Source organism: Myotis nattereri (genome assembly GCF_964212035.1).
Source record: "Myotis nattereri genome assembly, chromosome: 13".
NCBI classification, from domain to species: domain Eukaryota; kingdom Metazoa; phylum Chordata; class Mammalia; order Chiroptera; family Vespertilionidae; genus Myotis; species Myotis nattereri.
This window is the reverse complement of record NC_138088.1, coordinates 54,360,066-54,416,173: the sequence shown is the minus strand read 5'-3', so window position 1 is coordinate 54,416,173 and position 56,108 is coordinate 54,360,066. Positions and strand designations below refer to the sequence as shown.

Genomic DNA, 56,108 nt, shown 5'->3' with positions numbered 1-56,108 from the left:
GAGAACAAGATTATTAAAAAACAGCAACTAGGTTTTTGAAATATAATTTTTCAAAATGTTGCTTTCCTTTTAAATGGAAGTTCTAATCATTTATGATTAATTTTCATCTCCAGTTCTCCCATAGGAAATAAAGCATGTGCAAGGATATTTAAAGTTTCAGAGGACTGTTCTTAAAATGACCGTGTTGATAACTGGTTTGGCTGTTTTTTAGAAACTTTTTTTTTTTTTTTATGCAGGACAATGTTGTAAAGGAGAAGAATCATGCAAAATAGATTTACTCCTTTGTCTGACATCCTGCAGGCTTAAAGGAATGGTGATCATTCTGAATGCTTCTCTAATTCAGATTATCTTCATTAAAAAAAAAAAGAAAATTAAATAAAAATAGTATAGATACAAAGAAATTGGGACTAGTTCTCTGAAAAGGAGGATCTACTCTCATACTTGGTCCATCGTGTGGATATCTGTAACACATGGCTGAGGGAAACCGTGAGCAGGACCCCTGTTGGTATTCCATAAAAGTTTTGGCCTTTTATTTGCCTATAAAAAGATACATCTATGCATAATTTTCCCTTTTGTAGGTAACTACTATGAAGATATGTAGTAAAACTGACAAGAATTTAAAACTAGATGGGATGGCTTGTATGGCTGGCAGAAAAAAAGCATTTTAATATGGATTCTGGCCCACATCTATAGTCCAGGACACCATATAAGAGTTTAAGATCAAGCTCTTCCATTGGCCATGAATGAACTGTATGACCATCGGCAAGCCACAAAAGAGCCCTGTGTCTCAGTTTCTCCAGCTCCAAAGTAGGAATAAACTAGATTTAGTCTACCTCACAGGATTGTGAGGGAAACAATAGCTTAACTAAGTGCTCTGCACGGTAAAAAGCCATTCAAATAACAGGATGTATATGGGCTATAAAAACATTACTGAAGGAAGGAAAGTTACTTCTTTAAAAATCAATAGCCAATTCTCATTTCTGCTATTAAGTGAAATATTAGGGGAAAATGCTTTCTTGGCCAAGTTAATAACAAAAATATAGCTGTGTATACCCCCCCTTTGTTTATTTAAGCATGCTTGCATTTTAAAAGAACACTGCTATAGAAGTCTTGATACACAAAATTCTCTGGAAGCTAAAATGTTAATCTGTAACATATGCTTGAAACAATCTGCCCAATATAATAACCAACTTCCATGTATGAAAAATAACTTACCATCCATAACCTGGGAGGTGGAGTGTCTGCAAGTGGCTGGTGCCTAGGGGTCGTACCACAGAAGTTTCGGTGACATCCAAGCATGCTGCTGAAATGGGTGCATTCCAAAGGGCTGTAGAAGTAATGCAAAACTTTGGTTTCATAAAAATCTACTCATGCTTTAAAATACTTAACTCTGTAGAACCACAGTTATGGAAAGCTCAGTAATGCTGCTCATGATATTTGTAAAATAATACCTTTAACATAGTGCAATATTTTATTATATATATATAGTGGGAGGAGCAGTAGGGGCATCACAGTTGCACTCGTGCAACGGGAACACCCCAAATTGCCCAGGGGAGAGTGAGGTATAAGGTCTCAATGAAAACAGTTGTATTATATTAAATTCCTGATGTAATGTCGCTGCCATGCTATGTTATCAATAGCTAACAGATAATAAAGAAAGCAAAACCACCACGGGAAAAAGAATATCTTCATTTGATGGCATCTGAACAGGTGACTGCTGCATCTCTCTGGAATTACAGCCTGGTAGAATCTGGCCACACAAACAAGCTCAACAGTCCGTTTGTGCTGAACAAAACTGCTATTCTGAAGACTGCCTAAAAGCATTACCTTTTGGGTTTACTATTGTTTTACTTACGGATTTGCCTCTGCTCCCTATTAGTAATTAGAGTAGTGAAAGTGTACCTTTTATGTTGGGATTAAATGATTGGGCTAGACATTTAGACCCTCAAGTTGAGCAACGTTTTAGCACTGTTTTGGAATCAGAATTAATATCTACATTCCTTAATGTCAAGACCTACATTCTTCAATATCAGAACGAGTTGAATACTGTGTGGCCACTTGTGACTTTTGAGAAAAGAAAACAGCTTAATATTTGAGGGTACTGTCAGGTTCAAAATTTAAGTAAATCTGAATTTTTTGACAGACAATTTGAAAATACGTGGCTTTTATTAATAGTAAGATAATATAAAATCAAGTTCCCTAAAAGTAGATAAATTTAAAATCACTTTTAAAATGTATTGTCTTTATTTCTAAATTGAGATAATAGCTTTCTTTTAAAAAATAGGGTGGTCCCTCAATCCTTTTTAAGCCATGGATCCCCTAAACAGCTGATTAAAACTAGACTCTTGCCCCTAAAAGATACACATGCACACCATAAGTTTTACGGGACTTGGGGCCACAGGCCCAGTGTATCAAATGGCCACATAGTTTAGTTATTATTATCAAATATATTGTTCACAGCAATCAGGAAAATAATACAACTTTCTAGATGCAAGGATAACTTACTGCATGTTTCCACACTGACATGTGACTAGTTAACATATTTCAATGTAAAACACTTTTCAAAGCCAAAATGTATGGTTCACTAACCTGGAGAGGAAGTTACCTGATGCCTGCAAGCAGAGAACAGATTTTAATTATGTATCAACAGTCAATACCTTATGTATTTAATTCCAAGGATAATGTCTGGTTTATAAAGGAATACAAGTAGGCAGAGTAGTGTTCAGAAGATTTATTAAGTAAACTAGCTAAAACATGGCTTAGGCAGGTACACTTGGCAGTCAAAAGAAAGAATTGACTATTCATTGCTACCTCATTAAGGTTTTTGTATCTGTTTGCCAGGTACACACATAAAACCACCTCTGCTCAAAAAAGAAACTCGGCTGTATGTTCTTTGTTCTGACATACATAATTATTTTTTTTTAAAGTCTCTTTTCAGTCTTGGCTCACCCCAGAACATTAGTCACATAAAAGACCCTACAATTCCCCATTTTTCCTGTTAGATACAACTGATACCTTTTGCTCCTAAAACAGTTCTAAAAAACTCCATGTATCTTTTATGTCATCCCTAAGGATCAATAGCAGGCATGCCTTTCCCAGTCATTTTTGAAGAGACGAATCTTAAAGGCAAAAATAAAGTCGGAATAACATACTGTGCTGGGGCTGGGAGAACCACAAACCTGCCAGAGGACCGGTTTGCAGCTCGCTCCTTTGGAAGGTTCTCCCCAGTGGGAGTGGAAAACAGCCTGCCTCAGAGCCACGGGCACGCGCCTCTGGAGCACCTTCCAGAAGCCACCCAATCAGCTGCCCCATGCGAATTGGTGAGTGGGAAGCTGCGTGCTTCCAATTCACGGCACCTGACAGCCCGGCTGCAGACCCTGCCAAGGCCCACAGGAAAGTTTCGTAAAGCAAATGGAAAGTCAGCATCAGCTAACTTTCCTAGAGAATTGAAAGGTTGAAGAGTCCTCTTAAAGTCCTTAGTTCCTCCTCGTCCAAGTTAAACAATTTCTAACTTAACAAAAACATTGACATTAGGTGATTTTCATTTACAATGACAGAACTATAGAATTAACCAGTAGTAGCTGAGGCATTCCACACGATCACCACTGCAATCATATCATACAAAACCTGGTGTAAACTGACAGTGTTCACTAACACAGTATTGGCTGTTAGGTTGGGAAGGCACGACAATGTCATGCTTAGAGAAACTACATCACACAGCACTAGGTGACACAGTAATACAGAGACATTTTCAGATGTTTGGTTTTTTTCCTGCCTGTGAAATGGGGGGTGTCCGGACCACCCTATTTTTACCTGGTTTCCTAACATGATTCAAGATCTAATTGCACTCATCGTCATTTAAAACTTTTCACGTTGATGTGAACAACTTTCAGAAGTCTAGGAAAGAATAGTTACAACTCAAAATTAAACACTTGGATAATCTCCAAACAGGTCAAAGATGATAGAGTCTGATTTTTTTGTTCATGTCATAGCAGCTATTAGCCTTTTACCTTTATTTTCTAACCTTGAACTAGATGTTGATAAGTCTCGCCATGCTTACACAACCTTGACTTGTGTAATCTGCCCTCAATGTTCCTTCATCCAGTAAGATAATCATATATCTTAAAGGGAAGCATCTAGTTGTTCATAACTGTTCATTTTAGATGCTTTTCTCTGCTTTTAGAACATTTGCTATTTTTCCCCTCATTGGCTTCAATGTTTGCTGCCAACCACATGACATGTAAACATATCATTTACATACAACCAGCTGTTTCCGGGTAGGTGGTTACATAGAGATAACTAGTGCCAGCTAAGTTTCACAGATAAATCCAAACGGTAACTGCCTCAAGTTCTTGTCCTCTGCGTTCGAGATAACTAGCTTTTAACTCATACATATATTGATGATAATTACAAGCTGGAGAACTCAACACTCGGCGTCACTACGTAACCATACGCTGTCTTACTTGATTGTTCAGACTTCCTTCTAGTGTCTTATTGTCGGAAGTGTCTCGGAGATAATGTGTACTTTAGTTTTAAACACTCATTACCAATATTCAGAAAAAATATAAGGTGTGCTTTTTTTTGGCCCAAGTGTTTGTGAATGTAAGTTAAAAAGTTATATCTGATTTGGATTTAAATATTTATAGATTTACACTATATCTATTTCGTCAAAATATATTGTATAATATTTAATAAAATCAAATACATAAAATAAAGTTTTCAACACTTTATACAAACCCCTAGAAAAGCTGCTTTTTCTTTATAAGGCTGCTGGCAATCGACCATACCCACGGAAAAGAAAGGGTAACCTTTGGTTCTACTGTTTCACCAGGGACGTGTGGGATGACTAAGATGGTTCTGAATGAGTCACTGCACAGGGAATACTGCTTCACACAACGAAATGCTCTGATGACTTCTGAGGGTCTCAGTCACTTTCAGATTCTTCATCACCCAGCGGATACGACTGGACATTGTTCTGAGTGTACATTTTTGTTTTAACAGGGTAGTTGTGATCCATGAGAATAGCCTAAAAGAGAGCAAAGGGCAGATATATTAGCTTCCTGTTCAGAAAGATAAGATGGTTTTAACCAACCGTTTCTAAGGTTTACTAGTGTGTGTGTGTGGATGTGTAAATGGATGAATGAATGGATGGATGGATGGATGGATGGATGGATGGATGGATCCACCCACTATTCACCAGTCATTTGGTGCAACTGCAGCTGCCTGGCCCAGAAAGCCTGGAGTCCTACACTCGTGAACATTCAGGGAAGAGGATATACCAGAAGGGGTCTCCGCAGTGTTTTCATTCTACCTGCAGGGCCGTGAAGTGGATTCGGGGGAACCTGTGAGCTCTGACGAAAGGCATATGCAGGTGAGGTTTAGGAAGAGATGTACTTAGAATCTTGGAACTGGGGGAGGGGTGGCCCCGGAGGTCACCCAATCCAACCTGTTTGCAGACTTCACGCACCAACACTTAGTAAGGACGTGCTCTCTCCTGAGGATGCCAGCTCTCGTGTTAGAAACATCCGTGGATGGACTGGACTGTCTCCACTGTCTGTGGATCGGGTGCCGATTCCCACGTCTTCACGGATCACCCTTACCGTGTTGTAAGACCATGGCTACCGCCCCTTAGATCACCCTAGGCACAAACAACCCATGGCCTTATCTTCCATCAACGCCACTTCAGACCACCTCTCCCCAGGTCCTGGCTGCCCAACTCCTGCTCAACTGTATGAATTTTTTACAAACACATTTCTCTTGTGACCATGAGAAACGGTCCTCTGATCCTCAATTGACTGGCACTTGAGTCATCATTCCTCCTGAACAGGTACAGACCAAGCCCGGTCTGATCACACAGCTGATGTGTAAATCACCCAGGACCTCGCGAAGCATGTTCCGTGAAATACCTCAACTTCACAAGTGTCGCGTGTGGTGGGCTGACAGCCCTGCGTGGTGGCACAGCCGGACAGGGATGCACAGCTGGAACTGGGCCGATGTGGGTCCAGACAGCCTCCAGCCTGAGCCGCCTCACACGCAGCTCCACGGTGCCATCCATCGGGAGCGCGAGGACAGCAGGGGATGCGGGGTCAACTAAAGGAATTCTCTCCTCAGGGTATGTCTTCCGGAGGGTTCTTCCGCATGAACTAGTCTCCTAATCCCTTCTGGGGCAGTTTGAAAATCTCAATGGACACATTTATGCGGATGGAAACACTGCAGCCTCTCTCAGCATGCCTCAGGCTTGATAAGCTTCTCGGCCTTTGCTCTCTGCTAACCCCACTTCTTCTCTCCCAAGCATTCTAGAATGATCTGCCTGTGTGACCTGCTGAGATAAGGACTTCCTTGGCCCTCTACGTGAGGCTGCCAGCTCCAACCGTCGGCTGCAAACTTAGCCCCACGTTTTATTCCGCTTCTTGCCAAGTGAATTGATCATGTATCTCATACAGGCCTCAATTTCTAAAAATAAGTAATTGAGGTAATTGACACTGTGCACCAGGACCATTCTCCCCCGTGGACGGTCCATGTTGCACAGAAGGCTTAACCCCCCCCCCGCCCCCCGCAAAATCTTAAGCCCACCACCTCTTTTTTCTTTTTTTAATCCTCACCTGAGGATATTTTTCCATTGATTTTTAGGGAGAGTGGAAAAGAGAAGGAAAGACAGAGAGAAACATCGATGTGAGAGAAACACATCAGTTGATTGTCTCCCACAGGAGCCCTGACCAGGGCCCGGACTCGGGAGGAGCCTGCAACCGAGGTACGTGCTCTTGACCGGAATCGAGCCCAGGGCCCTGTGGTTCACAGACCAACACTCTATCCACTAAGCCAAACTGGCTAGGGAGCCATCTCTCTTTTTTTAATTTTTTAAAAATTGATTTTAGAAAGAGGAAGTTTGAGGGTAAGAGAGAAACACTGATGGGAGGAAACATCGATCTGCCTTCTGCATGGCCCCTACTGAGAATCAAGCCTGCAACCTGGGCATGAGCCCTGGCCTGGAATGGAACCAGCGACCTCTTGGTACATGGGACGATGCTCAACCACGGAGCCACACCAACCGGGCAGGGACACGTCTTTAAGTAGATTATAACACAGAACATACCCGGCCTTTTTAGCTTCTGGTGGCCCCATCCTTGCCCACCCCGCGGCATCAAGGAGACGGCAGGAAGGACTTGGTGAGTCGATGTGCGGAGAACCCAGAGCCACTTGGGCAAAGAAAGCTCCAATCCTCACACTACCTGCTTTCCTGTCAGGGCAACCATGGGATGCAAGAAACATGCCCCGTCTTTGAAGCTAATTCTTCAACCGGAAAGAAAAATCCACACAGAACGCAGCTGTTCCCGATTGGGTGTTCTGAGAGCTACGGGCTGCATGCTGATTGTCTTACAACTGGAATCCAGTCTTCTTCAAAGGATCGTGTGCTCTTGCTTAATCTTGCTGAGGCACTGAGTTAACAGTTTTTTCCTCTTCACCTGCATTGCCAACTCAACACTGATCATTAAAAACAAACACACAGCAGCAACAAAAACGCCACGGAAATCCAGTAAACCAAATGGAAGAGAAACTCAAGTGCTCACAAACCAGCTCAGCACTGCACGACGTGGGACCCGTGCGGACAGCACGAGACGGTTCACTGCAGAATAGCCGAAGTCCACGCACGTCAGCAGAATGCGGCCTGATGAACGAATTATTTGCTACGGTTTGTATTTCTTATTCCGCTCTCACGTCCCCCAGCATTTGGTAACTGTGGGTCCTGACTGCTGACACTCAAAGGGGCGGTCATCAATCCCTTCTCCGCCACGGCCCACCTGACCTGCCTCAGTCCCCCGGGTCCTAGGAGCTATGGGTCTCCACAGTGAGCAGGCAGCACTGCTGGCTGCCTCTCACTGCTGCCAGCATGCCAGCCAGTCAAGTGGCATCCAATGCAATGCCTTTGATGAGGGCATCGATGATGGGCAGCGAGATACACTTTTTCTCCTGTTTTTAATGATTCATCTTGCTAAGGCACTGATGAAGGATTCTGACATTTCACAGCAAAAGTGGCTTCTGGGAGCCTCTAATTCTTGTTGCTTTGCCTTTCAGGACTGTCTCTTCCATTTCCTGCAGCATTTTTCTTTTTCAATGAACTAAAGTCTTGGCTGAAATGTGGAAGGAGGAGCGGCCTTCAGGGCAGCCTTCATTCAGCGGCTCTCAGAGCGGCAGCTGGCTGGGCAAGCACCCCCACCGCACCCCCGCTGGTCTTCCGACCTCACCATTTCCTCCCGCCCCCAGATAAGCCATCAGGCTGTCAACCAACGATAACCCCTTTGGCGTTCTGGGGTCTGAACAGCAAAAGGAAGCTCTTCTCACAGAGGCAAGAGGGGGAGGATGGGACAGGGGCCGAAGTCAGAGGTCTGGGTAAGAGCAAGAATGACTGAGCACTTCCTGAGTGTCAGACATGGGCTGAGCCCTGTTGAGATTCTTTCCCCCCAACAACCCTATGAGGTGACAGTCCTGCTCCAGGGCCCCGTGCCAGCCCTTCCCTCTCTCCCAAGAGTCTCATACAGTCTGTGGGGCGACAGAGGCATTTGTTGGTGATTAGCCTTAATCAAATTCTTGCTGCACTGAGAATTTCCTGAGCCTGATTTGGGCAAGATACTGTGCTGGGGCCCATCAAACAAAGATGGAAAGGGAATCTACACAACCAGGCCGGAAAACGGGCGTCCCGGAGAAACCCACAGTAAAGGGCTGTGAAGAGGCAGCTGACGGAGCAAGAGGCAGGGAGAGAGGGGGGCCTCCGTCAGCGTGTTTCCACAGCACCGTCCATGCCTCTTTGAGCCAAATGGGTCATGAGTAATTCAAAGTGATGGGGTGAGCCAGGCCAGTGTGGCTCCGCGGATGGGAACCGACCGATGAACCAGGAGGTCACAGTCGGTTGTGGGCTCAATCTCCATTGCGGGGCATGCAAGAGGCAGCCGATCAATGATTCTCTCTTATCATTGATGTTTCTCTCTCTCTCTCCCTCTCCCTTCCTCTCTGAAGTCAACAAAAATATTTTTTAAATGACCAAGTTAAATTCTACATAATAAAGGGAATAGTGCTGGATATAGTTTTCAAATATATTGAACAGATTGATAAATGCAAAAAAAACAAAAAAAAAATGCCCCAAGCTAATACAGGCTACATGGCACCTAACTTCAGGGTCTGCGTCTGTCTTTAAATCCACTGTTTGGGGGAAATCTTAAAAGGGCAGTTCATGAAAAGCCAAAGCATCCACATCCATTTCAGCTCAACCAGCAGGAAGAACTCGGGCTGCACTCCCAGCAGAACATCGCAAGCGAACCGCGCATCCATTCATGAACCACAAATGCCACCTCCCTGCCTGCTTTCTCCCATTCATCCCTAACCTAAGGCCCTCTGCTTTTAGCTGGAGGAGTACCCATCACCATGAGATGTTTCACAAAGCAGCAACACCCACCACCTCCAGCTGTGAATGCTTATCAGAAAGGTTTAAATGGCTGATGCATTTCAAAATTCACACTTAGACTTGAGAGGTCTGGACATATTCAGAAGAGGAACACTTTATATTCTCTCTTGCCTATGGCCATGATTCTGGTTATGAAATTATGAATTTCAAGGTTTTTTGTGTGCCCAAAGGTGCATATACAATATTTTTCCCTAAGGGCCTGTTACCTACACTAGAACCACCTCCGGAATCTTAGGCAGCGAGGACCAAGTCACTATTACTGAAAGCTGCAAGGGCTGGGAGAAAGGCAAAACAGCCCCAGAAACGGCTGATCTTAGGAGTAAGTGCAGGGCGTGCCCAGGCTGATGTCCACATTTTCAAGATGTTCAAGCAACAGAGAATTATCCCATGTTTTTATTTCATTGACAAAAGAGCTTACCGACTGCTAATCTATGGGCAAAAATAATTTTACTCTACAAATGTATAAACATAATGCTTGATATAGTAACAGAAGTAGCTTGTCCGATGTGGTATCACCTAAAAAGGAACTCTTACCATGTATGTTTGGAGAGTTCTCCCCAAAAGGAGCAGGAACATACTTTAGAATTAAGAAACATACCTCAATGTGCGGATGGGGGAACAAGAAGAGAAAAATCAAAGAACTTATATACTTATAGGCATAGCCCACAGACTCGGGCAATAGGGTGGTGAAGACCCGGGGGGGGGGAGGGGGTTGGGCAGGGGCTGGGTGGAAGGGGGTAAAGGGGAAGAAAATGAAAAACATCTATAAAACTATCAACAATAAAAAGTATATTAAAAAATTAAAAATAAAACCTAACGTCTCCAAAGGAAAAAGAAACGCTATCCAAAAGACCGTGCTACAATGATCAAGAAACACTTCAACGCATCCTAAAATTTTCTCACCATTTTTTCTTCCTTGGCAGGTGGACTTCGAAGAAAAAAGCAGAGAGGAGCAAAAAGAATATTAATTATTCCAATAATTCTCATGAGCCACGGAAATCCAATTGCCTTCGCGATAGCCCCGCCAGCGGAAGGACCTTCGGGAAACGGAGAATTAGATCAAGCTCTCACAGGCACCGTGCCCACGGAAAGACGCAAAGGTTTAGGTGGTTCTCAGCAGGCGCGCTGTCGTGCCGAGATAAAAGGTGGTCGTGTCAGCCCACACCTTACCTAACGCGTATCCCATACAGAAGGCCACGTCTGCGATGGCGTACACACTCCCGTAGACGGACACGTGCCGCAGGTCCACCAGGTAGCCCATGATGGGCATCATCGATGAGTCCACCATGCCTGTGGGGCCAGGGAGCACAGTCTATAGAAAACGGTTGTACACTGAAGATGGGACGGATGTCAGGACGGTCCTAACCTCACATCTCTGCTGCCTCCTCCCCTCTGGCTTCCCCGCCTGCCCGTGTTGAGACAGACTCCCGACAACACATCGGCTGGAGACCGACGGCAGGCAGCTGAGACAGGGACCGGGACCAGGCCACCAGGTGCCTGTCCCCGGCCTTGCCTCACCTCGTCCTCACTGTCCAGACGGCCTGTCCTCCGACAGAGGGCACTCAGTCCTCTGGTGACTCTCCCGCATTCCGGGCTGCTGGTCACTGGCCCTGGGGACCCCCGCCTGCTTCCTGTTGCTGTTTCCCTGGTTCATTAGTTTCTGGTCCACTCGTCCCTTGCCCTCAACGAGGAGACACGCCTACATGCCTCTCCCAGGCTCCTCTCCGTGCACACGTTGGCCCCGCACAGTGAGGGGGGTCAGAAGGAATCAGAGCAGGGAGTCTGAGAGGCCATCTGGCCCTACTCACGGAACTAAAATCAAAAGAAGTTTGCTCATTCCTGGGGTGTGGGGGTGCGGGGACAACAAAAAAAACACTGCCACCACCAAGACCAGTAGCATAGTTTCTGGTCTCCTGCGTAGTCGGGGACAGGAAGCATAAAGAAAGAGCACAGCCCATCGGCGTGCCTCAGGGGTAGATCTTCAGTCTATGAATCGGGAGGCGTGGTTCCATTCCCAGTCTGGGCACACGCCCGGGTTGCAGGCTTGATCCCCAGTGGGGGGCGTGCAGGAGGCAGCCGATCAATGGTTCTCTCATCGTTGATGTTTCTATCTCTCTCTCCCTCTCCCTTCCTCTCTGAAATAAATGAAAATATATTAAAAAGAAAAAAGAGCACGTGTTCTGGGTTCAAATCCCTGGCGGGGTGAGTGCGGTAATGCCTTCTCTCTGAACATCGGTGGCCCACCGCTCCCGTGGGGATGGCAATGACTGACTAGGGCAGTGATGGCGAACCTTTTGAGCTCGGCGTGTCAGCATTTTGAAAAACCCTAACTTAACTCTGGTGCCGTGTCACATATAGAAATTTTTTGATCTTTGCAACCATAGCAAAACAAAGATTTATATTTTTGATATTTATTTTACATACTTAAATGCCATTTAACAAAGAAAACTCAACTCAAAAAATGAGTTCGCGTGTCAACTCTGACACGCGTGTCAGAGGTTCGCCATCACTGGGCTAGGGAAACAGCATCTGTGAATTCCCCCAGCAGACCACTCATTCCCTCACCTGCCCAAGGACCAGGGGCAGGAAGATGAGGGAAATTTCCTTCATTCAATGGTACTTGCTGGATCACCGAGTATGTGCAAAGTGTGGGGGCGCAGGGGAGAACAAAAGAGCTGGATGTTAAACAAAGAGGTGAAAGTGAATTCCAATGGGGACCGATGCTACGAAGGTGCGTGAGAGGACACCTATACGCTCAGGGGACCTCGCCTGGTCCGAGGGGTCGGCCAAGGCTCCGCTCTCTTTCTACCAAAGAGTAAATGCCTGCCTTTCCCTGCGACCGACTCAGCATGTACTTGCATCATGAGGGAGCTACAGGTTCTAAAGGAGAAACAAACGTGGACTATTTACCCAAAATATTAACAGGATTTTCCTAAGGTATAATTTATTGTTCATGTTAGAAAGACTCGTCTCGTTTGCCCGTGAAAATTCCTGCGGCACAGGTGGTCACCACCACACCTGTCCACCTTTTCTGTACCAAACCTCAAAAAATACCTGTGAAGCCTGGTCCCCCAGCCTCACCTGAGAAGGTCTGTCCTCAGATCTGGGCCCTGCGTGGGGGACGCTCTGGTTTGCCCAGGTGCGCCAGTGGCGCGTCGGCTTCTGCAAACACCAGGCTTCTTAAAGATACTGGCTTTCAGGAAACAAAAGGCTAGGGCGTGGGGGGAAGCAGGCGTTTTCCTGTGGGCGACCTACAGGCTGCACTGGGGCTTGGCTGCCCGCAGCCTCCTCTCCAGCTTCTAGGAAGTTTAGGGTCAGCCCAAATGAGAGGAAACCTTTCCCAGCAATGAGGAAAAACAACCGTTGTAAGTCGAGGCACCAGGCTCGTGTGACTTACCAATTGCGAAACCAACTCCGAAGTTGGGAGCTATGAGCCCATAAATGCTTTTTGCAAAAGGGATCTGTAAGAGGAAGTAAATGTTACACTGAAATCACGTGACATGCAACTCGAAGTCATCTTGGAAAGTCTTCCAAATATGTTGTCTCCAGCCGGGTATGTGTGTTCCCTTCGAAGGAAACGGGGGGCCGGGGGGAGGGGGGGGGCAGGGTGTTGGGCAGAACCAGACCCTCCAGTCTTCCCAGCTGGAGCTGAACCGGGTTTTGTGAGCACCATGAACACTAGTCAGCTCACAATGCGAACGATCGGCCTGGTCCACACTCCCTTTCTGACAAGGACCCAAAAACCCATTTGGGGTAGGATACTGGCCACAGGAAGATGATGTTTTATTCTAGAAAAAAAGCATTTGCTGGTGTTCCAGGGTAGTCACCCCAAAGTGCTGAAGACATTGTAATGTTTAAGGTGATGGGGGTGGGGGGTGGGTGACATATATCGATATAATAACTTCCAACTGGCATTAAGTGAAAATATATCCCTTGGAGAGTCTTGTCCAAAATTTCTAAGATGATAATAAAAAATTAGAAGAAAATGAAAGATGTAAGAAAAGGCATTTATCAACAAGCTTCAAACTGCTAAACAATATTTCTTGGTGATTCTTGCCCAAAGCAAAAGTCCTCTTTACTGACCATCTCCACTTGTCCGATGCTGTCTTTTACTCACCCATAAGACGCTGATCCCCACAATTACCATTCCCAGCAGGGCGCAAAGCCACCTATGGAAAACAACAACGACCCACCATCAGGAGATGTTCCTTTCTGTCCCCCAGTCCAAATTTTCCATGGAAATCACAACAATTGCTTGTCACTGCCAAGACAGAAACAGAGTTTTTTTTAAAGAACAGCGTTATTAGAAGACAGGGAGTGTTGTTTTCATTTCATCTTACCTCCCTATCTTGTGTGCGAGTATCCCAAAAATATTGGTTCCAATGAGATAAGAGATACTAGCCGGCAAGAAAGCAACGCCTGTGAATTATGAAAAGGACACCTTATCAGCACTGATAGCGGTCGAATGTTAGGAAACTAATCATCGCCGCCGCCGCCGCGGGGGCGATTAGAGCCGGTGAAACGCAGCCCTGCGGCCGGCACCGGGGCAGCTAATATCCGGCGGCTGCGGGGCCAGCCCGGACCCCACGCAGCTCGTCCGTCCACAAAGCTGCGGAGACACTGCAGACACGAAATTCATTTCTCTATCGGCGCCTCCATCTCGGCCTGGCGGGGAGCTCTGCACGTGGACCGACACCCGTGGCGCCGGAATGTCAGGCCAGGGCACCTGCCACCCCACACCCCTTCCCCGTTTTGCAGGACAGAAGACAGACAATAGGCATGGAGGCAATCAGGAAACATTAGGATAAGGACCCCGAAAAGGTTAAAATCACCCCAAAACCCATCCCTGGGATAGCCCCACCCCGTTATTTTCCCTTGTAAGCTTATGTGTACGTGCCCTGGCTGGGTAGCTCAGCTGGTTAGAGCATCATCTCGATATGCCAAGGTGGCGGGTTCGATCCCTGGTCAGGGCCCTTGAACCATAAACATGCCAAGTTTACGTGTTCATCATAAATGTGTGCACACGGGATTTTGTTTGGTTTTTCTCCCCCAAATGGGATTATACCTACTGTTCTACGCCCTTTTTTTCACGTAGCTTTATGAACTTCTTCCCATGCCAAAAAGATAAATGTCTATGTGGTCGATTTGGGGGCCAAGTCATAGGTGACCGAAATTGTCATGTCCAAGGTTGCGTGCTCTCCCAGGAGAGGGACCTCGTGACCTCGGGGCGCGCCCAGGCTGATGTCCAGCTGCTGGCGGCAGTGGCGGCCTGGCCCGTGCCCTCGGCAGTGAACAGGAGGCTGGCCCAAGGCGGCCCAGGCTCGGCTGCCGGGGGATCTGTCCCCGTCAGCTCTCTTGTCCCTCTTCGCTATTAAGACAACAGGAAACTCTCCTTCGGAAAGATGGCTTTTCCAACGCTTAGCGTTCACAACGCCAGTGTTTCTTCTTGAAATCGGGGCTACCAGCTTTGACTCTGAGCCTTGCGCACACCTAGTGAAAGTTGCTTTGGTTTCAAATCTCCAATCTTTCTCCAGAAATGATCGGGGAGGCTTCGGGGCAGACTGGCTTCCCGTGAGCCCCCTCAGGACCCTGAGCAGGGCGGGCTGAGTGGCCGGGGGGCTCGGGGAAGGGCTGGGAACTGGGTCCTCGCTCTTGTCACCCAGGCTGCCCCGCCCGCCAAGGCGCAGAGGGGCCTGCGAGGCTCCGGCAGAGGCGGGCCCCACGCTGCGGAGAGCACACTGCAGATGGCGCAGAGCAGGTGTAGCCAAGTGATTCTCTTCAACAGCCAAGTCTCTCTCTGAGCGAGGAAGGGGTGACCTCACTAGTGGGGAGGGGACGTCTGGCTTGGTGCTGAGCCCCACCAGGTCTCCTGAGGAACCGAGGCGGCCTGCGATCCAGCCCGATGGCCCGGGGCCCCTCCCTGACTGTAAAGACTATAAAGCCAGCCCCAGGCTGTGTCTGGAGGGAGAGGACAGAGCAGCTTAAGTGCCCTGTGCAGGGCCTGCCGCACTCGATTAGGGTCCTGAGTCAATTAAGGGAAGATATCAAAACGTCAGCACAGCCTCTCAGCCCAAGTGGCTGCCAAGCCCATGCAGGACACTCCCAGCCACGGCCACCAAACTCAGCCACCTTCCAGAAACACCTGGGGCCCCAACTACCATGGGGACCAGAGAGGAAGGAAATCTTGGAACACAGCTGGCAATGAGGCATGAGGAGCGGCTCCTCATCTTTGGCAAAGCCGCTCCCCTGAGCACTGACCCCATGAAGCGCCACACAGAAAGCCACTCGGCCATCCTGGCCCAGGGGGACGTGATGGACCCGCCCTGGGGACGAAGTCCTAGACTCAGAGGAGCCCGTCCCAGGCCTTACCCAGCTGCCACTTGTGGGAACACATGGTCTCCATCATCCAGATGGGCAGGGCCGGCTCCAGCATGGCGATGGCCATGTTTGCAAAGCAGATGGACCCTTTAAGGGAGCAAGAGAGTTAGTGGGCGTCTGAGGCCCGAGGGTCCCTTCACCACCTCCAAACAGCTACACCTCCCGTGCCCACAGCCAGCGCCAGCAGCCTGGAGACCCAGAACGTTCCCGACTTTTGTAAGGAAAAGAAATGATGGGTCAAGGGGATAGTGAAGAGGGTTGGTATTATTATTAATTATTATTATTATTATTATTATTACAACTAGATTCCCAGAGTCATGAAGTTTTGAACTGGAGGCAACTTGCAAGATCATTTGGGTTAACTTTTCTGACTTATTAACAAAGGGAGCGCCAATCGTTAATGGAGTAACGAGGGTGAGGTCACACGGCAGCACACAGACCACACAGGCGCGGGCAGCCTGAGGCCCCTGCACCCACATTCCACTGTGCAATGAGCACAGAGCTTTCTAAGGAAACCCTGGGGCGCCCCCGCATCCAGGGCATTCCGCACAGAGGTGCTGTTGTGGGATTTCTTTTCAATCAACTACGCATCGAGGGTCTCTTTGCAAATGCCCCACTGTCACTCTGCTAACCAGAACCCTTTGGGAACGTAGAACCATCTGGACCAAGACACACAGAACTGGTCTCTGAGAGCTCCCTGGGCTGTGCCAGGGGTAGGGGGTGGGGGTGGGGGTGGGGAATGGACCTCTAATTTGCTAAAATCTTGACCGAAAGAACATTGTGCAATCGTGATTAAGGTGCTCACACAAGGAAGAAAGATCTTCTGTCTTTGTGACATTTACAGGCGGAACACAGAAACGATGCTGAAATGACTAGATCCTCCCCCGACTCCCCGCTCTGTTTTCTTAGATTCTGTGTTTGTCTATTCCACTTACATTCATTATAGAGCCACTGACTGCTGGCACTGTTTGCATCTCCCCTGCTATCCAGAGCCCACACCCTGAACCCCTCATCTAGCTGATACCCCAAACTATAAGCCTCCTCCCCTAAATCCACTCAGGGCAACCTGGACAGCCCCGGGCCCTGAAGGCTGCCGGGATGATTTAGACCAGCCAAGGCTCTGCTTTTATCCTGCCCTGCCTTGCACTTCCCATGGAAATGTCAGGAAGGCTCTGGCCTAGATGCTGCCCCAACCCCTTCCTGCCCCCTGAAGCCACACCTCAGGGCGCCCCCGCCCCCCGGCCAGTCTGACCCCAAGCATCATGCTGACGACCAAATCCAGGCCAGGCAGCATGAGACTGGTCCCTCGTCGGGCAGCCCCAGGCCTGTGTCCCTGGGATGGTGTGAGGGGACAGTCCCTTGGATGAATGCTGCCAGGACCCTCCCTGAGAGCGCTCCTCTGAGCCCACCGAGGCCAAGAGCCCAAAGGCCCGAGATCCTTTGGCCACAGGGAGTCTCCCACCCAGGCCTCTCTGCTGGGCAGGACGCCCGCTGGGTCTGCCCTCGGGGCTCTGCTGTTGGTGTCGGTCACACAGGTCAAGGTGAGTCAGACCCCCAGCCAAGACGCCTGCAGTGAGACCACTGACTCCTTCCGGAAGTTCAAGGCCAAGCAGGAATGGCCTTTGCCACCAATGCAGAGCAAGCGTGACCCAAAACAAACTCGGGGGGGTGGGGGCGCGGGGGATCTCCAAGATGCAGACACCTTTGCCCCAAATGAAAAGCAGGACCTGCAGCTGGCCCAGCGTCAGAAACGAATGACGGAAGGAAACCATTTCTGTGACGTAGACCCTCCTGTGTCTTTTATGCCTTTGCACAGCCCGTTTCCAGCCGCTTGGTGAACGCTGGTCCTCGCCATCCGCCCCCACCCCTGGGCTGAGAAGGACCGGGGGGCCGGGGGGAGCCCCACCTGCGGCGATGAGGATGTAGGGGTCCTTCAGCAGGGTGGTCAGCGGCGTCCCCTTCTGGCTCTGGGGAGAAAGTGGGGGTTAGAAGAGGGGACGAGGCAGGCGCAGCGCCCCCCGCCCCCCGAGGCTCACCTCTGGCTGCACCCGGGACGGCTGGAGCACGCAGAGCTGAATAGCTGCGGGAGAAACAAGAGGCGTGGCTCAGAGACCCGGTCAGCACATGTGCCCAGGCCACGGCCACGGTCCGCGCGCGACTCACCTCCATCCAGGAGCACCAGGGCAGCCAGCACCAGGAATGGGGCCGTCTTCCCCACAAACTCGTAGAGCACACTCCCGAAGGGGGGGCCCACTGCAAGGGGGAGAGCGAGCGAGTCACTCAGGCCCGGGGCCGAGGCCCCCGCCCGACCCCACAAGGACCGTCCGTTGGTTTCTTGTGCTTCGCTCTCCGTTTTGTTCTAAAAGCTCTTGGCGGTGGCCACCCTACCCTACATCCGGTGGTGTGAAGGGCCCTGGCTACTTCCTCCCAGCGGTTCCACATCTGGGACACGGGCAAGAGACCCGACGGGTCACCCCAAAGTGACGGTCAGAGGGGAACAAGATCCCGGTCGGCAAGGACTTCATCCCTTAAGCACCAGGACAGGGACTGCGGGCTCAGGAGAAGGGGGGAATGTAACAGAGGAAAGGGAGGGGACCCCATCTCTGGCAGGGAAGATACTGCCCCTGGTCTGGGAGGCCAATGGGGTGGGGGCAGACTTGGAGTTGGGGAGGTCCTCTCAGCATTAACCCAGGGCCGTCTGAGCAGAGAGGAAGGATCCTGGCAGACTGTCCTGGTCAAGCCTCCTGTACATCGGGGCCCGGGAGGCCTGGGGCTGGTTTCCCAAAGTTCCCCAGCAAGTCTGGGGGTAGAGGCAGGGGGAGCCCAGGGCCTCCCCTCTCAGGAAGGCTCCCCGAAAGCAGGGAACGAAAAGGGACAGTTAGGGACTCAGGGAGGAAGGACTGTCGCTGTCCAGCACAGACAGGCTGCCAGTGCGCCTCCACGTGGACATTACCTACCTAAGACCCCCAGGGCCAGGCCGCCCAGGGCAATCCCCATGGCGTTGCCTCTCTCCTCGTCATCTGTGTACACGCTGGCAAGCATGCCCATCCCTACACAGGAAAAGAAACGGCTCAATGAATTATCCGTGACTCGCCTTCCCTCCCCAACCCAGACCTGGGAGCAGCCCAAGCCCATCAGGCTCATGAAAACGTAAGACCAAGAAGGGTCTAACGAGGAGGTGGGGACCCTCTCCACAAGCCCACGCCAGTCACCACCCCCGAAACCTCGATTCCCTGAATTATGCAGCTCGCGAGGTGAGGGGCTGGCGATGGGGCAATGCTGGTGGCCCCTGGGACAGACTGCAGACCCCCGGGCACGGACTTACTCGGGCTCGCCCACACCTACCAGCCACCGAGGAGCAGGAGGAGCCAATGCCCTGCAGCGACCTGGCGATCAGCAGGAGGGCGTAGCTCCTGGAGAAGGCGAACACTGCCGGGAGGAGGACCCGGAGGGTCAGGGCAGGCTGGCTGCCCAACGGTTTGTTTCCATAGTAACCACACTGTTTCTGCCCACGAAGACCCCCCTCTACGGATTTCTTTCTGCCGTTTTTTACCAACCTCCCCGCCCCGGCCCGGGATCTGTGTTCTCAACTGCGGGCTCACGGCCACCAGAACCCTTCCCGTGACCCACGCTCCAAAGGCAAACACGAGGCACTCACTGATCGTGGAGATAAACATGATGCAGAATCCCACAAACATTGGAACGGGGTAGCCGACTCTGCAAAACAAAACCGCGAGGGGCATCTGGCGGCTGCTTTGTGTTTTCCTAAGGCTTCGCGCCGCGTCTCTCCGGCCGACCCTCTGGGATCCGGCGGATAAGTGCTGGGTCAACTTTCCTAAAAATTCATACAGTTGGCGCTTCCTGCGTGACCTTTCTGTGTTTGACTGTCTCGGAGTGTGAATACATTGATGGACTCCCAGTCCGAACAGACATTTCTCTGGAATAAATGTTAACACAATATTGGCAAGTAGCCCAGGGAACAGCCCAAATAGACGGCCCCTGGTCCCGCCATTTTTAAAGTATTATTTCTTTCGCTGCAGTCTTTGATAGAGCTTCACCAAAGGCACAATGACAATCAAATGATTCCAGGATTCGATCGGCCAGCGAGACGGCTGCACTGCATCTAAGAGGCATTGGGAGGCAAGATGTTCAAATCCGCCTTCACACTGAGCCCAGGGAGGCCAGCCTAGAAAGACAGGCCTCGTTTTCTGTGCACAAACCCTACATCCTAACTGCTCCGTAGGCATATGGCCCCTCCAGGGCTCTGCCAAAGACCTTGGCCTTTCTGTATCTCGCCCCCCGGCTGGACGCCTGGCCCTGCCCTCAGCCCAGCAAGTCTCGCCCCAGCCTCCCAGGCAGCTCACCATCACCCGCCTCCCAGAACCGGGTATCTGATGAGATGTGGGTGTACGCTGCTACCAGGGCGCCTCCCTCATCCCCTTCCTCTCTCTGTTTCTGATTAAGCAGACACCTTGGTTCCTGCCATTTGCATGGGGCATGAGGGTGAAGGCAGCTTCCTGGTCCCCCTGCCCTGAAAAGGGGTGCGACGCTGGCTGTGCCTTTGCTCTCCGGAGTTTGCGTCAGCCCAGAGCAGCCCTGAGCACCTCCAGGCCTCAACTCCCCTCCCCCACCCCCCGCCCCCACCAGCCCTGGATCCTAGGCCAGAAAGTCCTGAGTCCCAGTCACTCAGCCCAGAAGGGCTCTTCTACTCTGGACTTGAATAAAAGTCACTGTTATCACTCACTCAGTTCTCAAGCACTTACACCCACAGCTCAACGACGGGGCAAGGACAGCGACCACCTGCCCATTCCACAGGTGAGGAAACTCGGGCACAAATGAGTGACTGGTTAAACGTCCTCTGGCTAATTTCACTCCAGGCCACTTCGTCCAGCCCAGGGCTTTCCCTGCAAACTCTCCCACCTCCTCAGGGAGCCAAAGGCTTCCAACGCCACCTCTCCAACAGTGCTCCTGGCCCCCCTCCCTCTCTCTCTCTCTCTCTCTCTCTCTCCTTTTTAACTGCTTCGTGTGCATCCAGAAACAAAAGAGCATCCTCAAATCATGACAGATTCCCTCTCACAGGCCCACGCAGATTCCCCACTGTGACCTGAGACGGGCTTGGAATTCACAAAGCGGGGCTCAAGGCCAGCCCGGTGAGCCAGGGGAGACACCGGGCTCTGAACCGCCGTTCAGACGGCCATCACGTGGCGGCCTCTCTTGTCTCCATCAGCCCGGAGCTGACCGCTCTGTGCTCAGGATCCTGAATGAGGAAACCTGCCGGAGGCTCGGAGAGTGGTGCTCCAGGCCGTTCATATTTCTCAGCATCTACTGTGCTTCTGGAGGAAGAACAGACGTACGACAATCCTCGCAGCTGCCCCGGAATGAACACCGTTTCCACCGTTTCCAGTGATTCTTACGCCCAGGCTGCAGCCCGGCCACTGGCCCAGCTCGCCTGGCAGGACGCAGCTGGGGCGGCTCCTGGTCACCAGGAGCCCCCGGCAGGCCCTGAGACCGCCCGTGGGGCAAGAGCGGGCAGTGCCCCCTGATGGTCTTCGCAGTCCCGTGAGGTCGCTGGCTCTCTCCCCATTTTCCAGATGGCCACCCTGAGGCTCAGCGAACTGAAGTAACCTGCCCCCAATTCAGGGCTCCAGCACAGCTCCAGCATCTAAGGTGGGCCCGGTCCTGCTAGTGTGCGCTGTGGCGGGGACCCTGGTCACAGGAGCACAAGTTCACGGGTGGTGAGTGGCACAGAAGGGCCACAGTTTCACCTAAAACCAGGCGGCTCTGCACCACAGGTGCTGTTTTTCTTTAAAAAAAAAAAAACCAGTTACTGCTTTTAAAATCCCTCTGGGACTTAATGAAGCAGGTAGGGATAACCAAATGGCCGGCCAGTCCAAACCCTCGTCTTGGGTGAGAAAGCGAGGTTCAGAGAAGGGGTGGCTCACCCACCGTCGCAGCGCAAGCCAAGTGCTTCGGACACCAGTGGGCTCACGCTACCTCGGTCTCATTACCGGGCACGCGTGCCCTACACTTTCAACGTTGGCCAAGCTGCTGACGGGGCTGCCCCGTGGAAAGTGCCAGGCAGCCTTGCCCTGCAGCCCAGCGCCAAGACACACTCCTGGATCCACCCTCAACCCTCTAGCCCCCTCAGCACCCACCCCAGAAGGAGGGCAGCCACAGGTCCGAGTGATGGGCAGATCGCCCATGGTCCTTCTCCTTCCCCACAGAGCCTCGGCTGCCCTTAGTCATCAGCATCTGAGTCGCCTCCTGTCTCGATGCAACGCTTTCTCAATTAGAGTCTTGCCCAGCAAAGCCAGACCTGATGCGGCAAACCTTTAACCAAATCTCCCATTATCACCCCTGCTGAGTCATCCCAGCCCCGGGCCATCCTCCACGGAGCACCAGGAGCAGTTAATCCAACCGGAATAGGACTGAAAGTCACAGACTGAGTCCCTAGAAAAAAGGGCAGAGCACTCAGCGGTGCAGACGTTAACCACACCCGACAGGGCTGGTGGAGAACCCCGTACCCCCCACTGCATCACTGACAAGCTACGAACTAGTTTACCTTTGCCATGGAGACCACGCAAGTTCCCATCTCAGGCTTGGGAGACCTCGGTCCCCCCACACCCGCGTGGAAAGAGACAAAAGCAAGGACGCATAGGAGACAAACTGTCCCCAGGGGAGACAAGAGGTGACGTCTCCTTTTGCAATGGTCCCAACACCCTCCTGAAAGGGGGTTCGGGGAGTGCACATCCGTAAACAGAGTAATTTAAATCGACAGGCCCCTCTGGGAAGCTTACTGTCAATCGTTCTGTAAATGAAACCAGATTCTCAGGTTCAGCCCGGGGGTCTGTCTTTCTCAGCTCCCGGATGGGCACAGGGGGTCCCGGGAGCCATGGGTCTCTTACTCTCCGAGGTGCCCCCCTGTCCCTGACAAATGGCCAGTTCCACGGCCAGCTGCTTCCGATTCCAGACGGGAAGGCCGGTCACGCCACCCCATCCAACAGCGTCGGGGGCAGGCGCTCCCTGTCCGGGCGGCTGTTTCCCCATCCCTGAGCAGCTGAAAAGGTCACCGCTTATTCCTACAAAGCCCACTTCAGACCGACCGGCTGGGGGGTGGGGGGTGGGGGGTGGGGGGTGGGGGTGAACCACAGCAGATTGCTTCTCGATTCTGTGCCCTGCGGCTTCCTCCCTGTCCGTCAGATGCTAGCTACGATTTGCAGGGGAAATAACTGGCTTTCAACCATACTAGGTAACTATGGAAATAAATTAAGCCACTGTCACCGGCTTGATAAAAAGCAGACCAGGGAGACAATGACAAGCTAAGGAGGGAGGCCCCGGAGCTGCCCGCCCGAAGTTAACCCTTTCCCTCGCCACCCCGTTCGTTTTGGGAATAACTTTCAGTTCCAAAGAGGAAACTACTAGGCAATCCTTATGCCAAGCGAGCGAGGGCCCCGCGGCCACGTTCCGAGTCTGATGTGTGGACAGAGACACGTACAGGTGTTTTCACATCGGGCACCTGCCCGGGGCATTGCTCTTGTGTGTGTGTGTGCGTGTCTGAAACCCACTCGTCGGGCTGCACGCTAACAGGAGTTGCTAAGTATGAGTCCTTTCCCCGCCTTTTACACACAAGGCGATCCTGAAATAAACAACTTGGAATTACAAAATAAGTCACACGCGCCTCAAAGATGGGACTCGAGGTGCCTGCAGGCTTCAGGCCGCGTTACTGGATGTGATCGCTACACTTGCCACGCTCGAGATCCTCTGCTCCCGACCTGGTCACATGTTTCAGTACAAACATGGCATCAGAAGGGTAAGTCCTGGAGAAACTGCTCCCAGTGAACCCACAGGGCACACAATGCTTCCAGGCATGGTCCTGTTTTACTTGCACGGTCTGGCGTGCGATCTGATCAGATATCTAAAAGCACAGGCAGGCAGCCTGCCTCTTGCATCATCTACCCACAAAAGCCACTCACACGGCAGCATGACGGCCACGGAGATGAGGTCCTGGATGTCATTGGGGCGGGGGCGTGGGGGAGGTCGGCTGTGACATGTGTGATGCCTCATTTCACAGTGGGTCCTGCTTATATCAAGAGGCTTTGGGAAGGAGTGGCTCCAAGCGGCCTGTCTCTGGGTAGCTCCCCCTATATCTTTGGGGGTTCGGGCAGCCTCTTTTTCCCCCGTGAGAAGCACTGCAGAGGTGCTAGGAAGCCAGGCCAGCTCACATCAGTGGCTGGAAATAGAGATTTTTTTTTTTTTTTTTTTAGGGCCAAGGAGGTGACGGAAGATAGGTCAGTGTCTAGAAAACCAGGCTGATTTCCCCGCCGGACTCCCTGCCCTTGGGTTACAAAGAACCACCAACAACTCACTGTTTGGGCCTTTACTAGTCCAGCCTGGTACCACCAGAGAGAGCCTAAGTCAGTGATGGCGAACCTATGACACGCATGTCAGAGGTGACACGCGAACTCATTTTTTTGGTTGATTTTTCTTTGTTAAATGGCATTTAAATATATAAAATAAATATCAAAAACATAAATCTTTGTGTTACTATGGTTGCAAAGATCAAAAAATTTCTCTATGTGACACGGCACCAGAGTTAAGTTAGGGTTTTTCAAAATGCTGACACGCCGAGCTCAAAAGGTTCGCCATCACTGGCCTAAGTGGACGCGAGAGAGAGTTAGTTGGACCTGCATTACTGACTGTTAGCAGCTGACCTTCCACACTGTGTAACAGTAAGCAGGTGGAAGGAACAGGAGGGAGACACCCACACAGCGAGGCTGGGCCCTGGTCCAGTCCTGGGCAAACACTTCCTCCCCCCGAACGGCCAGCTCTTTGCCGGTAAAGTCCCAGCACTGGCCCAAAGCCTCGGCTAAACTCCCTCCCAGCTCTGATGCTCTGTGTTTTTAACACCCCTTCAATCATAAACATAGTCACCGACGGTGAAACGCAGTTTTAAGCACGCTTGTTTACAATACTGGAAACGAATCACACATCTGGTTGGTAATTGAGGATGTGATTGGCACCAATTACACCAAGGACGATGTGCAATGGCTCACAAGAGAAGCTTCTGTAAAGGAAAATGGGACGTGTTCATCGCTTCTCTGGGCAGAACCGTGGCGTGCCCAGAAATGCTGCAAGTCTCCAGACTCGGGTCTGTGGAGCTTGGAAAATATTGGGGGGGAAAAAATCACAAATCATGATCATTTTTGGAGGGTCAGACTTCCCTCAATTATTCTGCCGGCATCAATGTTCAAGGGCACTTGTATTTCCCACATTACAAGGATGTGCTGAAAGATGAAGGTTATTTTGACATTTGCTTGGTAGCTGGGGGAACCAGTAACGGTTTAAAATTTTTGCTCTAGATAAATTCCAAAGTGGATTATTCACCTTAAGAATAGACTACATTTCACAGGTCACAAAACAAAAATAGGTTTCTCTTGAAGACTTCTCCCCTCCCCCCCCCCCCCCCAGCGTTGGGGGCTGCAAGTCAAAGCCTTTGGATAGTGATGATGGAGGCAAGGCCTCCCTGCTGGTAAACAGGCCTCTTCCTCATGGAATAAACAAAGGATTCGAAACAAGAAGGGGCTTTTCCAACGCTCTTCATTTGCCACTTGCATCTGGAAACCTGGAATGCTCGCATCCCTTCAGCCCGGGGTTGAAATAAGACCCTGTATGTGACAATCGCACCCACAGTAATAACAGGGCGTCATTATAGTAATGTCCTCAATTTTCCCACAGAGCACTTCAGCTCTTTGCCGTCTCAGAATACAAAACCCTGAGCCCTTTTCTGTAATTATAGCAGGTGCATTTTTTTTTAATCCTCACCCGAGGTTATATTTCTATTGATTCTAGAGAGAGGAAGGGAGAGAAACATGGACTGTCTACTGCACATGCTCCGACCGGGAATTAAACCTGCAACTACGGGCACGTACCCTGACCAGAAATGGAACCCCGAATCCTCTGGTGCCCGGGATGACGCTCCAACCAACTGAGCCACCCAGCAAGAGCCACCAGATGCAATGTAAGAAGGGCTCTCAGTCTTGGAAACAGAAAGAAAACCCCGCACTTCTGAGGCCTGTCCGGTGTCCTCCTAAGGAGCAGGAGCCCTCCCGTGGCCCAGCCAGTGGCAGGCCGACATCGCGGAGTTCATTGGCTTGGCGTATTTTACGTGGCGGCTCCATACCATTGCCTCACACAGACTGGCTGGCTGGGCCTGGCTTAGGATTGCTCCAATCGACCCAATGGCACTCCTCAATCCAGAAAACCAAATGGCCAACGTTTACAATGTGCTTCCGTCCAACTCGCCATGGGCACAGTGGCTGCACCCTCCGTGTCCGAGGGCAGCTGGTGCTGGGGGAGGCAGATCTCCATACCCGCTCTCCCCTCTCGTGGACCCCAGCCCCGTCATGCAGAGCCCCCCCTGAGAAGGGCCCCGGGCTCATTTCATGCCTACTGCTGCCCTCTTGAAATGCTTAATAATATTTAAACAAGGGCCCTGCTGGGCTGCCCCCATCCCTAGGCCAGAGCCTGGGCAGGTGTCAGCACCTCCATTCCCAGCCTACACTGGGTGCTGGGTGCACCTGCTCAAAGCCAGCTTCCCTGACTCTTCAACTTGGCTTTGGAGCCTCTGATGGCTTCCAATAAAAACCCCTTTCTCCACCTAGCACTTGGGGCCTTCTATAGACTGGCCCACCCCAACCCCCTGCTCAGCCCTTCCTAGTTCACAGCCCCCTGCCTCCCCCATCTCCAGTCTTGGGCTCTGTTCAGCTTCTAGACCTACTTCACATATAGGACTCTGGGCACTTCCTCCTCGGCCATGTCTTGCATTTCTGCCTTCGGGGCTGCACTGTTTACATGGCAGCCTGCCACCACCACTGACACTGAATCAGCTCCCCCTCCTTGCAGCGGACGCCCCTCCCCTCGACGGCAAGCCCCGAGCCTCCAGGGGCCAGCCAGAGCTGCATCCCCTGCTGAACAGGGACTTGCTGGGCGTCACCAACAATGGAAATGGGAACAAGGATTCAAAGGAATGGGGCCCAGAAAAGTCCAGAACACAGGTCAGTGGTTCTCAACCTTCTGGCCCGTTAAATACCGTTCCTCATGTGGTGACCCAACCATGAAATTATTTTCGTTGCTACTTCATAACTGTAATGTTGCTGCTGTGATGAACCGTCATGTAAATATCTGATATGCAGGATGGTCTTAGGCGACCCCTGAGAAAGGGTCATTCGACCGCCAAAGGGGTCGCGACCCACAGGTTGAGAACCGCTGATCTAGGTTTACACAAGCCCAGTTTGGGGTTGATTTGGGGCATTATTTGCTAGTTTGAATGATGCAGAAAACAGCCTCTGTTGCCTTCCCTGTGTGCACGTGGGCGTAGCTCAGGAACAGGCAGGGGATGAACCTGTCACACTGCCCACGACCTCCACCTCCGGACTTCCGTCTCAGCAGCAGAATGACCCATCTTCCCCCACGTCCCCCACCTGGCCAGCTCCGGAGGCTTCACCTCGCCAGCTCTAAAGGACGCCTGGCTTTCTACGTGGGGCGACAGGCCCAGGGGTGGAAGAGAAGAGAAAACTGCATGGCGGAGAACCCGATGATGACATCGGCATTTAGACAAGAATCCAAGTCCTCCCACGGTGGGAGGGGCCTCTATTCTGTTTTAATACTTTCTTACTTTTTAAGCAACGGAGGCAGCCATGAAAGGCAGAACGAATGGGAAATCGTAATTAACTATGAGCAGAATCAAAAAGGAGAAGGGATTGGATTTTTCCCCCCCAAGCTCACCCTCTACTGGTTCCCAGATTCTGCTAAAAAATGAATGAGAAACAGAATCCCGGGGGGGAAATGAGCTCGGAACAATATAAATAAAAATAAATTCTCTGGCCAAAATACTATCGCCTACCTGTTGGTCAACAGTCCTACGAACGGGTTGGTGAGCAGCTGGACCGTGGCTTTGGAGGCAAACAACAGGCCAACCTGCACGTTTTCATTCAGGAGGTCCTTATTCTCGCTGGGGCAGTCGGAAGGGCCCGCGGACGAGTTGGTCACCATGGGCTGCGTGGGGGCCTTGGGCAGCGGCCGCCCCTGGAGGTCTCCAGTGGTGTTCCCAGTGGCCACAGTGGAGTTGTCATAGTAGGAAAAGATGCTCTGGAAGCCGTCCGAGGGGGAGGCTGTGGGTGCTGGCCGGGCAGTCGGGACTTCAGTTGCATTTTTCTCGTGCTGGATGCTGTACAAGTAACTTGGGATGATGGGGACTGGGGACAAGACAGAACGGGAAGGTGGTGACGGCACTGAGACCCTCCCTGGGACAAATGCCAGAAGAGCGATGGTCATGTCAAATATCAACGAGATGCAGAGAGGTGGTATGAATATCCCAGGAATGCCCCCTCCCCTACTGACATTGCTTAGCTCCCTAGAGAGAGTGACGCCCCAGGAGTCTAGTGCCAGAGAACCGTGTCCGCCCTGGGGTTTCTCGGTACAGGGTTCCACCCCAGGAATACTTTGGGAAAGCAAAATCTGGGCTGAGGTTGAGTCTGTGCTGACCTAGGGTCAACAACCAGGGCTTCTCAGAAAGAGGCTCGAAAGACCTTTAATTGAATGAATCAAGGAAATAGAAACCTAAATTGCATTGTGTGTCTTAGAAAAAAAATAAACCTGCAGGAAGTCATCGTTTGGAAATTCTGCAACTGGCCCACTTCTCCTCTCTAGTTCTGGGGTGGGAACCGGCAAGTGTGCATCCCATCCGGACACACACAAATTTCTGAGACTTTCAATAGAGGAAAAGGGAAGCTTTTTGTTGTAATAGCAGCTTTGGGCACGTGTGTGACAACAGAACATTCAACACAAAGGAGACAAGAGGCCCCGGCTACTGGCTACTGAACTCCGACCCACCTCACACCTCCCACCTCACCTGATCATCTGAGCGGCCTGACTACTTGCTGCTCTGAAAACCTGCAAATGGAGAGGGGAGATGCCACTCGCACCCTGGGAGTTGAAATAAAAAAACTACTTCCTTTTACCCATTAAAAATGTGGCTATTGTAAAGGAAAGGCAGGCCAAATACTCTGCTGTTAATGAGGCTAGTTATGCGAGCTGGGTTTAAGTTATTTGGTTTTTTTAAAAACCCATTCTAGGAAAAAGACTGAAAGGAACACTTTTCAAATTGCTCTTGAAATGGTCTAGAACTGGTTCCATCCTGTTCCATCATTCAAGGGTACAAGAGACTGAACTGCCACTTCCCTTCTGCCAGGGAGGGGTGTTTACTTCGTTCCTAGATGTTCCATCACATTCTTAACCCCCCTTTTCGGGGAGCATAAGTCGTCTTATAACCTTCCTGTGAGCTCTGAAAATTGCTAGTCCTTCAAAGAAATCTTTCTCCCCGCGGTGACAGTGGGCAGGCAGGGGGAGCTGACGCTATCAGGAGGAAACACAGCTCTGGGCGGCATCGGCTGTCACATTTTTGACCTGACCACCAGGAAGATGAAGCCACAAGCCGGCTCGCAGCAGCCCCGGCGTGGCCGTCTTGGGGTTTGTGTTTTTGCAGAGAGCGTTCTCCAACTTTCCCAGGCCGCGCAGAGCTCCAGCTCGACGCTCGGTGAGTGGGGCGCCCAGGGAAGGGGTGTTGGGCGGAGGCAGGAGGGGAGCGGCGCACGTACCCACGACGGTGAGCAGCATGTTGTCCAGAAGCAGCGCGAGGAACACGATGAACAGGATGAGCTTCCGGGAGTGACGGCCGTCCAGCAGCCGGCGGACCAGCGCCAAGTCGCTCAGGGCCATGGCTAGGGGCTGGGCTGCGGGCAGGGGGAGAGGTGAGGGGCCGTGGCGGATGGGGGTTCCCCCGCCCTCAAAGCTCACACTTCCCCGGCTGCGGAAAGGGCGGCGCGGGCGGGTCCCCGGCGCACCCCTCGGCCACACCTGTGCTCCGGGTTAATGTCACCCGCGGGCGCCCCTGGGTCCCGGGGGTGCTAGCCCGCTCTCCGCCGCCCCGAGGGTCCGGCTTCTACCCAGCGCGCCCGGTGAGCGCCGCGGGACGGCGCGCGCGGTGCGTCCTGCGCCCTGGCCGCCCGGAGCCCCGTGCGCGGCGCTTTGGAGGCTCCCCCATCCCTCGCCACCCCGCGCCCCACGCCCCTACCCTCGCCACCCTGCGCCCCGCCCCGCGCCCCCGGCCCCAGCACCGAGCCCCGTGGGCAGGGAGCGCGGCCGGCGTTACCTCGGGTCTCCGGCCGCTGTGCGCTCCGTCCGTCCGGGCGCCTCCGGGTTGCAGTCTCCACCCTAGCGCCCCGCCGCCGCCGCCGCTCGGTTTAGCGGGTCCGGCTGTGACGTCAGGAGCGGCCGGCGCGGAATGGGGGCGGCGGGCTCGGAGCAGGAGGGGCCAAGGTCGCTGCACAGGAGGGGCCGCCACGCCGCCCAGACCCGCGCCGCCCGCCCCCGCCGCGTCCGCCGACGTTGCCTGTCTGCGGCGCCGGGAGCTCAGACTCCGCCCGCACGTGGCCGCGTGTCCTCAGCACCTGGGCCGGGCCGGGGAGACTGGGGCGGCAGGGAACAGTCAGGGGCTCCAGGGGGAGAGGTCAAGGGGAGGGGTCAAGGGGCGAGGGTGGGGCGGGGGCGGTGAGAGGGGGGCGTGAGGGTCCGGAGCCAAAGTGAGGAGTCTTGGCTTCATCTGGCCCCAAGTAGGGAGGAGAGAGGCTGCAGCTGCTGTGGATCCCCCCTACCCCCCCACACCCCAGCCCCACCCCTCGCCAGTCCCTGAAATTGGCCCCAAGGTCATGAGGCTCCTGGGCGACAGCCAGGGAAGGAGGCTTAGGGTGTTGGGAGCCGGGGGCAGCCTTTCTTTCCTGGGGAAGCCACCTGCACGCCCCCCCTCCCTCCCTCCCTCTTCTGGAGCCTGAGGCCTCCTCTCAAGCTGGTGATGGGGAAGCAGGAGGGTTAGTTAAAGAAGATGCGGCACACTTTTACAGCGGATGCTACCCTCAGTCATTAAATACGATGGAATAGTGCCTTGGCGACAACATGGGTCTTGACAGTATCAGCTAAATGAAATCAGTCAGTGGGAAACGGACAAGCACCTGATGATGTCACTCATAGGTGGGATATACAGCAGAACGCGACAAATGAACAAGCAACAAACCACAGCTCACACAGCACAGCCCAACTCAGACAGCAGAACGGTTACCAGAGGGGAAGGGGGTGCGGGAGGGGGGGGGGGCGGGGAGGAAGAGGGTAAGGGGGGTCCAACACAAGGCGAGGGGTGGAGACTACACCTGAGGCGGTGAGCACAAGGAGGATACAGGATACACGGGTGACGTAGCCAATAGCACCCCAATAGGCTTAATTGAACAAGAAAAGAAAAGGGAAACAGAGGGCTGGTTGGCAGGAAGAATGCTTGTTTGGGGCCGTTTGGAGCTGTCATGCACACGGCCAAGAGGTAAGGTCCCTCCATTTAACAAAGAGGAGAGAAACCAGCACCCTCCTGACCCAGCGGCAGCTTTGGAGGCCCTTCTAAGGGGGGCGGGCTGGGGGAGGGGGAGGGACGGGGCGGGGGGGGGGGAGGGGGGCAGGAGCTGTGTTCTTGTGTTCTTGGAAAGCCACTAAGGATAAATGCCATCCTGCCGGCCTCTGAGCAGTGGAGTCGTGTTTTATTCATGCCTGCCTGCGGTGGGCTGCAGGCTGCTCAGCCCGCGTCGGCGATCCCCTCTCCACCTCCTGGCTTCCTTCCAGACATTCCGCCCCTACGTGTGAGGAAGATGGTTGGGTAAGTAAGTAGGTCAACAACATGGGGACATCCCGGGATGTGTGCAACTTACCTATCAAACAGGGAGGGGAGACAGAAAACCACTTAGGAGGACAGAGCAAATGGCGGGAGTTAAGATGGCTATGAAGGGGATCAGTCATGGAGGGCCCCCAAGTGCCTGGAGCCTCAGAACCCAAAGACGCAGGCCCTGCCCCCACATCCCGGGGCCATGGAGGCTTCATGGTTAAGGGCTCTGGTCAGGATGCCCGGGTCCCAGCCTGCTACTTCCTTGATCAGTGACCTTGGGCAGGTTGTGTATCCTCTCCATGCCTTAGTTTCCCCATCTCTGAATTGGGGCTACTGATTGGACCTATTGCAGTGCTGTGTCTAGGATTAAATGGGAATGCACAGGCACCCCTTAGAGAGTGGGAGCTCAGAAAGTGCCTATCGTTCATTCATTCAATAAATATTTGTTGCGGGCTTAATAGGTGTCAGGTACTATCAATTCTGGGGAGACAGTAGCAGCCAAACAGACAAAACCCCTGTCCTCAGGGTGCGTACAGGTCCTGGGAGCCACACCGGCTCCAGCCCAGCAGCTGGAGGAAGGTGGCCCGTCACTGTGCCCCGCCTCCTCCTGACCTCTGCCCCCTCCCCGGGAGCACTGTGGTCTGTAACGGCGTTCCACACGTTTCTGTTCACACCCCTCTAAAAGAATTTTTAAAAAATATCTATGCCTCCAACCAACCCAATGGGAGAAGATATTTGCAACAACTACTCCGACAAGGGGTTAATATCCAAAATATAGAAAGAACTCATACAACGCAACACAAACAGTCCATTTTAAAAGTGGGCACAAGACCTGAACAGACACGTCTCCCCAGAAGACATACAAATGGCCAACTGATATATGAAAAGATGCTCCACTTCACTAGCTGTTATGGAAATGCAAATCAAAAGGACAACGAGATACCCCGCACACCTGTTAGAGTGGCCATTATCAACAAGACAAATAATAGGACGTCTTGGAGAGGTCGTGGAGAAAAAGGAACCCTCATTCACTGCTGGTGGGAATGTAAACTGATACAGCCACTATGGAAAAGGTGGCCGTTTCTATTCGAAAAATTAAGAATAGAGCCTTGGCCAGTTTCCTCAGTGGTTAGGGCAGTGATGGCGAACCTTCTGAGCTCGGCGTGTCAACATTTTGAAAAACCCTAACTTAACTCTGGTGCCGTGTCACATATAGAAATTTTTTGATCTTTGCAACCATAGTAAAACAAAGGTTTATATTTTTGATATTTATTTTATATATTTAAATGCCATTTAGCAAAGAAAAATCAACCAAAAAAATGAGTTCGCGTGTCACCTCTGACACTCATGTCATAGGTTCGCCATCACTGGGTTAGAGCGTTGGCCCTCGTACTGAAGGGTCGTGGGTTCAATTCCAGTCAAGGGCACACACCTTGGTTGCACACTCGATCCCTGGCCCCAGTAGGGGCGCTTGCAGGAGGCAACCAATCCATGGGTCTCTCTCATATCCAGGTTACTCCCTCTGTCTCTCTCCCTCCCTTCCACTCTCTCTAAAAATCAATGGAAAAAAAGGTCCTTGGGTGAGGATTAAAAAAAAAAAAATTAAGAATAGAGTTACCATATGACCCAGCAATCTCTCTTCTAGGTAATTACCTGAAAGATTTGAAAACATTTATTCTCAAAGATATATGCACCCCCATGTTTATGGCAGCCTTAGTCACGGCGGCCAAGGCCTGGAAACCGAGTGCCCTTCAGTAGCCGACTGGATAAAGAAGGTGTGGCACATGTACACAATGGGTTACTATCCAGTCACACGAGAAATGGAAATGCTGTCATTTGCAACAGCATGGATGGACCTTGAGAAGACTGTGTTATGCAAAATAAGTCAAAGAAAGCCAAGAACCATATGATTTCACTCATATCCTATATACTAAAAGGCTAATATGCAAATCGACCAAACGGCAGAACGACCGGTTGCTATGATGCGCACTGACCACCAGGGGGCAGATGCCCAATGCAGGAGTGCACTCCCACAGGGGCGGCGCCGCTCAGTCAGAAGCCCTGAGCCGGGCTCACGGCTGGCGAGTGCAGCAGCAGTGTTGGGAGCCTCTCCCGCCTCCGTGGCAGCGCTAAGGATGTCCGACTGCCGGCTTAGGCCCGCTCCCCTAAGCTGACAGTCGGACATCCCCTGAGGGCCCCCGGACTGTGAGAGGGCACAGGCCGGGCTGAGGGACCCCCGCCCGAGTGCATGAATCTCGTGCACCGGGCCTCTAGTGTGGGGTATAAAACTGAAACTCAGACACAGACAGCCGGGTGGTGGTTCCCAGGGAGAAGGGGGGAGGAGGGGAGGGTAAAGCCTTGAGCAGGAGAGGCGGGAGGGGAGCCCATTCTGCCACTGAGACCCATGTTGGTCCTTTGGAAGCGCCATCTTGCGGAGGCTTCCTTCCTCCCAAGGGTCCGTATTCAGGGGGCAGAGTGGGATCGGAGAGGGGATGTGGGACAAGGCGGGAAAGTGGAAATAACCCAAGCAATGGTTTATTGCTGAGAACTGAGGCATGTGATCACCTCCACTCTCTGCACCCGAGGCTCCCCCCACAAGGGGCTGTGGATGGCGAAGTCTTTCAGGACTGAGCAGAGGCCACACGTGAGCCAAGTCTCCTCGGGGCTGGCAGACCGAGGGGAAGCGAGAGCAGGCGGAAACCCAGCCTCAGAAAGGGGTGAGCATCGGAAAAGGTACGTGTCTGGCACAAGGCAGAAGACTCGAGGGTTTGTGTTTTGGTTTGAGTTTTTGTTTGTTTTTTTTCTTGTTATGTTTTGTTTTGGCCTTTCCCCCTTTATTTTCTTTATAAAGCTTTAACTACTTAACATGATAACACTGTCTTGAGGGATTTATGACACGTGTAGATGTGTTACTTCTGACAACTCTACCTTAAAGGACGAGGGTGGTGATGGGTCTGTAAAGTGGCCAGATTTCTATATTCTGTGTGAAGTGGTATCTATATTATAAAAGGTCTGTGGCCCTAATGCCATACCTACCAACAGCACGGGTGGGCGGGCCTGCACGTGGGGTTGTACGGGTGCGGGGGGGGGGGGGGGGCGCATGATTTCACGTGCTGGGCTTCTAGTATTGTTATAACTATACGCTGGAGTGTAAAAATGTTTGGGATGGGTGTTGTAATCTCTCAGGCCATCACTGTAAAAATAATACAAGAAAGAATGGGTCAACAGCTAACAGGAAAAGTAACATTAAATTTCCAGAAAGTATTGAAATCATTTCAAAAGGCCAGAAAGGAGGAGCAGATGAGCAGAAAAAGCCAGAGGGTTCAAGGAGAAAACAAAAATAAAGGAGAGGTGAAACCCATGAAGCATTCATGGAGACCACAATTAAAACAAATTGGGTGGATTTAAAAAAAAAAAATAGTCCAGATTCTATGCTGCCTACAAGAGACACTCTTTAAATACAAGGACACAGGTGGGTTGAAAGTAAATGGATGGGGAACATATACCATGCAAACTGGAAGCATTAGAAGGCTGAAGTGACTGTATTAGTATCAGGTAAAGTAGATTTAAAAACAAAGGTTAAACAGAGATATCAAAAAGTTTTCATAAGGATGAAAGTGATCAACCCAGTAGGAACACATAATAATGATCAGGTATATGCGCCCAATGATGGAGCTTCAAAATGTGTAAGAGAAAGGGAGGAAAAGACAGTTTCAGGGTCCGAATTGGGGAATTTAACACCTTTCTCAACCACTGATGGAACACCTAGACAAGAAAGCAGACCCGGAAGATCAAACAATACCATCCACCACGCTGGCCTAATTGATACTGGTTTACCCTGAAAATGAGCAGACTTCATCTTCTGTTCAAGTGCCCCCGGGAGGGCTCAGCCAGGACCTGCCCCCGTCAGTAAGAGCGTTTCTATTCACTGTTGCGTGTGTTTAATACACACACACAAATGAGCTCCGATTGGGAAAAATTATGCATTTCACTTTCATTCTCTTCTGAGTTCTGTATACTGTACAGGAACATTTTCCGTACAGAACATAACCACATCCACTGTACTGGTTTTGAGAGGGAATGGCAACGCAAGTGTCAATTTGCTTGAAGGATGCCTTGCTGAGGGCCAATGAAATCACGTCACAGACGCTCTAACTTAATAATTCAATCACTGCATTAACTGGCTTCATGCAACATTATCAGTAAAATGCAGGTCTCCAGGTTGGCCAGGCTAATAGAATCACTAACCTGTCTGAGGACATTGGCTGTAATTGAAGGCTGCGGGGGAGCCGGGCAGCTGTGAGGAGCACGTTGCATCTGTTTTATGCTCTGATTGTCCGCTCTCACCTGGACCACTGCAACGGCACCCCGACGGCGACCCCGACGGTCCCCAGGCTTCCCACTGCCCACCCTCCTCACCAGCTGGAGAGAGTCAAAGACACAGGGTGCTCCTGCCATGCCTGGTCTAGAATCCTCCAGTGCCCTTGCCCTTCGGAGAATGTCAACTGTCTTCACGGTGGCCCAGGGGGCTGAGTCTAGTCCAGCCTCCGCCACTGCCTCTGCGTTCATTGGCCACATTGTCTTTGCTTCTTAAAACCAGTAAAACAAAACAGAAAACAGTAAAACATTCCGTTAATAATTTTTCAAGTATATTTTTATTGATTTCAGAGAGGAAGGGCGGGGGAAGGAGAGATAGAAACATCAATGATGAGAGGGAATCATTGATCAGCTGCCTCCCGCACGGCCCACAGTGGGGATCGAGCCTGCAACCGGGCATGTGCCTTGACTGAGAATCAAACCGTGACCTCCTGGTTCAGTGTGAGCTGCACTGGCCAGGCTACTTTTTTTTTTTTTTACATGGCTGCTAGAAAGTTTATTTCCTATGTGGCTCACATCTGTGGCCACGTGATATTTCTATTGCACAGCTGGGGAGAGCATCGGTGCTGGTCAGGGCCCTGGAGGTCATTGATTGAGTCAACCCAGAGAGGGACAGAGCCTTGCCCACGGTCACGCAGGTGTGAGGTCAGGGCAGTAAGGACTGGAACTCCACTTCCTAGACTTTGGTGGTTCAGGGACCACTGATGTGGACACTGGGGGGGCCGACAGCTGGGTGCCCCCAGGTGGTCCTCAGCAGCTGAGAGCTCTGGGAGGGACCACGGGCTCAGAACGCAGCTCCCTGGAGGATCCCACCCCTGCTCCGAGCTGTCCTTGCCCACTTGCTATGCCAACCGCACACCCAGACACCCGCCGGGGGGAGATGTTAGTGGATAATCGATAGTCCAATAGGGCAGGCTGCAAAGACCCAAACCTAATTATTTTGTTCAGAAACTTGTCTGTAACTAAAAGGCATCTGAGAAATCACTGTCGCCATCCCTGAGTGGGGGAGAGAAAGCCAGTCATTACGTCCAATTGGATTTCTATTGACTGTTGTCTTGTGGGAGATGTTGTCTCCGCAGAGCCAGTGTTTGGGGGCCTCAGGGACACACACACACACACACACACACACACACACACACACACACACACAGCTCTCCCTTTTCTAGGATCCTTTGGGGAGTATCCTGGCTCAGCCATTTCGCACAGGTGGCCTGAGCTGCTGCTACCAGGGGACTTTCTGGGTCTTATTTGTGAAGTCCCCGACTTTGCCACCCACATTCCTCTGAGGAGAGCAGAGAATGAATCCCTTTCATATGGCAGCATGCAGGGGCCACAACCCCAGGCATTCACCAACCCTCCCCAACTGCCCCCCTGCCTCCCACCCCCCAGCAGAGAAAATACTTAAGGATGAGCAGTCTTTTGAAAAGCCGTTAAGACATTTGTATGTCGAGTTTCTTGTGTGACTTCAGAATCCCAACAGGAAGAATCTGGAACCCTCCCGAGTGTCTGCACCTAGGGGCCTCCCAAAGTAAATGGGGGTCACTCTTCCAGTGAAAGGCCAAGGGACCCTTTAGGTCAGTGATTGGCAAACTGCGGCTCTCGAGCCACATGCGTCTCTTTGGCCCCTTGAGTGTGGCTCTTCCTAAGCCTTAGGAGTACCCTAATTAAGTTAATAGCAATGTGCCTACCTATAGAGTTTAAGTTTAAAAAACTTGGCTCTCAAAAGAAATTTCAATTGTTGTACTATTGATATTTGGCTCCGTTGACTAATGAGTTTGCCGACCACTGCCTTAGGTCAATGAGATAGCACCGTGTTTACCATAGGAAAAGACCCAAGACTATTCTTCTTGAGTGAAACAAAAGCTCCCAGGACAGCCTACCTGCAACGATCCAATTTAGGAAAACAAACATGTTTGTTTAAAGAAAGAATAGCTGTTCAGGGAGCCCCAGTGTGACCCCCCTGTGCCCCCAGGACAAGATGTGAAGCCCGACTGGAAGCCGCGGGGCCACTGGGTGCCCCTCCTCAGTCACAGTCACCACCCCCCCCCCCCCCCCGTTTCCCACGAGCGACGCTCTTGATCATCTTCTCCTGCTCTTGTTTACAATTTTACCACCTATGGTGTTTCCCTAAAAATAAAATTGAGGCTTGTCTTTTTTTAATCTTCGTATAAGTGCGACCATTCTGTAGGTGTTCTTTCTCTATCTGGTTCCTTTCGTACAGTATCTCTGGTGAGATGCAGCCGCAGCATGTGTACCTGAAGTCCATCCGTGTTCGCTGCTGCATAGTATTTCATCGTGTGGCCCTAACACAATTGCTTTTCATTCCGCGGATGGACAGTGAGGCATCCCTCAATTGGAGCTATTATTAGCAACACTGCTCTCCCTCCACCCAAGAACTTGAACCCAAGCCAGCGTGAACCCTGGCCCTTCCCCAGCCCGTTACGCTGCCTCGCCAAGGCTGCCTCAGGGCCTCACCCAGCCCGCTGTCTGTGGGAGCCCTGCCCACATGGCTCTCTTCGTGAACCCCAGGGGACAGGGCCAGGTGTCATTAAATGTTGTGAGTCACCCCCTCCCCCAGAGCTTGGCACCAAGTTTTGCACACTGAGCTGTGCACGCTGTTGCCCAGTGGGTTTAATTTTGTAACCATGTGCTTTTGTGGCAAACCATCCCAATAACATCTTAAAAGGTTTTTACTGTAAAAAGTAATGCATGTTGATTGCAACAAGCTTCACTTTCAGGCCTGGAGGAAGGCCGGTGTGTGATGTCGCCAAGGCCGCGTGTTTTGACGGAGGCCGTCCTGCAGTGCACACTCTCCTCTCTCTGCACCACCGTGGCCTTGAGGGAGAAGGGCACTGCACCCTAAAGGGGCGGACAGGAGAGGACGCAGCCCAGGGCTAACACTATGGCTTGAACCTGGCGCGGGCCCAGGCAGCACAATGCCCCGAAGTGAGCTCGTCTGGAGTTCATGAAGCTTTCCTGCCCCTCCTCGAGACAGGGGACAGTCAATAAACCCCTTCCCAGCCCCAGCCGGTTTGGCTCAGTGGGTAGAGCGTCGGCCTGTGGACCAAAGGGTCCCAGGTTCGATTCTGGCCAAGGGCATGTACCTTGGTTGCAGGCTCCTCCCCGGCCCAGGCCCTGGTCAGGGCGCGTGTAGGAGGCAACCAATCGATGAGTTTCTCTCACATCAATGTTTCTCTCTGTCTTTCCCTCTCTCTTCCACTCTCTCTAAAAATCAATGGAAAGATATCCTCGGGTGAGGATTAAAAACAAAAATAAACAAACAAACAAACAAACAAAGCCCATCCAAGCCGCACTTCCCACTTCCCCGCCCAGACAGTGTGAGCGGCTTTCGGGAAAGACTGGAGTGGACTCTGTGGTCGGCCTGCTGTCACTCGGTCACCTGTGGAGGAGGAAGCGGGGAGGGTGCCCAGGGAGGAAAGGGAGGAGACAAAGGGCACTGCCCACCCGGCTCGCCCTGATTTCAGGAGAAAACCATAGAAAGGCACGGAGTGAGGGCCGGGGCCCCCAAAACAACAGCCCCAGCACCTCACCTGATAACATTCCTTCAACAAGAAATGTTGAATCCACTCAGAGGCCACGCCTTCGAGCTGGGCAGGGAGGACAGCCCCTGAGTCGTCATGGGGGGAGGGTGTGTGTGTGTGTGTGTGTGGAGGCAGTGTTGGCAGGGGACTCTGAGGGGGTGCAGGCCCTGAAGGCTGCTGCCCAGACCAAGCTGCGTGAGGAAGGCGAGGGCAGGGCCGCGAGGGCCTGGAGCATCCAGTCTGGGAAGGGCAGATGGCTCAGGGCGATGCCATGGGGAACCCAGTGAGGAACAACCTGATTCTCCCTTTCCAACACTGGCTGAGCGGAGCTCCTTTCCTTACTTAAAATGAAGGCAGGGGCCAGCCCTCCAGGCAGGTGTACGTCCTAATGCAACTTGCCTTCTGCGCATCCGTCTCCATGAGGCCCAACAGCCCTGAGAATCTGGTCTCCTTAGCGGTCAACATCACATAGCACTCCATCAGGAAAAGCCTTAGGGAATTCCTGGCCAATGGTTCTTCTCTCTCTCATTATGGACTTTTTTCTTCAAACAAAATGTTATAGGAACGTAGACTATGTAAAACAGAGCAAAGCAAATCGACTCAGGTTGAAATGGGGGGAAGTGACTGGAATCTGTGCCTGGGCTGCAGAAACACCATATGGAAACCCCAGGGCTACTCAGCCCTATTGTACACTGTGGAAACTGAGGCACAGAGCGGTAGTCCTGATCACAAGCTCTGGGAGACCATCTCGTGCCAGCCTGACTCCCCGGGGTCCTCGCACGTAGTAGGTCCTCGCACGTAGTAGGTCCTCGCACGTAGTAGGTCCTCAGTAAACACAGGGGTGGGCAAAAGTAGGCCAACAGTTGTTCATATGGAAAAAGAGGGGCAGGCCATGATGCTCACAGCAGCTTTATGAACGCTTCCATGTGCTCACAGCTGTAAACCTACTGTTGCCCACCACTGCCTCTGTTGGACAGCGACAGGCAGGCGATGCTGACCACCTTTGCACGGCCATCTCTTTTTCTACACATGCCATTGCTTTTTGAAGAGACTGAAGCGGGGCTTGACCCTCCGAGAGGCCCCTTAATTGCCTGTGTTTTGAATTTATAGCCTGGGGAAGGGTTTATTCTCTGATCTAATGGCAGGAACAAAAGCAGAGCAGGAGAGGGCTGAGGATGAAAAGAGCCACGATTTGCATCTGAGATGGAGGTGCTCTTTGTTGTCCTGCAGCCAAGTCCACTTCAAAGTTCTCCACTAACCAGGTGCACATCGGTCACCATGGCAACGGCCCAGTCACCCAGGCCTCCCGACCCTGGACAGCCCCCCACCCCCACCCCCCCGCCAGCCATGGCGTGTGTCTGGCTTTCCAGGGAGCTGGATGCAGGGACGACCCTCTTGACCTGGCTCCTGTCACCCAACTGTCTCGTTGGTTCTCTGTCAGGGGAGAGGGGTCCGGGTCACCTGGATCACCTTTGCCCAGCAAACAGGCATGAGCATTGGCTATGTGCCTGGGCATCAGAAGTGCTCTCCTCAGGGCTGTACCTCCAGTGCCCAGCACACAGCACAGTGCTCGCTGACCCGTGGTTTATGGCTGAATAAATGAGTGAATAAGCAACCAGGCTCACCTGGCACTTGACAGGCCCCACCTGAAACCAGAGAAATGGGATCTCTGGGAGGCACACTCAAGATGGGGGCGGAGGGGGGGGGGTATTCTTTTTTTTTTAATATAAACTTTTATTATTTTATTTTTAATATATTTTTATTGATTTCAGAGAGGAAAGGAGAGGGAGAGAGAGAAATATCAGTGATGAGAGAGACTCATTGATTGGCTGCCTCCTGCACACCTCCTTCTGGGGATCAAGCCCACAACCCGGGCATGTGCCCTGGACCAGAATCGAACCCAGGAGCCTTCAGTCCACAGGCCGTTGCTCTATCCACTGAGCCAAACAGGGAGGGCAAGACTGGGGGCTTCTTAAAAGCCGCACATGTGCCTCTCGAGTCAGAGCAGGAGGGAGATGAAAGCCCAGTCAGCAGCCTCCCTGGCGTCTGGCTTGAGCCACTGGAAGGCTGGGCAGCTGCTGCCGAAGGGGCCCCACCTGGGCGGGGATGGACCAGGGCCAAGGGGAGGAGCAAGACCAGGGTCAAGGTCAGAGCTCGTCTTGGACAGTCAGTCAGAGGAGCCAGGACGCCGTCTTCAGTGTGGAGTCCTGGGCATCGTGCTAATTTGCACCTGAGTGGGTGAGACCAATGGGAGGGAGTGGAGACAGGGAGGAAACAATGGGCCGCAGGTGGAAGCCCTGGAGAGAGAGAGAGAGAGAGAGCCCATCAGGCAAAGGGCTGCTTTGGAAACCAAGAGGAGGTGACCAGTGCAGGCTGGGGAGGGGTCCCCAGGGCACTAAGGGGGGAGCTGGAAACAATGCTTCCCACCTCCAGTCCACGTGCGCTGGGCCTCCGCTGCAGGAGGCGCCCCACCTGGGCGGGGACTGCGCATGCTCCCTGGCCCCATGATGGAGACGCTCCAGATCAGCTGGGCTCCTTGCGGGCGTCCAGGCCTTCCCTCCCGGTCTCGCCCTTTCTGCCCCCCGCAGGCGGGAGGGGTGCCAGGGGGAGCTGAGACGCACCTCATCCCCTCCCGGGACCGCTAGGACTTTAAAGCGCGCACAGAGCCGGGCGCTGGGCAGCACTCTCTGGGACCCGCACAGGACGCGTGGAGGTAGGTACCCTCTTCTTGACTCTCATCTGACAGAGAAACCTGCCAAGGCTCCAGGCGGCCTGGCCCCCAGGCAGAGGCCTTCACACGGAGCCACACGGCCAGCCCCGGTCGGCACTGGGGCCCCCTCAGACAGTGCACCCAGCAGCCCACACGGGCGCCAGGGCCCTGGGGGACCAGGTCCCCCCCAGTCACCACCCACCAAAGCAGCCAGCAGGGCACCCGAACCCCGAGGTCAGCAGGGCCAGGGGGCGCTGCCCAGGCCAATCCTGTCCTCCCTGAGAGGCCCAGAAGCAGGCCTCCACTGTCCGGGTCACCTGCAGAGCAGGGCCCCGAAGGCCAGCACCAGCCAGGTCTGTCCCCACAGCCCTCCCAGGAGCAGGGGGCACCCCCGCCCCTTCCTGGGAGAGCCTGCCTGTCCCTGGCCTCCCCTGAGGACCAGGTGAGAATCACCGGGCAGCTTTAGACACAGCATCCAAGCCCAGCACCACCGCCACTCCCAGAGCCTCCAGCAGCACATCCCAGTGGGACAGGGCGTCCGTGCTCTGCAGAAGGTTCTAGGTGTGTCTTGCAAGCTTCAGCCGGTCTACCCCCAGGGGGAGGCCGGTGGGTCAGAGAAGGAAGGGACCCGGGTGAAGGGCGACACTGTGCAGTGGCTGGGACTCCAGGGGCCACATGGCCTTAGCTTGGCTGGGCAGGCGATTTGAAGGACAGGGAGCAAGAGCAGGAAGCGCCCCTGGTGAAAGCTGCTCGGAGGACTTGGGCCCCAGGTGCGGCTGCCCCGCCATGTCCCAGCGGGGGCAGAGGCCCGAGGAGCCCTCCTCTAGGACCGCAGTGAGGACATAAGTCGGAGGTGTCCCCTCTCAGAGGGCCACGGCGGGAGATATCCGCTCCTAGAGGGGCGGTGGCGGAGCCCCCCTGGCACTGAAAGCAGACGGGCCAGCGGCTGGCCGGGAGCGCGGGGTCCGGTCCGTGCGGTCTGGCGGCTCCCCCTGGTGGCCACTCGGGGAAGTGCGGTCCTCGCTGCCAGACACCGTTATAACCTGACTTGTCACATCCTCTCTCAGGGCCCGGGTCCCCAGGAGTGACTCTGAGACAAGGACTCTGTGCATGTGGGTTATTTAGGGGTGATCGCAGAGCAGTGAGGAGATGAGACGGGGAGGTGAAGGGGGCCAATACAGGGTGTTCTCATGAGCAGCGGAGGCTCCAGGCAGCTGGGAACTCGGGGACATGACCCAGGGTTACCCCAGGGGAGAGGCAAGAAGCTGGGTGCCATCGGTCATGGATTGAGGGCTGCTCCCAAGAGCCCTGACTCCTTGGCACTTCTAACCTGCCCTGTGAATGCCCAGCTTTAGGGGCCAGAGAAAGTCCTCGGGCAAAGGGAGCCGGAGAGCCAGGGCAGCTGGGAGGGCCACCTACAGCATCTGCCCCACAGACCAGCTCATTCATGAATTGGCACAGGGTGAGTGCCAACGAGTGCCAGACCTCTTGTGTGCCCAGCCATTTGCTTAAGCATCAACACTTCCACATGCCAACTCATTCAGGAGGTGCCAATCGCATCCCGCTGAGTGAGAAGACTGGTCTGCACAGACCCTGACAATCAGGAACTCTCCCGGGCCCCTGTGAACATGGGCGACAGCACCTCTCAGCGGATGGGCGTGTTTTATGCGGGCTGGAATCCGCTGGTCTCGCCGGCATTCGCACAGTCACGTAAGAAAAGAGGCTGCTCAGAGGAGCTCTGTTGCATCAAGGGCACAGGGGGAGCAGCTCAGGAAGGTTTAATTCAGCCCACAGTACAACGTGCAAGAACAAAGGCGATTTTTTTTCTCATGGTGCAAGAAAACCGGTGACTTCTGTTAGGCGGTTTCATCTACATAAGGTGATGGTTGTTGTTTTTTTTGGTTTTTTTTTAAAAAAAGGGGGAGACAGGGGACACACTCCTCCCTCTTGAGAGCATGCCCATGCCTTTCCTGTCCCCTTCCCCTCCCTCCTTCCCCCATAGACATGCATCTCCTAAGCTCTAAGAGACCCCGCGAGGCTTGCAACCAGGGCAGCAATGGGCAGTGATATAGTTCATCTGGGGCAAACCCCAGGCCCCATTTCTCTAACTTCTTAGTGAGCCAAAGCAGGTCAGCCTGGGATCATTTCCCCGGCCCTTTCTGATTTCACTGTCCCCAGCGTGAATAAGCAGCCTCTAAAATAAAAAAATTAAAAAAAAAATGAAGACAGGGAAATAAATTGGACGTTAGGGCCTGGTGATCGTTTTTGTCTACTGTCCTGTTACATAGGGCACTGGCCACCTTTCTGCAGGGCCTGGAGGCTAAAATCAGGGCCCCGAGGTCTCAGATGACAGGCCGCAGGGCCACGCTTTAACTACACCGGCCCCGAAAGACCAGGCAAGCATCCCAGCTCGGCCCACACGTGCCACGTCGGGGACGGGGGCGCCTTCCCAGTTAGCGGGGTCCTAACACTTCCCTTTGGAGAAGAGCAGCATGAGCTGTTTGTACATGCGAATCAGCCTGTTCTGCACCAGCTTGAAAGCGATGCACACGATCTCCATCCCGACGATGATGTAGAGGGAGAAAAACAAGAAGAAGTGGGGGTGTTCCAAGGCGGTGTCCCCAAACCCGATGGTGGTCAGCGTGACGAAGCAGAAGTAGAAGGCGTCCTGGAAGTCGAGGTGCTGCTCCCAGGCGGGGAGGATGGCGGCTGCGCAGGAGATGTAGGCGAACACCAGGAGGGCGATGACGGGCAGGGGCACGTCCAGCCGCTCCACCTGCCGGCCCACCTCGTCCAGGCTGCTGATGACGGAGTAGGAGAGTCTCCCCGACACCAGCTCGGGGCAGGAGTTACTCCTGGGCACAGCCCGCGGGGGCGGCTGCAGCGTGTTCTGTGTGTCTCCCGCCAGGAGCCCCTCGAGCAGCTCCATGCTGTTGCTGGGGGCGGAGGGACACATGCCGGGTTTGGGGCCCGGGGGCTCCTGAGCACTGATGATGATCCTGGGGATGGCTGGGTCCATGGGCTTGGCGGCAGGCCTTCTCCGGCAGAGCAGTCGGGGGCACCATTTGGAGAGCGGAGGGCGGAGCGGGAGGAGCCCTTGGAACCGATTGTAGGACCTGGACAGGATGGTTGCTAGGATGTCGCCTGTGTCCGTGAGCACCAGGACCATCAGGGGGATGCCGAAGAGCGCGTAGAGCATGACCAGGTACTTGCCGAGCCTGGTGACGGGGTAGACGTGGCTGTAACCTGCAAAAGAGGGCACAGCCGGGCTGGTCACCTGCCCCCCCCCCCCGCCCCTCCCCGCCCCAAAAGGCGTTAAAGAGACCTCTGCCCTCTCCCCTCCTTGGCGTGACCTTTGACACAATGTGTTTGCAAATATGCATCTTAAAACACTCATCCTCTTGTCTACCGTTAGGCCTGCTTTGGGGGGGGGCATAAGGGGTGACACCCAGCTTCTCTTTAGGAGACGGAGCAGGTCGTGTCCAGATGATTGACCTGGAGTGTCCTTGGCAGGGGACAAGCATGTGATTGGGAGTGAGCTGACCGCCTTTCACCCTGCCTGGCCATTCCTGAGCGCCTGCGTGCGATGGACCAGCTCACCTGGAAGGACAGGAAGAGCGCAGGTAAGGGGGCGTGGACGGCCTTGCAATCATACCCACCACCCCTTCCTCCTCCATGAAGGCGCTGGGTTTTTAAGGAGCCACCCTTGTCCTCGCTGGAAGGTCTGGGCCTCTCGGTTTGTTTGTGCCTGTGTAGTAGGTGATTATTATGTGCCTTCCATGTGTACAGCAGTGTGCATAGCATTCAGGACAGTAGGAAGTTGGAAAGTGAATAAAATGCAATTGCTGCCCTCAGAGCCACCGTGGTTTAGTGCGCTAGACATGTTCACAAATGATGGGGCAGCGGTTAGGATCCCAGCATCTAGAACAGCGGTTCTCAACCTGCCTAAGGCCGCGACCCTTTAATACAGTTCCTCATGCTGTGGTGACCCCCAACCATAACATTATTTTCGTTGCTACTTCATCACTGTCATTTTGCTAGTGTTATGAATCGTCATGTAAATATCTGATATGCAGGATGTATTTTCATTGTGACAAATTGGACATAATGAAAGCATAGTGATTCATCACAAAGACAACATGTAATTACATATGTGTTTTCCGATGGTCTTAGGCGACCCCTGTGAAAGGGTTGCGACCCACAGGTTGAGAACCGCTGATCTAGAATCTTACCAATCTCAGTTCGAATCCCAGCTCTGCCATTTACTAGAAAGTGACTTGCCTGCTCACATTTTAAGGTTTCTTATCTGTAAACTAGAGGCTCGGTGCACGAAGTTTCGTGCACTGGAGGGGGGTCCCTCAGCCCGGCCTGCACCCTCTCGCAGTCTGGGACCCCTCGCTCCTCACACCCCCCCCCCCCCCCCCCCCCCCCCCGCCTGCAGTGGAGGCAGGAGAGGCTCCTCCTGCCACCTCCTCTGTGCTCACCAGCGGTGAGCCCTGCTTCTGGGAGCGCACTGACCACCAGGGGGCAGCTCTGAGGCATTGAGCGTCTGCCCCGTGATGGTCAGTGCGCATCATAGTGACTGGTCTTTCCGCCGTTCGGCCGATTTGCATATTAGCGTTTTATTATATAGGATGAGGACGACTATCCCTGCTTTGTCTATCAACTAGCAGGCAGGACTTCATGGGGCCAGTGCCTGACACATAGTGGGCGACTGGAGAAGGCTGGCGTCCTCACCCCCAGGAGCTAACGTAGCTGCCTACTGAGCAGCCCCTGGGCTGGCGTCAGCCCACCTTCCTAGGTGGGCGTTGTTATCACCATTCACAGATGGGGAAACGGAGGCCGGAGACCGGAAGCAATATGGCCAGAGTGTGCGTGTGAGAGAGAGTGGAGGTGGGAGTCACACCCAGGGCTGCCAGGGCTCAGTCTCCCCTGGGTCAGGGGCACCAAGGGGGCGGAACCTTCAACCAGTGAGAACAGGTCCTCCAAGCAAAGGGGCAGGTGGGCTGAGGCCTCCATGCTCTCTGGGACCCCCTCCTTCTCCCACCCTCACCCCCACCCTCATGTGTACAGCAGGCCAGGAGAGGGAGCCGCCAAACCTCACAGCACAGGTAGTCGGACCTTCTGGATGGGCAAGCTCAGTGACCTCGACACACAGGGAATGCTTTCGTCTTTAATGCCTGTGTTTAATTGTTGATGCCTTAAAGGAAGATTAATACAGGAAACCCAGCCCAATTATGTAAATTAATGTGAAGGTAATTGCTAGGCTGGCTGAGCCCCAGCTCCTCCGGGGCTGTAGCTGCTGTGGCCGGCTCTGGGCCAGGCTCTGCCCTGTGGGAATGATCAGTTGCCCACTGCGCCAGGGTCCTGGGGGAGGGCCGTGGCCCGCGATGGGTCTCAGCAGTGTGTGCCTGTTCCGGGGCATTCCGGGCCACCCTGGCTGGTTCCAGAGGCTTCGTGTGATAGCAGGGCGATTCGCTCTGTGTGTGTCTTCCTAGCGTGTGTGCACATGGAGAGCTGGCGGCAGGCGCCGGGCACACAGTGAGCAGAGTCAGTAGGGAACCGAACCCCGCTGAGCTTCTGGTTTAGTGGAGGAGACAGCTGTGCATCGAATGCCATTCCCCACTCAGCAGGTATGGGATTCCAGGTGGGGATCCAGGACAGGATGTACAAGAGCAGGCTGTTGCGTGGCCTCACTCATATGTGGAATCTAATTAACAAAATAAACTGATGAACAGAGTGGATCCAGAGACTTGGAAGCATGGAACCGAGTGGGGAATCTCGGAGGGAAGGCGGGGGAGGGTGGGTGGGGGGGGGGGTGGAAAGAGATCAACCCAAGACCTTGAATGCATATATGCATCACCCATGGACACAGACAATAGGGTGGTGGCCTGGGCTGGGGTTTGGGGCCAGCCGGAGGGGGTCCATGAGGGAAAAGAGGGGACATATGTAACACTTACAATGATACATTTTTTTTTTAAAAAGAGCAGGCTGATGGGTGAGCAATTAAAACAAAGGCACCCCGCCTGGATTCCACATTTATGGAGCACCTACCACATGCCAGGCTCTTATGCCCAAGCTTGGGGGATATACAAGGAACAGGCAGGGGTCACGCCCTCTGGGGGCTCCTGGTTGAGAGGAAAGCTTGGCCTGGAGCTCGGCTCTCCTCCATTCCAGCAGGACGCGGCCAGGAGTGTGTACCGGGCTCAGGACGGGGGAGTGCATTGGTTCCACCTCCCACCGGGTCCCGGGTTTGCTCTGTGTGGCAGGACTTGCTGGGAGGGTACTGAGGATTCCCACTGCCTCCACTCCAGCAGCTCCCGCCCTCCCCTGAGGGACAGGGGTTGCAGAAGTGGCCTCAGGACAGCCTCCCCTCCAGGCCTTGGTGAAAGCCCAGGACCACTGAGGAGACCGTGGTGGGTGGGGTCTAAGGGAGAGGGAGGACGGGCGACAGAGGTGGGTCATGGGTAGAATGGCCAACTGCCCCGTTTGCTCAGGACTGAGGGGTGTCCCAGAACATGGGACTTCTGGTGCTAAAACCAGTGCAGCCAGGGCAAAGGAGGCCATGGAGGAGGGCGGGGAGAGACTCCTGAGCAGGGAGGAGGAGGGAGGAGGAGAGAGGAGGGGGGTGGGGGAGGGAGCCGAGCCTCTCCTATAGGGGCAGGAGCTCAGAGAGGCCCACCATGGCTACCGGCCGGAGGAGCCCAGGCCCTGGCTGTCATGGGACCCACAGAGCCATCAGCCCAGAAGGATGCCAGCAGCAGCCTGGGGGCCCATCGACAGGCCTCTCCCCTGTGTTTTCCAGGCAGCACAGAGCCCCCAGTTCCCAGGCACCCCGAGGAAAGTCAGGAGTTAAAATTCCCCATCCGCAAGTATGGAGACCCAGGGTCAGATTTTTTTTCCTTTTAAAAGGAAAAAATGCTCATTTCTTACAAGATTTATAGAGTCAAGTGCTTTTTGGAGTCAAAATTCCTTGCAATACAAAACCACCATTGTTACCACAGTTAATGGACATGGAACAGGGAAGTCAGGTGACCTGGCCAGGGTCAAACAGCCCACAAGGGTGTGTACCCCTCTCCCTAAGATCTCACCCACCCGCCTCCCCCCCTACACACACCCAACCTGCTCTCCTCGGCAAAGGTGGGCTTCGCACCTTGTAAATAAAGTCTGTGGCTGCCTTGGGTGGGACATGTTTATAACCCAGAATATATGCCATGTTATAGAAAATACACCACAGAAACAAGTCTCAGAGAGCGCCCAGCCCCAACGGAGGGCCTATATTGACTGCCCCAATTACCGGACGCTGAGCTGCATAATGGAAAATCAGATCATTTCTTCTAATGCATTTATATGTTCCACTAGGATCAGTCCCCTCCACTTAGGCTGGGAGTATTTAATAGCTCGTCCACTTAACTTTCTAACCCAAGGGGGCTGACCCAATTGGCAATGGCGGGGGGTTGGCCAGCCTCACACCTGTCAGGTGTCCCTTTCCCAGCATCAAGGCCAGGTGCATGGCAGGTGACCCAGAGACCCAGAGACCCAGGGCCGGCAGCGGCAATGCCAGCAGGGCCTTCAAACACCGTTATCGATTCTGGGCAGTGCAGAACTTTCTCCAACATCCTCTTCCAGTTGTCATTGCTGGACGGCCCGATGTCCTAATTGACTTACATCGTGGGTGATAACATCGCTTCCTGGGATTTAAACCAAGCTAATGCATTTCCATCACATCGGTGGTTCCCAGCCCGGAGTCCCGTTAGAATCACCCAAGGGCTCTGAGAAAGGCTGACGCCTGGGCCCGTCCCTAGAGATTCTGACTTGATTGGCGTGGGGCAGGGGCCAGGCGCGGAGCTTGTGGAAGACGGCCAGGTGATAGCCAGGGCTGGCGTCAGGTCAGTGCCTCCCCAGGTTAGCATGCATCCGAATCGCCGTGAGAACTGGTTAAACACACTTTGCTGGGCCCCACAGCCATAGTTTCTGACTCAGAAGGTCTAGGATGGGCCCGAGAATTACCTTGAATTTCTAACACGTTCTTGGGTGATACATGTGCTACTTACTGGTCCAGAGACTGCACCTTGGTAACCATTGTATTAGCTCAGTGGGTCTCAACGGGGGGGCAGTATTGCCCCCCAAAGACGTTTGTCAAAGCCTGGAGACACTTTTGGTTGGTGAAACTGGTGGGTACAGCGGAGGAAGAGGTAGAGGTAAGAGCCTCTGGCGGATAAGGGCCAGGGACACTGCTATACTTCCCACAGTGCCCAGGGCAGCCCCCATAGCAAAGAGTCATCTGGTCCAACCGTCATATTGTCCGTAGTGCCCAGGCTTAGAAATGATAAGATCAGTTAGACCAATCCCCTGAAGTTCTTGAGAAAAACACACACACACACACACACACTAAAAACAAACTAAACCCCATGCTCTCAGCCCCCTTGCTCATCACCAGGATCTTCCTTGTAGACACTGCTCCCCCTAACGGTTGTCCCTCAAAGTGTTTCCTGGAGCTGTAGGTCCCCTGAAAAGGCCAGCTGTGCCCTGCCTCTGCCTCCCTGGCCATGGCGTCCCGGTCAGAGCCCCAGCTCACTGCCAAGTGGGACAGAAACAGCATCTACCTCATGGGGTTGCCGTGAGAATGAAATAGGATAACGCGTATGAGGCCCTGCTGGGTGCTCAGGGGTATCGCTGTTCTTGTCATTCATCACCCTGGCAATGTCAGCCTTCTAGAAGAAACCAGCTGTGGGTGCTGGTGATCCTGAAACCCACCTCCCCTCCCCGCTCCTCACGGGGAGCCCCAGTGCTGAGTGTCTCCACTGGGAGGCGCCACCGGAGCTGCAACTTCCAGTCCTGCCTCTTGGACCTCCCTCAAGCCTGGGGCCGCTGCCCCAAGTCGGGCTCCCACAAAGCCCTGAGCACATCCCGTGCTGACCGCGGGGCTGGGCTGGCAGGTGCTGCTGGCCAATGGTGTTTGGGACAAGAGCACTCAACTGCGGGGCGAGAAGGGGCTGGATCCCAGCCCAACACCTTGCTCACTGGGGGCTACGCCCAGTCTAGACCCGGCTCCGACCCTGACCCTGACCTGATTATTCCTGTAGCTGCGGACAGGCCTGGGCTGCACCCACCTGAGAAAGGGCGCTCTTTTCTAATTCCCACGAAGGCGCCTTGGGGGCCAGTGGCGGGGCCCGCTGTGTCCTGAGCTGGGACCGGTGCCCGCCCGCGCGCAGGAGGCCTGGCACAGGGTAGGCCCTCCACACGACAGGAATTGAACGTCCCAGCATCCTCACCAAGGGCCCTCAGCACCTCCCTGCCCCACCCTCTCCCCAGGCCTTTCTGCCAGGCCCAGCCTTGCCCTTGGACTTACCCACGGTGCTGATCACTGAGCAACAGAAGAAGAGCGAGCTCAGGAAGGACCAGTCTGCGGACCTGCTGGACCACTGGGGCTTCACCTTGGACAGCAGCTGCCGGAGGTCCAGCTTCCTGTCTTCCATCCCTGGAGAAAGCGAGGACCAGAGTGAGGGAGAGCGCTCCGCCCTCCAAGACAGGGACCCCGAGGTGAAGGGGAGTCTTCCCCAGGGCCCAGTAGCGCCCCACCTCCCCCGCCCCTGTCATTTTAAAATATATATATTTTTTCATTGACTTCAGAGAGGAAGGGAGAGGGAGATAGAAACATCAATGATGAGAGAATCATTGATCAGATGCCTCCTGCACGACCCCTCCACCAGGGATCCAGCCTGCAACCCGGGCATGTGCCCCGAATCGAACCGTGACCTCCTGGTTCATAGGTCGACTCTCAACCACTGAGCCATGCTGGCTGCTCCCCTCCAACCCAGCCTTGAGGCCCCATCAACACCAACACTTGGCTCTCGGGGCCCTGCTTGTCAGTGTCTCTGCCGTTAGGTCCTGCTCGGGTGCCTGCAGGGAGCAGCCCAGGGTCACGCCTGAGCTCAGCCACGGGATGCTGTGCAGCTGTGGAGGGCTTTCTGGACTCTCCAGGCCCCCTTCTTCCACCGTGCAAAGGGGCACACACACTTCTGCCCTGTCTGTCACAGGATCTTGTAAATTGAAAGCAAAAGGCTTTTATGAAATGCAAGCTGTGCTATGGTCGCAACCTGCACTGCCTCCTGGAGGTCACAGAACCGATGGAGTTTGGTGGTTGTACTGGGATCTGTGGGCACCAGCCACCCGAGGGTGTCTGGGATGCGTGGCAGAAGCAGGTTTGAGCCCGGCTGGCATGGCTCAATGAAACAGGAGGTTACGGTTCGATTCCTGGTCAGGGCACATGCCCAGGTTGTGGGCTCGATCCCCCGTGTGGGGTGTGCAGGAGGCGGCTGATCAGTGATTCTCTCTCATCATTGATGTTTCTCTCTCTCTCCCTCTCCCTGAAATCAATATACATATTGAAGCAGGTTGGGGAGCCCTGGTTCTTCAGGGGGGTTTTCAGAGGTCCCTTTGGCCTGGCAGCCAGTGGGTTTGGGGGACCCTAGAAGCCACGTGCCAGACTCTGGGTGGTGGGAAGAGGATGTCACAGAGCCTGGCCCACGGCAGGAAGTCACTACTCACTCGACTGGGCACCAGCCTGGGAGTCCAGACACCTGTATTCCCGGCCCAGCTCTGACCCTGACCAGCTCCTGTAGCTGCGGACAGGAAGCCTGCTTCTCAGCCCCCGTTTCCCCAGCAGGGAGGCAGTAGGACATGGGGGCGTGGGGGAAGCTCTGGCTCTGGAACCCAAATGCCTGGGGTTGAATCCCTGGCCCCATTTCCTAGTGTGCGACCTTGGGCAAGCCGCTGACCTCCCAGTGCCTCAGTTTCTTCATCTGAGAAAGGGGACAGTTGATGCCCACCTCATGGGGGTGGCGGAAGGACTGAGTGTGCTACTGCATGGAAAGCCTTTGGCATGGGGCCTGCTCTTAGCTAGTCCGTACTGAGGAGTTTAACCTCCATTGAAAATCGGTACAAAATGTGTCTGGCCCAGCCCCGTGTTCCCACACCATTCCGTGCATCAGAATCACCTGGGAAACTTCTTAAACATTTGATCCCCCCGGCTGGTGTGGCTTAGTGTTTGAGTGTCGGCCCATGAACTAGGAGGTCATGGCTCAGTTCCTGGTCAGGGCACATGCCTGGGTTGCAGGCTCGATCCCCCGTAGGGAAGTGCAGGAGGCAGCCGGTCAGTGTTTCTCTCTCATCGCTGTTTCTCTCTCCCTCTCCCTTTCCCTTCCTCTCTCTAAAATCAATAAAAAATATTTTAAAAAATAAGATTCTAGCTCGGCCCCAGAGGTCATGATTAAGTCGGTTTGGGGAAGCGCCGGGCATGCACATTTTAGACAAGCCCCCTGGGTGGTGCCGGTCGTGGCCAGGTGTGGAAAGCCCTGCCCTTGTGGACAGTCCAGAGCCGGCGATGGCTCAATGTCCCAGCAGCAGCGCTGGCAGAAGTCACCTCCCAGTTGGCTGAGCAGGTGCGTGTCTGTCTGGTACAGGTGCAGAGAGGAGGGGTGGGGAGGCCCCTCCACAGAGGGGAGACCCTGCCCCTGCAACCAACCTCTAGTCAGCCCCAGCCCGGAGGACCGGCCTCCAGTGGAAACCAGTGGCGAAATACAAGTGAAACCCCATCAGGACATAGACACAGCGCTTTGTGCCTTCCATCTCGTTTATCATCCCGTCTGCTTCCCATGGGTCCTTGAGATTGTGGGCCCCCCTCTGTCCAGCACTCTACACCCAGAGAGGGCAGCGGCTCTGCCTGGGGCCACACAGCAAGCTGGGAGACTGGCGAGGAGGACTAGAACCAGGCCCCAAGGTCTTCCTACAGTCTCTCCTCCTCCCCTCAGTCCAACAACAGAAAAGGCTGCTTGAAATAGAAAGCAGGAGGTAGGGGGCAGGCTGCTACCTATCTGGTGCCCAATTTGGATTGTTCCTTGACTTCTAATCCCTGTAAATGGAATCATGGGTGGGGCAGGCATCGTTCTGAGGACCAGCCTAGGAACTCCTAGCCCCGGCTTCGTCACCTCCCCGCCCAGCCTCACCGTATCTCTAGCAGCCCACCCTCCCCAGAGCCTGCTGGCCTATGTGGGGCTGGGGCTGAGGCAGCGGGAAGGGCGCGTCTTTTCAGAGCAGGTACTGGGTGCTCAGTGCTTCTTTGACATTCTTCACGGCAACCCTAAGAGGCCATTATTCTCCCTATTGACAGAGGAGAAAACAGGCTCGTAGAGGGAAGCCACGGGCCTCAGGTCGCCCAGGAACGGGAGGCTCCATGCAGAGGGTCCCAGCCCCTCCACCCACGGAGAAAAGGCCCACCCTGCCCCGGTGAGCCACCTACCAGTTCTGTTGCAGTTTAAGAGGCCACAGAGCTGCTCCAAGAAATCCTCAAACTCTGGGTCACCTGCCCCCAGGTCCCGGCCACCCTCAATGGCTGAGAAGAGCAGGGCGCCCAGCATCGCGTAGGTCACCAGGGAGCAGAGAAAGCAGAGGCGAGGGAGGAGTTTCTCCAGGGCCTCCTGGCAGCACCTCCTGGCCTGGGGCGGCCCTGCAGCCTCCATCCTCCCAGGAGCTCACAGGACAGGAGGTAGGGAGGAAGAGGCAGGATCACCCAGGCCCCGCTGAGAGGAGGAGGAGGAGGAGGAGGAGGAGGAGGAGGAGGAGGAGGAGGAGGAGGAGGAGCAGTGCCCGGGAATGGCCAGGCTCCAGCGCTAAGTGGATGGTGCATGCGCTTCTCCCCAGGACTCAGGAAGCGGCCGGCTCCTTACGGTCAGTTCAACTGAGTAACTCGCCCCCAGCGCCCCCAATTACTATTGATCCACTGGGCAGACGCGGGCCCAGCAGCCTGGCTGGCCCAGGAGCTGCCCGGCAGGGGCTCTGGGAGGAGGGGCGTGGTGGTTGCTTTGTGCTCTGGCCTGGCCCCTTTTCGAGGCTGCAGTTTTGACTTCCAGGGACCAAATCCGGCTTCTGGTTTTTAGCCCAGTGACTGTCCTTCCTGAGAGTTGTCTGCGGAGCCTGGTCCCGTGAGCAGGTAGTACTGATAGTGACGAGTGCCAGCGTTTATCAAGGACCTTTCTTCTTGGTGGATCAAATTATTGGTCCCGATTCCTCACTCCCCTGTGGCATACCCACCTTCCATGCCCTCTGCGTGGGCAGAGCAGACTTCCTTGCGCCTTCATGTTCGGCTGCCCACACGATCGCTCCAGCCAATCGGGTGTTAGCCAAGTAAGCAGGCACTCGACCTGTGCTTGTGCACTTGGACTTGCTCCCCTGGAGCGTGCCCCGGCTGGCAGATGTGAAGAGGTGCACGCGCTCAGACCCCCTCTCATGAAAGGGTTTGTGTGCAGCCTTGAGGAGCGTGCTCTGTGACAGCCTCCGATTTTCCATCGTTCAGGCTTTGCCTCCGCTGCAAGCCCTGGCCTGGGGAGGCTCCTGATGAGTGACTGAGCCAGGCCCGGGCACACTCTGGGGCAGGGTGTTGATCGTGGGGGAGGCCGTGCGTGGTTAGGGCAGGAGGTCTATGGGAACGGTCTGTACTTTCTGCTCAATTTTCCTAAAACTGCTCTAAAAATCGTCTATTTAAAAAAGAAAAGCCTTACTGGATGGGCTTAACTGAAGGCTGGACACAACAGAAGATCGAAGGAATAAGCTCAAAGACAGGCGATAGTCCAGTCAAGATGAAGAGACATGAATATCATTTCTTACCAGAAAGAATGACATAATGTGAAGCAATGCTTTAAAAAAAAAAATTGGGACACCAGGCAACAGAGGACAGTGACCTATGAGGGAGGAGGACAAAAGAGCTGGACCCTAGGGTGGCCCAGGCCATTGCCTTCAGACAGTCCCCAGGTGGTGGCACGGGGATGGGGCCTCGCGGGAGGGCGGTGTGGACTCTCTGAGCCGAGCAGAATGAGCTGAGAGTCTGGG

The 56,108-nt window shown here is 53.6% G+C and overlaps 2 protein-coding genes across 2 annotated transcripts; both read right to left on the bottom strand.

Moving 5' to 3' along the window:
- Window positions 1–4,736: 4,736 nt before the first annotated feature.
- Window positions 4,737–29,611, bottom strand: SLC18A2 (solute carrier family 18 member A2; the record flags this gene model as incomplete). The annotated part of the gene is made up of 15 exons (XM_081104801.1): window positions 4,737–5,026; window positions 10,361–10,494; window positions 10,628–10,747; window positions 12,855–12,918; window positions 13,575–13,626; window positions 13,798–13,876; window positions 15,827–15,922; window positions 17,742–17,802; window positions 17,872–17,915; window positions 17,999–18,088; window positions 18,793–18,885; window positions 19,181–19,264; window positions 19,494–19,552; window positions 27,738–28,089; window positions 29,491–29,611. The coding sequence occupies 15 exons, from the start codon at window positions 29,609–29,611 to the stop codon at window positions 4,925–4,927; spliced, it is 1,551 nt and encodes a 516-aa protein (XP_080960927.1). The 3' UTR covers window positions 4,737–4,924.
- A 15,074-nt stretch (window positions 29,612–44,685) lies between these two features.
- Window positions 44,686–54,742, bottom strand: KCNK18 (potassium two pore domain channel subfamily K member 18; the record flags this gene model as incomplete). Its single annotated transcript, XM_081104530.1, has 3 exons — window positions 44,686–45,467; window positions 51,574–51,702; window positions 54,523–54,742. The coding sequence occupies 3 exons, from the start codon at window positions 54,740–54,742 to the stop codon at window positions 44,686–44,688; spliced, it is 1,131 nt and encodes a 376-aa protein (XP_080960656.1).
- Between the last annotated feature and the right edge of the window lie 1,366 nt (window positions 54,743–56,108).